The sequence below is a fragment of the Saimiri boliviensis genome, chromosome 2, assembly GCF_048565385.1.
Source record: "Saimiri boliviensis isolate mSaiBol1 chromosome 2, mSaiBol1.pri, whole genome shotgun sequence".
NCBI classification, from domain to species: Eukaryota; Metazoa; Chordata; class Mammalia; order Primates; family Cebidae; genus Saimiri; species Saimiri boliviensis.
In genome coordinates, this window is record NC_133450.1 from 178,032,986 (window position 1) to 178,105,074 (window position 72,089).

The following is a 72,089-nucleotide window of genomic DNA, read 5'->3' on the forward strand; positions in this document are numbered from 1 at the left end:
ATGAAGGCCAGAGTCAAACTGTTATCAACTGGCAAAAACTCAGGGAATGTTATTCCCAGGATTTCTTTCTAAATATTTTACTCAGAGCAAGCTTCAGGAAAGCAAGACAACTAGAGAGAGTCAGACATAAGAGATGGTGGTGAGCACTAATTGTTTCTACAGAATCAAAATTTAGTGAAAATTTAAAAGGAGAGAAAACATCATGTAATGGCTATCTGATCTGACAGATATTCCGCTGCTATTACCAAATGAGAAGATAATGAGGTTAGCATATGTCAATATTTTAAGCATGTTCAATAATAATCGGCGATAAACAGTATTAATATTAACCTATAACTTGTATGTAAAGAAGATACTGAAAATATGTCATTATCAGTTACGTTAATCCTATCATCACCTATTTTTATTCAAAACCAGAATTCTCAGTGTGGAATTAAGAAGATTCATTTGTAATATAGAAGAGATTAAGTAAAATCCTCGTGATGCTGCCACATATGGAATAGCAGCATGAAAACATGAGATTTTTACCATTAAAAATTTATACACACACATATACAGATACGTATTTCCTAGCTAGTATTATTCCTACTTCCATTCTTTAAAATGTCCAATGTCGATCACAGGGTGACGGATGCAGCAAGCCGCCATGGCACTTGTATGCCTATGTAGCAAATCTACACATTCTGCACATGTACCCCAGAACTTAAAGTATAATTTTAAAACTTAAAAAAAATTTTTTTAAATGTCCTAGAAACAATGACCAGTGCAGAAGCAGTTGGCTTCCATAACACCAGTAATGGACCTAATATGTCATTTCCTATTAGAAGAAGCCAGAGCTTCATGGGGCAATAATTGCTTTTCATCATGCGGCAGAAAATATACAATAATCCTGAGACATCTTGACATACAGTTATTTAAGAAAGATCTCCACAAATGTAAAAGGTCTCTGGACCTCTCCCCAATATAAAAGCATTACTGAATGAAAATAAGAAGTACAAAATAGTTTATTCTTGCAATAGGTTAAAACACATAGTACCTAAAGTAAGAATTTTAGTTCAGACAAAATATTGACAATAATTAGTATGTTCTTGGTAATTTTTTGTAATTTTACTTTAAATTATGGGATACATGTGCCGAACATGCAGGTTGGTTACAGAGGTATATATGTGCCATGGTGGTTTCCTGCACCTATAAACCCATCATCTAGGCTGTAAGCCCTGCATGCATTAGGTGTTTGTCCTAATGCTCTCCCTCTCCTTGCCCCCAAGGGTCCTGGCCCCCGACTGGCCCAGGTGTGTGATGTTCTCCGCCCTCTGCTCATGTGTTCCCATTGTTCAACTCCCACTTTTGAGTGAGAACATGCAGTATTTGGTTTTCTTTTCCTGTGTTCATTTGCTGAGAATGATGGCTTCCAGCTTCATCCATGTCCCTGCAAAGCACATGAACTTATTGTTTTTGATGGTTGCATAGTATTTCATGGTGTATATAAGCCACATTTTCAAGAATAAACTTCTGTGATGAAATGCAGGTAAATTCTTAAAATGTGAAAAAAAAAAAAAGTGCATTCTGTACCAGCTCCTAAAATGAATGTTTAAATATTTAGGAGTTGAAGTAATTGCTTGCACACAATGGACACAAATTGATTTTTAGATGAACTTCAAATTAGTTGGTTATCAAGCCATTTTGGTCAGTTTTTGTGTATTAGTTTTGAATTTGCATTAGGCATCAAAGCAGTTGTTTACCTGGTACAGGTCATAGGATTTTGATATATTGTAAGAGATTTTTAAAAATTCTCTAATGAGTCATGTCTAGAATAACAGAAAGTTGTTTGTGATTTATGGGATTAAGTTAAACAAATTCTCTTCCTAGTGATTACCTATCATATCCAATTGTTAATGAATAATTGATATAGATAACATGAGTTATCATAGAAAACACATTCATCTGTTATCTATTTATAATAAACTATTAGACATCGTAAACCTATTGTCATTATGACAAGTATTAAATGTATAGTTTTTAAATGGACATGTTGAATAAATCTCTACCCCTTCTAAGGTCCAACTACCTGCTCAATCCAATTGCAGGAAACATGGATATTTTTACAAGTCTAGGTTTGCAACTAGTCATAACATTTTAAAAAATAATTACGTGTTTACTTAGAACCAATCTAATTGGCCCTTGGGTTTAAAAAAAAATGACTATCTTGGTAACATTACTAGGTTGAGATAGTAATCAAAAAGAGTTCAGAAATTGTGAATACCTCCGTTGGTTAATATATATTATTTTCTAAATATTACAATTAGCCAGAAAGTAACAGAAGGCTAGATCATTATCGATCTCATAATCAATCCCTGCTTACTCTAGAAAAAAATCACTTTCCTATCTATTGGCAATTTCACTGTTCTGTGGATTTGATGTCTCCTTTAATATCCTTATTGATAGCTAGATCAGCACTTACTTATTTATATCTGTACCTGTATGGGTTTACTTTGTATAAAGAGAAGTCCCTTGAAACCTGAACATTTTATCATTCTCCTATTTTTACAATACTAAGGAGATAAATGTTGCTAGAGAAGAGCCGAAGAAATGACTATAGAAGTTAGCAATTAGAAAAATGGTCAACTTCTGGTATCTTCCAAGTAACAGCCCATTATTTATTTTAAAACATCTAAAAAGTACACTATTATTTATCTTGAAGCCTAGATATTTCTCATGTCTATTCAAATGTAAATACAAAGATTATTAAAACATTATCCCAAATCATTTCTATCTAAATCTAGCATCTCCTGAATGATACGCTTAAATTTGACAAACCAAATATCATTAACCTAATACAAATCCTCCTGAATTTTCTGCACTGATGTAAGAGAAATAAAAGGAAATTCCTTGTACCAGATGTTCTTTCAATCGTAGTAAGCTAAAATTATTCCCACTCATGTCCACCTGGGGAATGTAGACCAGACGTGGACTTAAGAAGCTGGAAAAAAGACAGATCTATAAAACTCGAGTTCCTAGTGCAATACACTGTCAGCAGCAATTTGAAAAAGACAAAAAAAAAAAAAAAGCATCCTACTAATGTGGTAAAAACACACTAGTACTTGTCTGTACATGGAACCAAAATGAGTGGTGTTTCTCCTGAAAAATTGTATTTTAAGTCTGAGCTTCCATGGCTATGTATATGAAATATGTAAGATCTGCAGTGTTAAAACCAACAAATAGAAAACTATAATAAAAATTAATCAAAGGCCTGTTTTACATAGACATCCAAAACCAAAATGGCTTACCTAAAGCAATTATGAAATACAAAGGTAAAGCTAACATTTAGTCTTTAATTAACTTTAACCTAGTTGCTATTCTCCCATAGAACAGATCATATACATCACCAGAAGATTTCAGTTTTTTGTTTACATCAGATGACAAATCAGGAGCTTGGTTTGTTTATTTGTTTTTCTTTATTTTTGTGTATTTATGTGTGTATGTGTTTCGGGTTATTTGCTTTAGTTAATTTTTTCATAATTAAAATTTTAATCAAGATTATAAAACATAATTCAATTAAAATGATTGACTGTCATAATAAAACTTTACAGTAAAAATTCAGCCAATTGGTTATTTTTAAGGCTTGCCCACTATTCAATCAATATGCTTCAATCAAAGCAAAGAAGAAAAAAAAAACCTTCACTCAGCAATCACAATTTTTTTATTTTTTTATTTTTTTTATTTTTTTTTATTTTTTTTTAGTGGAGGTAACTCCATGTGGTCAACAGGGATCACCCATTTGGGTTGAATAAACTTAGTTGCCTGAGAACTGTGCCACAAAGACTTCCTACACTCTATCCTATTTTTTTCAGCTTCAGTATTAAGCATCACTGCTACCGCAGAATGTTTCTGGTTTATCTGTATTTCATGACCAATCTCTATTAATTCTGTTTTAACAGCCTCATGGTCTTCTTAACTAGTAAAACAGCTGAGGCCATGTGTGGTGGCTCACACCTGTAATCCCAGCACTTTGGGAAGCTGAGGGGGTGGGGCGGGGGGGGCGGTGAATCACCTGAGGTCCGAAGTTTAAGACCAGCCTGACCAACCTGGTGAAACCCTATCTCTACTGAAAAATAAAAAACAAAAATTAGCTGGGAGTGGTGGCCTATGCCTATAATCCCAGCTACTCGAAAGGATGAGGCAGGAGAACTGCTGGAACCGGAAGGTGGAAGTTGCAGTGAGCTGAGATCACTCTACTGCACTCCAGCTTGGGTGACAAGAACAAAACTTGGTCTCAAAAAAAAAAAAGAGCTGAGTAAGGGTAAATAAAAATAAAAAACAACTTGGCATGTTTACCATATTCTGCAAAATTTTCAGCAACTGAGTCTACTTCCTTCTGATAACCAGGTCATCAAACCTACAGTTCTAATGACTAATACCATTTTCATTTGGTTATAAAAGGAATAATCCAATTGTTTTATCTGTTTGTCTTCCATGCAATAGTTTTTCTCATAAGTACCTCTGTGTGTATTTCCTTTCAACTTGTTTTAAAGTTACCTGATGTTAGTTTTTCTATATCTGTGAGGAAAGTCTCATTATTGTACAAGACAAAACATAGTAAGATTTTATAATGATGTGTTTTTAAGTGTAGCCCTTCATATAGGCCCTTTGGCTATGTATGGATTGTAAGAATTTGCCAATATATATCATGCTTGTGTTTAATTAATGACAGATCCAACATCAAAAGAAACATAGAAAGATGTAAAAAATTAATCAGGTTTTTATTAAATTATAGCCTACAAAGGTTGTATGACTTGTATAATAACACTTGTATGGAAAGATAAGGTATCTTGAGTTTGTACTGCCTTTCATAACTTCTCCTGAGTTACTATACAAGAAATATGAAAGGATATGAGTGCACTGATTTTAATATTTTTATCTCTAGAAGTTGAGATTCCCAATAGAAATGCAAAAAAAGGAGTCATGTCCAGATATAAGAAAAAGCTTAGTGGACCAATTATACCCCATTAAATACTAAAGCTAAGCTTCTAGCTTTACCCAAATATGACAAATTTAGGTACTACAGAAAATGGCACAAATCAAATAGGAAGAATTTCCAAGACTAAGAACCTTCCTTGATAGTCAAGTTCAGAAATACTGACTATGCTCTTCAGAAAAAGCCAAGCCCAAGTCTCCTTACTTTCTTGTGAATTTGCTAAAATTATTTTGTTGTGAGAATGAAATGTTCCTGAAGAGATATGTACATCTTTGTTTACATCCAGAAAGAACTGATAATTCAGATTATAAAAACTCTTAAATTTGAAAGTTATTTCTCTAATTGACTTATAAAAATTAAGTACTTATATTTTAAATATGAAATAATTCCCATAAAAAGAAGAAACTGAACTTCTAATGATTTAAATATCTTGGTCCTTTAAGAAAAAAAAGTCTCATTGAAAATACCAGTCAAGAAAAAGTTAACTATAGTATCTATGGCAGATGCATAAGTAACAAAAAAAACACAACTCAATATTAGGCTACCACCAACAAATAGTCTTATTTTTAAAACCACTTAATAGTAAATAAATACCAAGTAACATAAAAGTTAAATCTGATATGATATTTCCATTCAAGGTGAATTCTTGGACATGATCATCTGTTTGGGTTAACAAATTTGATCTTGAAACCATATTTTATTTTATTCAGAACATTCTCTTTCCCTGAAAGCTTCGATTCTTTTTTCCTATAATTTATTATGGTAATTTTAACATTTGCTTTTATTTTGGTTCTTAGGATTTCAAACGTTCATACTCCATACTATGTTTTAGGAATCAAAATACAACAAATTTCTTAGTGATAATAAATGTAAAATATACATATGCTTTAATAAATGTTTTGCATTGCTGTCTTCAAAATGTATTTATTCTTAGGAATTTCTGACATTGCTGCACATTATGTGGCTTAAGTAAATCTACATACACCAGCTATGTAAAATTTTAAAGTGCCATATTTCTGGCAATCTTTAATATAAATAGTTATAAATAATGTGTTTTCAGGCTATAATGATATAACAAGAACTTAATTACCTATTATGAACAATTGAAAAGTCAGACAAAACATGTAAAACAACTGTTTTCAGACATTAAACAAGCAAGACAAGACTACAATATCTGTGGAAAGGAAACAAAGTGAATATTTCAACTGCTAAGGCTTTCAGGCTATAGTCAGTTACTTCTGGGCAGTATACTCAGGGAGGAAACTCACACAGCAGAGCTGGCATGGTGAACTGAAATGTACATAGAGATGTGGGGAGGCTGAGATGCCTGTGAGTTTGGGGACAGAATAATTTCAGAGAGTAGGGAGATATATAGAAAAAGAGTTCCAAAAACCAGTGATTTAGAAAAACATTAAAATGTGTCAATGAATCATTTCAAAAGTTCATAAACAAAACTGAAATAGAATCTAAATGAAAATTAATATATGAAATGAAAGGTCATTCGATTTATGGCATTCTTAAGGTTATTGTATATTTTAAGAAAATAGAAATATTAACTTCATTGACTATCCATCTACTCAGACAACTTCTTAACACTATTTTGTCACCCAGTATTTTTTCATGATCTTCAGACTATTTGCCAAGACTCCAAAATTCTTTAGGATAGTATAACATTTTTCATAAAACCCATACACAATCCTTGATCAGCTGTGGAAAATTCTAGATAAAACATAGTAAATAGGTCTTGCCTTCCATCTCTATACCAACCTGCATTCGTAATGCTTTTAATAAAAAAAGACTGCATTTAAGATCTACATTTCCCAGAAGACACAAATATTCATTCACATAAGTCCTTTTTAACATTAATGAAACACTAAGGATCTAGGAATCAACCCAGTGTAAGATATGCTATTACTTGGCTGTTTTACATGCCATATCTGGTATGAATCATATCCTAATTTTTATTACCTATTCTCAAATTTATTCTTCCAAATATAATTTAGAATCCTTACAAATTTCATAATTAACATCCAAGGAGCTTTGCTTGAAATTGCATAAAATTTGTTAATATTTATGTGCCTAAGCAGACACATGGTGTTTCTCCTCCATTAATTATATTTTCTCTTCCTTTGTAGTATTTATTTCATTAAATAAGTTTTCAATATTAAATACCAGTCTAGCATATGTAATGTGTAATTTGACAAGTCAGATTGATAACTTTTTGTATAGATATTTTTTCATAGATATACAGACTATCTGTTGATCATTTTATATGCAGTTTTTACCCAGAACACTTACTGAATTCTATTACCATTTTTAGTATACATGTTTTGTGACAAATTACATGATGAATGAAGCATATAAATATGAATACAAAGATGAACAAGGCACAGCTTATTCATCAGCATAGTGGACCAAAATGGGTGAAAAGCTAAGTAAAAATTGTGTTTACTGAAGAATAAATTCTCTACATTTTGTTCTTTGTATAATATTAATTATCTACCAGAAATAGAGACTAAGGTTAGTGACAATTTACACAGCCTTGGTAGGTAAATTGGGAGGGAGTGGGGTGAAAATATAAGACATAAGACAAAAGATCAGTATGTGTCTAACAAAAAGCAAAAATGGATTCTACTGGGAAACTTGCTTCATCTTTAAACCAATTTCCTCATTAGTAAAATGATAATTGCATTTTCTAAGGTCGTCATAAATGTAAAATTAAGACTATACATATGAAAGCACTTTGAAAGAAAACAAAGCACTCTTAATACACATCATTTTAGAAATGTCTGAGGAAGAGAAACAATTTGTCTATGTTCTCCTAAATTGTCACATATTTTCTAAGGCAAATCATAATCAATTAATATAAGAATAACGGCAGATTTCAATTATTTTATTTTTCTAACTTGATATGTAATGCTTAATCTTTTCTGTGGAAATATTTTAACAAAAAACAGCTTTTGATGTTCTATGACTGACAGTGATTACCAGGCAATCAAATTTATTGAACTGTGGAGAAAAATGGGTATTCTTGAGCTCTCTATAAAAGGTACAGTAAATCTACTAGCTGTGTAATTAACTTATAATTATGTAAGCAATAAAAGCATAATTATAAGATTATAAGGAATTTTCTGGCATTTAATTAACATTTACTGAGGCACACTACAGCAAATTAAATATCAATTAATAAAATAGTGACATTTATTTAGATACTCTATTAGTTGTCACAATTATTAACTTGTTATCACTGGCTTTTAAAATTCTGATTAAGTGTGTAAAAATCTCTAAAATTTTTATGTGTTAAAATCTAATTATGTTAGTGTTGTGTAATTTTAAATTGATTACACAGAGTATCTCACAATAAATCTCATTATCCTATAAATTGATGCAAAATGGACATACACTAGTTTATAAAGCCAAATAAACATTTTTTCAAGAGGTAAGCAATCTTACAAACTTTCTCTCTTTTTAGTACGCAATGTTATAATCTTCAAATTAAAAAAAATTAAACCTATGAGACCATTTATGTCTACAGCAAAACAGGAAATATGGCTCTTCTATAGCTGTTCTATGTCTTTGACATGGAGCCATGATTTAGAATATGTGCTTTGAAATGTACAGCTGAGTAAGATATATGTGTGTATATTCTAGCTTATCTGTTTTAGTCTTAATCATCTGCTCCTAGAAAGTACACTGAAGGTGACAGATGTCATAACTAGTGTAAAATATGCATTCCATCCATATTCTAAACACTCACCATTCAGTTCTTTAATTCATAATTTCCCAGTTACCAACATGATATAAAATGTTTGAGAAGTATACTAACAAATAAGCCAAAACTTTTGTAAAAAATAAATGATTACATTAAAAAAAAAAAAAGCAAAGAAAGATCAAGAAAGCCACCAGGAGTGATAGGTAAAATACGCTTTAATTTATGACGTTGTCATACAAGAGAAATTATTGTTTTCACCTGAAGTTCAATTTTACCAATGCATAATGTGCACATCTTGACCCATAAGACCTTACTTGAAACGATGCTGCAGTTATATATATTTGAACATCTTTTTTTTTTTAAATGGATAGGTATGCATTCACTTATGGAAGAGTGAGAAAACTTGCAGCAAAGAAATCTATACAAGTTCATCAAACAGAATTTAAGCACAGGACTTTCAAATCATAACACACTTAAGTTATCAACAAACTAGAACACAGAAATGCTGTTAGAATTACTTAAAAACTAAAAACAAACAAACAAACAAACAAATGCAGTGTTCCTTGGACTATTTTAGAGAGTTTTAAGATATAAAATGTGTGAAAATTAGTAATAAAAATTTCAGTTTTTCTGATTAATTTATAAAACTAATGGTGAGTATGTTCCTTTTAGGTAAATCTGTGAAAACATAGGGGGTGAAACATCAAGTGTTATTAAAAAAAAATTAAAAAAAGAATGTGCTCATTGCTTATTTCTTGAACAGTAACATATCCTGGCCAAAACAATAAATAATAATGAAAATTTTAAAAGGAGCCTTCAGTATTTGGCTGTCAGAAGGTTCTCAGATATTATAAACATTTGAACAAGCTGATGTCAAATTAAAATACAAATTTCTTTTCAACAAAATAGTTTTTAATGTGAAGCTATATTTAAATACTATCCAGACAAATTGTCATGTAGCCAATGCATAGAAATACAGTTTTAATTCTAAGTCAATGACAAAATAATAAGCAAATGATAATAAAAGCGAGAGTACTATTCCTGTATCTGAGGTGTCCTCTTTTGAAAATCTGTACTTGCATTCAATTTTAATTACTATATAAATATCTTACTTAAACTGACATTTAGATTTTATGGCTCTTATAAACTAAACTGTTTCCTTGCTAATATCCTTTTAAATAATTTAACTTAGAAATAAAATTTTCTGAACTAAAGTTGACATAATTTACATATTATGACACAATGTGTTTTTCTCTCATCATCTATGAATCTTTGTATAAGAATGTCCATTTAATCTGAAACGTATCACATGTATGTTTTTAATTTTAAAAGTTTTATCAGGAAACATAATATAGACAGATAAAGTACTCAAAACGTATATACCATTCTACAAATTTTTTTGAAGGAATGCCTGACTAACACTGCTAGCATTGAGGGAGGTCCTGTACAAGCCTTTATCCATTTTTTTTAATTGGCTTTTCTGTCTTTGTATTTTGTGGGGATTCATTTTATGGGATTTGTCTACAAATCTTTGCTTGATACAAGCATTGCAGATGTCTTCTCATACTGTTTGGTTTGACTTTCACCTTTTTAATAGTAAATTTTAATTAAGATCAGGTCTAAACAGAGGTTAATTTATCAAACACCATTTCACGTTGTATTGTGTTGAAGAAAAGTTTACTGATCATGAATAAGTAAATTTTCATGTAAAGGCTTTATTGTTTTGCTGTTCTTTTTTTAAATCCATGATATATCTGTAATTGATTTTTGTGTATGATACTAATCAAAAGTCATTGTTTCCTTAAAAAATGAGGATATCCAATTTAACTAAAACCATTTATTGAAAAGGTAATTTTCCCCTTGTCTGGCTGAAGACATTAATATAAAGACTGGTAATATATCTTCCATTGGTTATTGTCTGCTCTTACAATAAATAACACAACTTCTAAATCTTGACATGTATAATGGAGTTTGTTATTTAATCTGAAATTTCTCCAGCTTTGTGTTTCTTCCACAAGTTTTCCTTGACCATTCTGGACGTCTGATTGGCATGGATACTTCAGACTGAGGCTGTGAATTTACACAAATGTACAAACTCTTATAGGATTTTAAATATAATTTCATTAAATGTATAGATCAGAGGCATAACAGAGTTTTCAAAGACTTGAACATTTTTCAATTTGAAAAGTCTTACTAAGATTTATAAAAAAACACAATTGTGTGTAATATTTGTAAGTATACGAGCCTTACACATATTCAGTTATAATTATTCACACATATGGTCTTTTATAATAATATAAAAATAACCATTTTAAAATTTTTATTTCATACTTTTATATAAAGGTCTGGAACAGAGAGAGTCCGCCATAACAGAGGCGGGGCCACCATTGCCGAGACAGTTCTAACTACGCCCATATAAAAAGGACTACAGGGAAGAGCTCAGGGCAGCTGGGCGGAGCCCACAGCAGCTCAGCAAAGCCCCTGCGGGCAGGCAGTGGCTAGGCGTGCTGCTAGCTGGGTGGGTCAGACCTGAAAGAAAAATCAAAAAAGGCAGTAGTGCAACGGAAACTCATAAAGCTCCAACTCCCTGGGACAGAGACAGACAACAGGTGCATAAACCCACAAAAATGGGAAGAAACCAGCGCAAAAAGGATGAAAACTCCTAAAACCAGAACACCTCTCCTCCTAAAAGGGATCACAACTCCTCACCAGCAAGGGAACCAGACCGGATGGAGAAGGAGGGTGATGAAATGACAGAATCAGACTTCAGAAGGTGGGTAGTAAGAAACTACAATGAGCTAAAAGAACATGTTCTAACCCATCGCAAAGAAAATAGGAACCTTGAAAAAAGATTGGACGGACTGCTGACCAGAATGGACAGCATAGAGAGGAGTATAAGTGAATTGATGGAGCTGAAACACGCAACACGAGAACTTCGTGAAGCGTGCACAAGCTTCAACAGCCGAACTGACCAAGCAGAAGAAAGGATATCAGAGGTCGAAGATCAACTCAATGAAATAAAAAGAGAAGGCAAGAACAGAGAAAAAAGCACAAAAAGGAATGAACAAAATCTTCAAGAAATGTGGGACTATGTGAAAAGACCTAATCTACGTCTGATAGGTGTACCTGAATGTGATGAAGAGAATGAATCCAAGCTGGAAAATACTCTTCAGGATATTATCCAGGAAAACTTCCCCAACCTAGCAAGGCAGACCAATATTCAAATCCAGGAAATACAGAGAACACCACAAAGATATTCCTCAAGAAGAGCAACCCCAAGGCACATAATCGTCAGATTCACCAGGGTTGAAATGAAAGAGAAAATGGTAAGGGCAGCCAGAGAGAAAGGTCGGGTTACCCACAAAGGGAAGCCCATTAGACTCACAGCAGATCTCTCAGCAGAAACCCTACAAGCCAGAAGAGATTGGGGGCCAATATTCAACATCCTTAAAGAAAAGAACTTTCAACCCAGAATCTCCTATCCAGCCAAACTAAGCTTCATAAGTGAAGGAAAAATAAAATCCTTTGTGAACAAGCAAGCACTCAGAGATTTCATCACCACCAAACCTGCCCTACAAGAACTCCTGAAAGAGGCTCTACACATATAAAGGAACAACCAGTACCAGCCACTCCAAAAACACACCAAATGGTAAAAGAGCATCAACACAATCAAGAATCTGCATCAACTAACCAACAAAACAGCCAGGTAGCATCAAAATGACAGTATCAAATTCATACATAACAATACTATCCCTAAATGTCAATGTACTAAATGCCCCAATCAAAAGACACAGACTGGCAAATTGGATAAAAAGCCAAAACCCATCAGTGTGCTGTATCCAGGAAACCCATCTTACATGCAAGGATACACAAAGGCTCAAAATAAAGGGATGGAGGAAGATCTACCAAGCAAATGGAGAGCAAAAAAGGCAGGAGTTGCAATTCTCATCTCTGATAAAATAGACTTTAAAGCAACAAAGATCAAAAGAGACAAAGAAGGACATTACATAATGGTAAAAGGATCACTGCAACAAGAAGAGCTAACGATCCTAAATATATATGCACCCAATACAGGAGCACCCAGATACATAAGGCAAGTTCTCAATGACTTACAAAGAGACTTAGACTCCCACACAATAATAGTGGGAGACTTTAACACCCCATTGTCAATATTAGACAGATCATCCAGACAGAAAATCAACAAGGATATCCAGGACCTGAACACAGACCTGGAACGAGCAAACCTAATAGACATTTACAGAACTCTCCACCCCAAATCCACAGAATATACATTCTTCTCAGCACCACATCACACCTACTCTAAAATTGACCACATAATTGGCAATAAATCACTCCTCAGCAAATGCAAAAGAACAGAAATCATAACAAACAGTCTCTCAGACCACAGTGCAATCGAGTTAGAACTCAAAATGCAGAAACTAAGTCAGAACCGCACAGCTTCATGGAAACTGAACAACTTGCTCTTGAATGTTGACTGGATAAACAATGAAATGAAGGCAGAAATAAAGATGTTCTTCAAAACAAATGAGAACGAAGACACAACATACCAGAATCTCTGGGACACATTTAAAGCAGTCTCTAGAGGAAAATATATAGCAATGAGTGCCCACATGAGAAGAAAGGAGAGATCTAAAATTGACACCCTATCATCAAAATTGAAAGAGCTAGAGGAGCAAGATCAAAAAAACTCAAAACCTAGCAGAAGACAGGAAATAACTAAGATCAGAGCAGAACTGAAGGAAATAGAGACACAAAAAACTCTTCAAAAAATCAATAAATCCAGGAGCTGGTTCTTTGAAAAGATCAACAAAATAGACCACTAGCCAGATTAATAAAAAAGAAAAGAGAGAATAACCAAATTGATGCAATAAAAAACGATAAAGGGGATATCACCACAGATTCCACAGAAATCCAAACCATCATCAGAGATTATTACAAACAACTCTATGCACATAAACTAGTAAACCTGGAAGAAATGGATAAATTCCTGGACACCTGCATCCTCCCAAGCCTAAACCTGGAAGAAGCCGAAACCCTGAATAGGCCAATAACATGGTCTGAAGTTGAGGCAGCAATAAAGAGCCTACCACCCAAAAAAAGCCCAGGTCCAGATGGGTTCACAGCTGAATCCTACCAGACATACAAGGAGGAGCTGATACCATTCCTTCTGAAACTATTCCAGACAATCCAAAAAGAGGGAATCCTTCCCAAATCATTTTACGAGACAAACATCATCCTGATACCAAAACCCGGCAGAGACTCAACAAGAAAAGAAAATTTCAGGCCAATATCCATGATGAACATAGATGCAAAAATCTTCAATAAAATACTGGCAAACCGATTGCAACAGCATATCAAAAAGCTCATCCACCATGATCAAGTAGGATTCATCCCGGGGATGCAAGGCTGGTTCAACATACGCAAGTCTATAAACGTAATTCACCACATAAACAGAACCAAAGACAAAAACCACATGATTATCTCGATTGATGCAGAGAAGGCTTTTGACAAAATTCAACAACCCTTTATGCTAAAAACTCTCAATAAACTAGGTATTGACGGAACGTATCTCAAAACAATAAAAGCTATTTACGACAAACCAACAGCCAATATCATACTGAATGGGCAAAAACTGGAAGCATTCCCTTTGAAATCTGGCACTAGACAAGGATGCCCTCTCTCACCACTCCTATTCAATATAGTACTGGAAGTTCTAGCCAGAGCAGTCAGGCAAGAAAAAGAAATAAAGGGTATCCAAATTGGAAAGGAGGAAATCAAATTGTCTCTATTTGCAGATGACATGATTGTATATCTGGAAGACCCCATCATCTCAGCCCAAAATCTCCTGAAACTGATAAACAGCTTCAGCAAAGTCTCAGGATACAAAATCAACGTGCAAAAATCACAAGCATTCCTATATACCAGTAATAGACTTCAAGAGAGCCAAAGCAAGAACGAACTGCCATTCACAATTGCTACAAAGAGAATAAAGTACCTAGGAATACAACTAACAAGGAACGTAAAGGACCTCTTCAAGGAGAACTACAAGCCATTGCTCAACGAAATAAGAGAGGATACAAACAGATGGAGAAACATTCCATGTTCATGGTTAGGAAGAATCAACATCGTGAAAATGGCCATACTGCCCAAAGTAATTTACAGATTCAACGCTATTCCCATCAAGCTATCAATGACCTTCACAGAACTGGAAAAAAACACCTTAAGCTTCATATGGAACCAAAAGAGAGCCCGCATAGCCAAGTCAATTCTAAGCAAAAAGAAGAAAGCAGGAGGCATTACACTACCGGACTTCAAACTATACTACAAGGCTACAGTAATCAAAACAGCATGGTACTGGTACCAAAACAGAGATATAGACCAATGGAACAGAACAGAGGTCTCAGAGGAAATACAACATACCCACAACCATCTGATCTTCGACAAACCTGACAAAAACAAGCAATGGGGAAAGGACTCCCTGTTTAATAAATGGTGTTGGGAAAACTGGCTAGCCGTGTGCAGAAAGCAGAAACAGGACCCCTTCCTGACACCTTACACCAAAATTAACTCCAGATGGATTAAAGACTTAAACATCAGACCTAATACCATAAAAACCTTAGAAGAAAATTTAGGCAAAATCATTCAGGACATAGGTGTAGGCAAGGACTTCATGACCAAAACGCCAAAAGCAATGGCAACAAAAGCCAAAATAGACAAATGGGACCTAATCAAACTCCACAGCTTCTGCACGGCAAAAGAAACAGTCAGTAGAGTGAATCGGCAACCAACAGAATGGGAAAAAATTTTTGCAGTCTACCCATCTGACAAGGGGCTGATACCCAGAATTTACAAAGAACTAAAGCAGATCTACAAGAAAAAAACAAACAAGCCCATTCAAAAATGGGCAAAGGATATGAACAGATACTTTACAAAAGAAGACATACAGGAGGCCAACAAACATATGAAAAAATGCTCATCATCACTGGTCATCAGAGAAATGCAAATCAAAACCACATTGAGATACCATCTCACACCAGTTAGAATGGCGATCATTAAAAAATCGGGAAACAACAGATGCTGGAGAGGATGCGGAGAAATAGGAACACTTTTACACTGTTGGTGGGAATGTAAATTAATTCAACCATTGTGGAAGACAGTGTGGCGATTCCTCAAGGACCTAAAAATAGAAATCCCATTTGACCCAGCAATCCCATTACTGGGTATATATCCAAAGGATTATAAATCATTCTACTACAAGGACACGTGCACACGAATGTTCATTGCAGCACTGTTTACAATAGCAAAGACCTGGAACCAACCCAAATGCCCAACGATGATAGACTGGATAGGGAAAATGTGGTACATATACACCATGGAATATTACGCAGCCATCAAAAATGATGAGTTCACGTCCTTTGTAGGGACATGGATGAACCTGGAAACCATCATTCTCAGCAAACCGACACAAGAGCAGAAAATCAAACACTGTATATTCTCACTCATAGGCGGGTGTTGAACAATGAGAATACATGGACACAGGGAGGGAAGCACTACACACTGGGGTCCATTGGGAGGAAATGGGGGAGGGGCGGGGGGGTAGGGAGGTGGGAAGAGATAGCATGGGGAGAAATGACAGGTACAGGTGAGGGGACGGAAGGCAGCAAACCACACTGCCATGTGTGTACCTATGCAACAATCTTGCATGTTCATCACATGTACCCCAAAACCTAAAATGCAATAAAAAAAAAGAACTTCAGCTATAATACTAACAACATAGGGACAATATATAAGAAAAACTAAAATATCTGATAAAATAAATTAAAAATACATAAACCGATCAAGAGATATTTCGTGTATATGAATTTGAAATCTCAATATTGTCAAGACAAAAATTCTTCTCAACTTGACCTACAGGATTAACATAGCCACAATAAAAATTTCTACAAGTTCTTATTTTGTACATATCAATAAATTTATTCTTAAGATTATAGAGAGAGGCAAAACAAAAACAAAAACAAAAAAAAACATAGCCAAGGCAACGTTTAGGAAGGAAAAACAAAGTCATACAACTAACATGACACTATCACAAGACTAATATAAAACTACAATAATGAAGACAGTGTTGTAATAATGGAAGATTAAATAGTTCAATGAACAAAATAAAGAGCCCAGAAGTAAATATAGTAATCATAACTCAACACCCTAGAGATACTAATACATAATATTAGTCTTCTCAACATACTGCATCATGATGTAAGACAAAAAAGACTAGAATTGTGGATTATGATATCTATCCTCCAAATTGTACACTGGAAAATAAGGTAACTGGCTTAAAAAGCTTTTGTGCTTTTTCTAATACTAGGTTACTTTAATAAATTATTATTGTCTTCTGTATAGTCTACGAAGATTAGAACAGATTGTTAAATTGGCAGCAATCATTTATTCCATATTTCCATTCTTGATTTTATAAGACAGTGTTTTATTGATATATTAACTCAAATTTTATCAGAGTGACTCTTGGATTACAGACATAATCTGCTTATTATGACCATGTAAGAAACAATGTTTCAGTATAACCCGTGTACAATCTGCTACTCTGCCTGGCTTTCAAATTCCTTCATAATTTTATGTCACACTACTTATTTGATGCACTTTCTCAATTCTTGTTAATATACATGTAGTATTCCAATTTCATAATATCTTCATAAATTACAAATCTACCATATTGAAAAAAATGAACCTTCCTGCTTATTCTGAGTATTCAAATTGTTCTCATTTTAAAAAAACAAGTCTTAAATTTCATCTTCTTTATGACACATGATCAGACAATTCTGGCTCTCAGTGATTTCCCTCAACATTAACGTCCTTCGGTAAATATTATTTAGTCTATTACCCCTTTGTTTACTTCTTTCTGTATTTTTGTTTACTTCTTTGTGTATTTTTCATTTTTTCCAGATTACATCAATAATTTCTTCCTATTAATGCCATAGCTTCTGGTCTGCTTTATATCTAATAGCTACAAGAATTATATTGTGCAAACAGTAAGTACTAAATAACATTTAATTATTGCTTTAATGCTGTACTAATGCAGTGGTTTTTGTTCTGTGATTTAGTGATCAAAGACAGATAATTGCCAAGAAACTTGATGAAATATATTCTTCTCACCTACCCCAGATCTGTAAATAATAAAATGAGCCTCAGAACTTTTTAAAAAGAACCTCCCTAATTTATTATTGTTATACTTTAAGTTCTTGGATACATGTGCAGAACATGCAAGTTTGTTACACAGTTATATACATGCCATGGTGGTTTGCTGCACCCATTAACCTGTCGCCTACATTAGGTATTTCTCCTAATGCTATTCCTCTCCAAGCCCCACACCCTGATAGGTCTGTTTGTGAAGTTTCTCTCCCTGTGTCCATGTGTTCTCATTGTTCAACTCCCACTAATGAGTGAGAACATGCGGTGTTTGGTTCTCTGTTCCTGTGTTAGTTTGCTGAGAATGACGGTTTCCACTTCATTCATGTCCTGACAAAGGACATGAACTCATCCTTCTTTATGACTGCATAGTATTCCATGGTGTATATGTGCCACATTTTCTTTATCCAGTCTATCATTGATGGACATTTGGGTTGGCTCCAAGTGTTTGCTACTGTGAATAGTGCTGCAATAAGCATACATTTGCACATGTCTTTATAGTAGAAAGATGTATCATCTTTTTTTTTTTTTTTTGAGATGGAGTTTCACTCTTGTTATCCAAGCTGTAGTGCAATGGCACGATCTCGGCTTGCCGCAACCTCTGCCTCCTGAGTTAAGGCAATTCTCCTGCCTCAGCCTCCTGAGTAGCTGGGATTACAGGCACACGCAACCATGCCCAGCTAATTTTTTGTATTTTTAGTAGAGATGAGGTTTCACTGTGTTGACCAGGATGGTCTCGATCTCTTGACCTCGTGATCCACCCGCCTCGGCCTCCCAAAGTGCTGGGATTACAGGCTCGAGCCACCGCACGCGGCCGAAAGATGTATCATCTTTTGGGTATATGCCCAGTAATGGGATTGCTGGGTCAAATGGTATTTTTGGTTCTAGATACTTGAGGAATCGCCACACTGTCTTCCACAATGGGTGAACTAATTTACACTCCCAGCAACAGTATAAATGCCTCCTGTTTCTCCACATAATCTCCAGCATCTGTGGTTTCCTGACTTTTTAATGATCGCCATGCTAACTGGCCTGATATGGTATCTCAATGTGATTTTGATTTGCATTTCTCTAATGACCAGTAATGAGTCTTTCATATGTTTGTTGGCTGCATAAATGTTTTCTTTTGAGAAGTGTCTGTTTACATCCTTTGCCCACTTTTTGACAGGATTGGTTTTTTTCCCCCTTATAAATTTGTTTAAGTTCCTTGTAGATTCTGAATATTAGAACTTTATCAGATGGACAGACATCAAAAATTTTCTCCCATTCTGTAGGATGCCTGTTCACTCAGATGACAGTTTCTTTTGCTGTGCAGTAGCTCTTTAGTTTAATAAAATCCCATTTGTCAATTTTGGCTTCTGTTGCCATTGCTTTTTGTGTTTTAGTCATGAAACCTTTGCCCATGCCTATGTCCTGAATGGTATTGGCTAATTTTTCTTCTATTCTAGAGTTTTTATAGTTTTAGGTCTTACATTTAAGTCTTTCATCCAACTTGAGTTAACTTTTGTGTAAAGTGTAAGGAAGGGGTCCAGTTTCAGTTTTCTGTATATGGCTAGCCAGTTTTCCCAACGTTATTTATTAAACAGGGGAAAGATCTAAAATCAACACCCTAATGTCACAATTAAAAGAACGAGAAGCAAGAGCAAGCAAATTCAAAAGCTAGCAGAAGACAAGAAATAACTAAGTTCAGAGCAGAAATGAAGGAGATAGAGACATGAAAAAACCTTCAAAAAATAAATTCAGGAGCAGTTTTTGGAAAAGATTAACAAAAAAGATAGAATGCTAGCCAGACAAAGAAGCAAAAGAGAAAAGAATCAGACAGATGCAATAAAAAATGATAAAGGGGAGATCGCCACTGATCCCACAGAAATGCAAACTACCATCAGAGAATACTATAAACATCTCTATGCAAATAAGCTAGAAAATCTGGAAGAAATGGATAAATTTCTGGACACATATACCCTCCAAAGTCCAAACCAGGAAGGAGTCGAATCCCTAAATAGACCAATAATAAGTTCTGAGATTGAGGCAGTAATAGCCTACCAATCAAAAAAAAAAAAAAAAAAAAAAAAAAAAAAAAAAAAAAAAAAGCCCAAGGCCAGACAAATTCTACCCGAAGTGCAAAGAAGAGCTAATGCCATAATGCCATTCCTTCCGAAATTATTCCAAACAATTAAAAAGGAGAACTCCTCCCTAACTCATTTTATGAGACCAGCATCATCCTGATACTATGAGACCAGCATCATCCTGATACTAAAACCTGGCAGATACTAAACAAAAAGTGAAAACTTCAGGCCAATATCCCTATTGAACATCAATATGAAAATCTTCAATAAAAATCTGGCAAACCAAATCCAGCAGCACATCACAAACCTCATCCACCACGATCGAGTCAGCTTCATCTTTGGGATGCAAAGCTGGTCCAACATACACATATAAATGAATGCAATCTATTACATAAACAGAACCAATTACAAAAACTACATGATTATCTCAATAGATGCAGAAGGAGTTTTTGCTAGGAGCCTCACTGATTTTTATGCATGCCATAGACGGGGCAACTGAGTTTCTAGATTGCTAACATGCAAACATTACTTCTTACCTTATTTTCATGTTGATGAACTTCAAAGAGAAAGGCATTCTGCAATATTTACTAAACATTTTTATAGTCTTTAGATTAAATGACAAGACAGTATTAACAAAAGTATATGTACTTCTATTTTCACATATGTCTCTTTTCAATTGATAAGATTTAAATATCACACACAAAATAAGAAACAGTAGTAACAGTCCTTCGGATTACTTCACAGTGTTGTGCTTTGAAGTTTAGTTTGTAGGGTGAAATACTTTAACTGTTGTAGAAAAAAATTAACTTTAAATCATTAAAAATAGACCTGCTTCAAAAAAAAACTCTTTTGAAAAAAATTATTTAATTTATTTATTATACTTTAAGCTCTGGGGTATATGTGCAGATCGTGCAGGTTTGTTACGTAAGTATACATGTGCCATGGTGGTGGTTTGCTGCATCCATCACCCCATCATCTACATTAGGTAAAAAGGATTCTTAAATAAATTCCATGTATATCATTTTGTTCTCCTAAGCATCAATTTTTATATTAAGAGAAGAAGAGATTTATATAAAATATAATTGAGGGAAAAGTTAAACAACAATATACTTTCCAGGCATGAGGATAATTTCTAATTTATACCTGTTCCATTCTGAAAGCCACTGGACAGCTTCATTCTGACACAAAGGCACTGTTCCTATGGGACTGGACATTTTTACACCACAAATGAACAGCTGCATAGTATACTGATTTCCAAGGCTCACATTAGTATCACGTTAATCCATGTATATTTGCAAATTGTTATGATCATTACTCAGAAATGGCATCAGTTGCAGCTGCAGCAATTTTGAAAATATTTCAGACTTGTGATGGCTGGAACAACACCACAGAAATTATAATCATCTGACATCTATCACTACCACTCCTTCACTTGATTATGCCAGTCAACAAATCCTGGTCAGGAAGACAGTGAAATAAGGAACACCACCAACCTCATATGCTAAAGACATTTTGGTGTTTTTTTTTTTCTTTGATTCTCCTCATCTTCTTTACCATCTTTCTCCTATTTTTGAACACTGTCCAGTATACAAACAGAATCATAAAAGTAAATGATTTTTTAAAGTGTCCACTAATATGCTACTTCTTAAGAACAAAATCAACAAGAATCTTCTTAAAAATCCTAGTCCCATATAACGTGATGTTGTTACTAAATATTGTTCTGAGTATGATTTTGAATAGAAACATACTTTCTGTTTTCCTCCTCCTCTTTGTTTTCTATTTCATTTTGACCAAGCTCTATTTTCCCCTTACTGGAACACTAAGTATTCTCAAAGTATAGGGTAGATTGGTAGGATTTCTTATTTAATGCTGCTGTTTCAGGACTTATTTCTTAATCTACATATGAAGGCTTATCAATTTTATAACTAGTGCTATTCTTATAATTAATTTTTAGATATTTGCAGTAGACAATTCTGCCTAAAACCCTTTATTATGTCACAGATTCAACTTCAGTGTTACTATTCTTTTTATCGTTTCAGACAAGCTAGGCAACCTTACGAAGTCCAAAACTAAGCAAGTGCTTTTAGCCAATATATTTGGGGAATGAACTAATAAATGACTATTTATGCCCAATTAACTATTATAAAATATGATTTTTTCAGTCAAGATTTAATTAGACAAAAAAAAAATCCCAGTGTGTAGTGTGCAATACAGAATCTTCTATAGGATGACTTCTTATCTATTTTCCTGACAACAAACTCCACATATTATATCTGAACATCCTTAGATTTTAGTATAATATTTCATGTCTTATTCATGGTGTTCTCTCTGCCAGAATTTTATCCCTTAATAACATATTGCAAATCGCATTTCCTCAAGGAACCCATTTAAAGTGTATAATTCAACTATTTTTTTTAGCAGATTTAAGGATCTGAGCAATTAACCATTACCAAAATCTAATCAAGAACATTTTTATCATCCTAGATTTCTTCCTGTACATTGGTGTTACCATTGGTTTCCACTATTTTATTCCCACCTGACTCCTTTAGGTTACCATTATATAATCTCTCTTCCTCTTCTCGCTCTCTGTCTCACTCACACATACACTACAAAATATATGTAGTTACATATATATTACTTTATTCAAATTTTTAAAATTATTTAGTAAAAGAAAGACAAAACATATAAATAAACTGTTATTTACAATTTTCCACATAATTCCCTTTGCAGCATTCTGCTTTTTTAAATGTGGCTTTAAATTAATGCCTGCTTTCAATTGCTTTGAAACTTGAAACTTATTTTTTTGTGTGTGTGTAACAGAACAGATAGCAACAAATTTTATTTCACCTTCATTTTTGAAATATTATTTGTTTTAAATTTTAGAACTTTGAATGTTGCCCACTGCTTTCTTCCTCCATTGCTTCTGTTGAGAAGTCAATTAATAGTATTAAATTTCTCTCATATGTGATGAGTTTTCTTGTTTTGTTTTACTGCCTTCATGATCTTCTGCTTGTCTTTGGCTTTCAATATGTGATGAAGACGTATCTGAGTGTGGATCTCTGTGTTTGTCCTGCTTGGAGTTTAATATATGTCTTGTAAAGATAGATTAATATTGTTCATCATCTTTGGAATGTGTTGGCTATTACATTTTCAAATATTTGTTCTGTTCCTTTTCTATATTCTTTCTTTTGGTACTCCTATTAAGCATATGTTGGGGTTCTTAATTATGCCTCACATTTTTCTAAGGCTTTGTTCACATTGTTTAATTTACTTTTGTCTTTTTTAGGTTGATAAATGCTAAAGTCTATCTTCAAAACTGTATTTTACAATAATATGTTTTTGTGAGATAATGGAGATGTTAATAAGCTTCATTGTGCTAATTATTTCATAATGTACATATATATAAAAGCATCAAGATGTACACCTTAAATACAAATTTTATTTTTCAATTATACTTCAATAAAGCTGAAACAAAGCAAAGATAAAAGAAAAGCTATTTCACCATTTAAAGGAAAAGATAATGACAAAACTATAAAGACTGAATACCATCAACCATCCACACATACACATATAGAGAATTAATGTTTTAGCTGTTTGATTGATCATTTGTTTTTTTAATGACTCAATTGAACTATTTCTGTGAAATTCATTTTCATTGTAGTTTGAAGTCTATAATGTCCCTGTTTAGATTTTTTTCTTGCTTTTATCTTTTAGCTTGATAACCAGTAATATAATCAAGTAGGGCTTAATATAAAGATACAAAAATGTATTTTTATTAGTATCTCAGTGAACATAATTTGTCACAGAAATAGAGCAAAAAAAGTATACGATTATCTTGGAACTATAACAACTCAGTAAGACACATCCTAAAAGTCTCATTAAAATACTACCTCAAAAATGATAAGAATAATTTACTTCATTATGTATTTATGTATTATTTCAACTGACAGAATAGTCTATTTCATGAGAAAACAGTAAAACTTGCTCTAATAAAGGCAAAAAACAAGATAAAGACCTCCTTTATCACCAAAAATATGTACAAGTCTTCTACAGCTATGCAAAATAAATTATAATAAAATTTAAATAGAGGAAGTAAAATTATCCTTATTGTACATGATTTTACTGTTTACCTTGAAAATCCAAGATAATTAAAATTATAAGTAATATGATAATTCAGTAAAGAGGTGGGCAACAACAACCAGTGAATAAATAAAATTAATGAAGTCGATTTATTTAAGCAAAAAAATTGAAAGGCTTAAGAATCAAGAGGACATATGCAAGATCTATAGGAAAAACAATTTTACATGCTACTACAGGTGACTAAGAAAGACTTGAACCAACATAAAGCATAAAGCCATGGTTGGTCTTGGCTAAAGTTTCAAGTAGAATTAGGTTCTAAGCAGTAGGTGATTAGTTAACTGTTTAGTCAATCTGTTTGGTGACCAGAAAGTCTTTTACAAAGAGTGAGCAGTTGCCTCAGAGCAATCTGCCACCAAACAGATATCTCATCACAATAATGAGTCATGAAAATATAGTTCTTTTATGGCAAACAATAAAAACCAAACATATTGTGTACTGTGAAAGAATATTTACATTTCAGATGAAGAAGCTTCCTCAGAAACTAAATGGTAGTTGTAGGGCTGGATATTTGTTTTAAACATCATGATTGAAATTCATAGAGACCTCCCCCTACCACAACCAATCCACACAGGAGAATAATAATTCATGTATCATAATCTCCAGAAGAAATAAAAGTACTCCAAGACACAGGACTGTACTCTAGGATAAGAAAGTATATTTTGCCTAATCTTAAAAATGCATTTAGTGCACTCTATTTACTGATGTTAAAAACAAAAAATATTGACTTTTCCTTGTAAGGTTAATTAACCATATCTTACAAACATGTTCATCTTTCTATATAAATAATGTCCGAATATAGTGCCTGCATGTTTGGGTAATGTTAATAAAGCATTTTCTTTTTCTGGAGTCCTGAATAGAAATGTTTCTGTGGTTCTGCTTTTACAGAGGAAATTTATTGTATTAGGCCACAGCTGTAAATTTTCTCCCTCCAATCCTATAAATTTCTTCTAAATGTTTAATGGTTTATAACTGTAATTATTCTTGTGTGCCAACATTAAACTTTAAAAAGTTTAATTTGGAGACTATTCGGAGAAACTCATCTTTTTTACAGCCTCATAAATAGTCCTTTGATGAAATGAGCAGAGGCTCTGTATCTACCCGAGGTGAATACAAATGACACCACACAGACTATACTTATGAGGAGGAAGTAAATGCATTGATGTCTAAAGTGATCAGCCAGTGTTCAATAGCAATAGCTAGTGATATGTTCAAAGATGAGAAATAGCACAATTCACGATTCATAAAGCCTCACATCTTTCTCTTCTCTTCCTTATTCTGTTTGACCTCATTTGCCTCCTCCTCCTTATTAAAGTTCTTATTATTCCCAACAAGTTCTAACAAATAGAGGATGGTATAGAGGCAGCAAATATTGGAAATACAAATTCCTAATCCAGAATATATAGTTCATGGCTTCTACTTATTTAATATGTTTAAGTGCCATTTTTGAATACTACATAATGGAAAGTGCATAGCTATATTATAGATTGCTAAAATATATGTTCTTTGCAAAACTGTACTGCTGTATCACACCATTTCAGGGACTAGAGTGAATGAGAACTTCTTTAGTTTCAAATCAGCTATAAACAATGAGCTAAGTATTAGAACTTTCAGGTGAACCATATTATATAGAATGCTTACACATGAATTTGTAGATAATATTTACTATATATTTAATTAAGATAAAAGAACTGGTATATATTTTTAACTTAATTTCTATGGAAACAAATTTAAACTTTCTTACCTACGGGTACCTAGAAAGACAAAAGATTATCCTAAGAAAAATCAAAATTTAGTTTCCATTTTTTAAATTAGTATAGTATTACATTTAAACCTATATGTCTCCACAAAACAATGCATTTTATTGTGAATAACTGTTTTAACAGAAAATATCTCTAATTTTGAAATATATTAATATCTTGATTTAAACCAAAGCAGATTTCATGTGACAATATCTACCTTAAATAATTATTTCTGTATATTAAATGTATATGCATATATTTATTTGTAGCATATAATTTTTTTACATTTTCAAACTTACAACTACATGAAAACAAATTTTAGTAAGTAGATGTAAGAGACTTAAGCATGACTAAAATCACCTATTTTCTTGTCCAGAGTTATCTATTTATTCTGTAATTCAATTGTGATGTAAATTGCTTAGGCCAGTGAGACCAGTGTCAGTCAGGTGACATACAAAAAACAAAGATAATAAATTTATATTGTTTTACGTCACTAATTTTGTGGCAATTTATTATAGGAACAAGGGAAAAATCAGAGTAAAAATTTAGCATGAGTGCTATAATATATGTTAAGGTAAAATGTATGACAACTATCACAAAGTTTGAAGGGCTAGAAATAAAGTCATAGTATTGCAAATTTCTTGTACTATACATGAAGCAGTATAAAATAACTTATTGCTAGATTATTATGAATTCAGTGATATATTATAAATACTGCAGAAACCACTAAAAGAACAAAATAAAGAATTATAGATAATAAGCCAACAAAGGAGATGAAGTAAAATCACACACACACACACACACACACACACACACACACAAACACACGTACTATGATAGATAAGTGCACAAGTTTCATTAGCAGGGTGGTAGAATAGAAGGTTCTATATTTCATTCCCTTAGAGAAACACAAATTTAAAAATCACGTATGGGCCAGAATACCTTTGCCAGGACCCCAGAATCTAGCAAAGAATTTGCAGCACCCCAGAAGAGCACAGGACTAATAATGGACTCATTGAATTGGGTAGGAAGAACAGTTTCACTGTTTTTTTTTTCACATCCCCCTGCCTCAAGTTGGCACACTTACAGAACCAAGAAAGAGATCCTCTTAGCCCATTCTTTCTACCACAAGGGGAAAAAAAAAGAGAGGGTTGTTCCCAATGTCCACTTTTAGAGCACTTTTTGAGATACCTGCTCCTGTCTCACCTCACCCAAAAAGCTGAAGGATCCAATATAGTTGGAACACTTAGAGGCAATGAAGAACAGAGAGGAGGAACAGATACCTCTCAGCAGTCAATGTAGCCCCCAGTAGCCATGGATTCGTAGCACACAGCTCAGACTGAAGCTGTCAGCAAAGATCACAGCTGCTAGTACAGATTGCTGTACTATTATCCAGCACATTATCCAGATCCCAGGTAGCACCATAGCTCTCAGTAGCTGATACAGACCTAGCCAGATCAGAGCTCAACACTGTGCAGATAGCTGCTACTCACACGGATCATGGAAGCTGGTGAGAATCTCAGCAGATGATGAGGATCACAAAAGATGGCACGATTTTCAGCAGACTACATTTCTCAGCAGTCATCCAGGATCTCAACAGTGGCTGTGACTCTCAGTAGCTGGGACTCTCAGTAGCTGGCTAGGCTCTGTAGAATTCAGAGAAGGCACACAATTCTGGCACTTCTTCCTCAGGAGAAAGGGAAGGAAAGAAGGAGAGCTTCACCTGATGTTCTGACATTGCAGTGCAAGATCCTAGGAGAAATGAGAGAGTGACTCTCAGTACCTGGTGCAGATCAACAGGATTGGGAAAAGATGCCCAATTCTGATTTTTATTTTTCAGGAAGAAGGGAAAAAAGTGAAGCTTGTGCCAGTCTCTCAGGATTTTAGTATACTATCTATGGAAAGGGAGTAGGCAGCTTTTAGCACCCAGCTCAGTTTTATAGAATTGGAAGAAGGCCCATGATTCTCAGATTTCTCCCGTAACAGGGGAGAGTACAGAAACATGCACATTTATAAAACATATTTGAAAGACTTCAAGAATATCTAGCTTGGTTGAATGAAGGGAAAAACTCAGCTAGAAATTCTTGAAATCTGAAATCTGTTTAATCGATGTGAATGACTGCTGAAGCCTGTCAAAAGTCTAGAAGATGTCATTGTTCCTGTAAGTGCACAGTTTCACAAAACAATGCAAAGCTAAAAGGAACATGAAGAATCAAGAAAATATGTCACTATAAAGGAACAAGATAAATTTTTAGTAACAGACCACAAATAACTGGAGACCAGTGAATTGTCTGCAAGAAATTCAAAATAATCATCTCAAAGAAGCTCAATGATAGATAAGAGGATAGCTGTATAAACAAAATGAGAAAAATGATACATAATCAAAATGAGAATATTAACCAAAATATAGCAACCAGAGAAAGGAAACAAACAGAATTCTGGAGATGAAGAATATAATAATTGAATAGAACAATGCAATAGAAAGCTTCAACAGCAGACTTGACCAAGTAGTAAAATTAATCAGTGAATTTGAAGACAGGTCACAGATACTATGCAGTCAGAGAAACAAAAGGAATAAAGGAATAATAAAGAATGAAGCAAAAATAAGAAACTTAAGTAATACCACAAAGTTAATCAACATAAACATTATGGGAGACTCTGAAAACAGAGAGAGAATGCATATTTTGAAAACATGTAAAAGCCATATGTTTCCTGTATCTGGAAAGGAAATCTGAACACCCATATTTTTGCTGCCCAGAAGTCTCCAAAAGGGAAAAACCCAAAGAAGTCTACACCAAGTCATATTATTATCAAATTGCCAAAATTCGGAGACAAAAAATTCTGAAAGCAGCAAAGAAAACTAAACCATCATGCACAATAAATTCCCTCTAAAACTAACAGCAGATTTCTTAGTAGAAATTTTTCACAGCATAAGGGAGAGGGATGAAAAAAACAGTGGCTAAGCAATGACTGTATAGCCAGCAAAACTGTCTATTTAAAAGGAAGGAGAAATAAAGTCATTTCTACACAAAAATTATAGGAACTTGTTACCAGCATACATGTCTTACAAAAATGAGAAGGAAGTTCTTTAAGTTTAAATGGAAGAAATTTAACACAGAAGCATATGAAAATATGACTCAATTTACAAAGATAACTATAAAGACAATGTAGTATATTGTTTTACTATAATGATAGTATGGAAGTCATTCACAATTTTAGTACAAAGTCAAAAATATTAAGAATATAAGTCTAAATATGTTATTGAATATGTAATATTATAAAATATAAATTGTTATCAATAACATAAAGTACAAGTTGGGGGTAGTAAAAGTATAGATGTGAATGAAGGGAATATACTTAAGGTTTGAGAATATATAGAGTGGAATTCCAGGGACGGAGAAAGATCTTTATTGAAAATTGCATAATAAAAAGAGCATGGGTAACTATGCTTAGACAAAATAGTTTTTCAGTTACAACCAATTCCCAGAGACAAAAAAAAAGGACACCATTTTAAGAAAAAAGCAATTTTGGGGAAGATATAACTAATACAGCAAATATTAACCTATAAATAGAGGGACAAAGGGACAGCAATACAATAATAGGAAATTTCAATGACAGATAGGACTTTCAACAACAGGTAGGACTTCCAAATGAACATTAATAAGGAAACAAGAGTTTTGAAAAACACTATAGATAAAATAAACCTAATAGAAATATCCACAAGATCCCATCTAATGGCTTCAGGATTAACATTCTTCTCAAGTGCACATGGAACATTTTCCATGATAGACCGTATTTTGGGCTTAAAATGAGTCCTAACAAAATTAAAAAGAATAAAATTGTATGAACTATCTTTCCTGGCTACAAATGAAAGAAACTAGAAATAACATAAGAAAAAATTAGAAACCAAAAAAATATGTAGATACTAAATAATACACTTCTGAACAACTAATGAGTTTAAAAAGAAATGAGAAAATATCTTATGAAAACTAAAAACTAAAGCACAACGAAGTGAAACTTAGGGAAGACACCAAAAGCAGTATGTAGATGTTTATAGTACTAAACACCTAAATTAAAAAAGAATAAAGATCTCAAATAACTTTAACTTTAGACCTCAAGAAACTCAAGAAAAAGTAAGTGAATGTTTCAAAATGATAATAAAGAGAAACTAAAAACGATAAAATAAGTCAATATAAAACTAAGAGTTGGCTTATTTAAAAGACAAAATAGACCAACCCTTAGCTAGAATAAGGAAGAAAAGAGAAGATAAAACTGTAAAAACTAAAAATGAAGGAGACATTACAACTGAATGCCTCAAAAATAAAAAGGACCAAAAGGTACTGATATAAATAATTATATGCCAACAAATCAGATAACTCACAAGAAATTGATAAAAGTACATGACCTATAACTCAATCATTAAAAGGTAAAAAGACTAAACAGATTAATAAGTAATAAGATTGTATCAATAATCAAGAAACTTCTGACAAAGAGAAGCTCAGACCTAGACAGCTTTACAAGTGAATTCTATCATTTAGCAATGGCAAAAACTAATACACCTCGAACTCTTATGACATTATTGAATGGGTGGGGGAGAACACTACAAAACTCATTTTATGAAGCCAGCTTTACCCTGAGACAAAAGAAAAAGATACCACGAGAAAAAAACAAAGACTACAGGCCAACATCCCTGATAAATACAGATGCAAAAACTCTCAACAAAATACTAACAAACTGAGTTCAATAGCACATTAAAAGGATCATATACCATGAGCAAGTAAGATTTATCTTGGAGACTCAACAGTAGTTCAACACATAAAAATCAGTGTATATGACTTACTATGTTAACATAATAAACAATAAAAATTGCATAATCATCTCAACAGAAGCAGAAAAACATGTAAAAAGTCCTCATCTCTAAAATCTATAGGAAACTTAAATCAACAAACCAAACACAAATAATTCCATGAAAAAGTGGATGAAGGACATAGATACTTCTCAAAAGGTGGCATACAAGCAGCCAACAAACATATCAAAAAAAGTTCAATATAATTATCAGACAAATGAAAGTCAAAACCATAATGAGATACAATTTCACACCAGTCAGAATGGCCTCTGCTAAAAATTCTGAAAACAACAGGTGCTGTGAGGTTATGGAGAAAGGGGGATGCTTATATATTATTGGTGGGAATATACATTGGTCCAGCAACTGTGGACAGTAGTTTGAAGATTTCTCAAAGAACTGAGTTGAAATACCACTTGATCCAGCAATTCCATTACTGGGTATATAGCCAAAGGAAAATGTGCTATCCTTTCAAAAAGACGCAAAAACCCGTATGCTCAACACAGCGCTAGTCACAATATTCACTAGTGCCCATCAACACTGGATTGAATAAAGAATGTGTGGAATACTACAGAGCCACAAAAAGAATTAAAGTCATTTGCAGTAACATGGATGCAGCTGGAGCACTCATCCAAAGTGAACAGACACTGAAACAGAAAACCAAATGATGCACATTCCTGGAAGGTTGATTCATTCACCCTTCAAACCTCAGCATCATGCAATATACCTTTGTAAAAATCTGAACATCTACCCCATAAACCTGTAGTAAGTTGAAAAAATCAAGTAAAATTTATTCAGTGTGCTTGTGTAAAAAAAGTGAATACAAAGCTTTAATGGCCCTATAACTATTAAATAACTCTTCCACAAGGAAAATAAAGAAATGCACTTAATAAACTTCAACACCCTTTTATGCCTTTCATAATGAAAAATTTGAACAAAATAAGAATAGAGAAAAATTACCGAATATAATAATAAAGGCCATATATGAAAGTCTATAGTTAGTATTATATTCAACAGTGAAAAACTGAAAGCTTTCCGGTGAGGTCAAAAACAAAGAAAGGATGTCTATCCTCAAAACTTCTATTCAAAATAGTATTGGAAGTCCTAGCCAGAGAAATCACACCAGAAAAAAATAAAAGTGTTCCAAATTTGAAAGAAGAAATTAAATTGTTTGCAGATGTCATGATTTTATATAAAGGAAACCATAATGATGCTACCAAACAAGCAACAAAAATACCTTGCTAGAATAAATTTTTCATATAATTAACAAAAATCAGTTTTCTACACAATAACCACATAAAAAAGAAATTAGAAAAATGATTCCATTTATAACAGCATAAAAAATTAAAATACTTAGATGTAAACTTAAGGAAGGGAAAATATTATACATTGAAAACTAAAAAAAAAAATGGTGAAAATAATTAAAGAAGATACAAACAGATGGAAAGACTTTCTATGATCTTGGATTAAAAGGCACTATTCTTGTCCTAGTGCAATGGCTCACACCTGTGATCTCAGTACTTGGAGAAGTGAAGGCCAAGTTGGGAAGATCACTTGAGCCTTGAGTTTGAGACTAGCCTGGTCATCATGGTGAAAACCCATCTCTACAAAAAATGCAAAAAATAGTTTGGTGTGGTCGCCTGTGCCTGTAGTACCAGCTGCTTGAGAGGCTGAGACCAGAAGATCACTTCTAGCTGAGAAGGGCAGGATGCAGTCAGCCAAGCCAAGATAGTGCACTGCACTCTTGCCTAAATGACAAATCAAGACTATGCCTCAAAAAAAAAAAAAAAAAAAAAAAAAGAAAAAAGTAAAGAAAAAAGAAAAGAAAGAAACAAAGACAATATTCTTAAAATGCCCACATTACCTGAAGTAAACTAGAGAGTCAATGCAATCCTTATTAAAATTCCAATAGCACTTTTTTTTACAGAAACAATCTCTAAAATTGATAAGAACAACAAAAGTTACCAAATAGCCAAAATAATCTTGAAAAAATGAGCAAAGTACTATAGCATCACACTTTTAGACCTTAATTATAAAATTATATTTGCTAAAGTAGTGTAATATACAGATTAAACAGAATATAAATCCCAGAAATAAATCTTTGCACATATTGTCATCTGATCTTTGACAAAGGTGCCAAGAATACACGATGGGGATTGGATAGTCTCTCCAATAAATGTATTGGGAAAACTGGCTAACCACAAGCAAAATAGTGAAATGAGGACCTATATTACAACACACATAAATCAACATAAAATGGATTAAATACTTAAATATAAGATATGAAATTATAAAACTTCTCAAATAAAGCCATGATTTCATAAATATGACACCAAGAACCAAGAAAAAAACAAGCATGACTACATCAAACCAAACAGCTTCTGCCCATCAAAGAAGACAAGTGAGAAGGTAATCTATAAAATGGTTCAATATTGTTAGTCTATGTACTGTTTGGATTTTTTTTGTGTTTATAATGTAAAGATTTGATAGATGAATGAATAATCAAAACATGTGTTGCTTCTATCAATGAATAAATGAACAAAATGTGGTATATACATAAAACAAGGTATTAATTGGCCTTACAAAGAAAGAAAATTTGGATTGATGCTACAATATGAATAAACTTGGCAGAAGTTATCCTAAATGAAGTAAGTCACAACAAAAGGACATTTACTGTAGCATTCAATTGATATGAGGTACCTTGTGTAATCAAACTCATAGAAACAGAAAGCAGAATGGTAGTTGCCAGGGGCTGGGAGGAGGGGAAGATGGAGAGTTGCCACTTAATAGGTAGAGTTTCAGTTTTGCAAGATGAAATGTTATTAAGATTGGTTGCACAACCATGTGAATATGCTTAACACTACTCAATTGTATATTCAGAAATAGTTAAGATGGTACATTTTATGAAACAGATTGAGGAAATAATGACACAAAAGCAACTATCTGTCACAATAAATAAGAATTTCTGAGGTATTTGTAGGCAAAATTATATCCAGCATTTGCATTAAGTTACCTGCAACAAGCGGGTGGGAGTGTAAATAAAACAAGCTGAATATTGATTATTGTTTAAACTAGATGATGAGCACATGGATTATAGACTTCATGTTTGAGAAGTGTAATACATTATTTAATTTCATAAAATCACATTCTATAAAAGGGATAATTGGTGTAATAATTTTGAAGATAAAGATGCCAATAATCACATTAAATCTAAGTACTCTAAATGCTTCATTTAAATGATGCAATACTTTTATTGACTAAAACACCAAGGTCTACTTATATGCTGTCTGTTAAAAAAATACACTTTAGTTATGAACACAGAAATTAAAATATGTTTGAAAAAAGATATGGCATGCCAATACCAATCATAAAAGGGCTTGTGTAACATACTAACATCAAACAAAGTAGATTACAAAGAAAATAATGTTACCAGAGATAAAGAGGTTATTTTGAAGAGGAAGAGCTCAATTACTTATCAAATTTCAACAGTCCTAAAGATTTATACAAATAGCCACAGAGCTTCAAAATATCCAAAGTAAAAACTGATTGAACTGAATGGAGAAAAAGCAAATCTACGATTAAAAGCAAAGATCTTAACACTCTTTGTTCAATAATAGAAAGACCAAGCAGGCAATTATTAGTAATATACAAGATCTGAGCAATTTTACAAACAAAATTTACCAATTTCATGTTTTTAGATTATACACTATCAACAGCAGAACATTATTCTTTTTAAGGAAATATGAGACAATATAGATCACATTCTGGAACATAAGACAAATCTCAGTTGTTTTAAAGGATTCAAGGCAAGCAAGATACATTCTCTGGACTTTTCAAATAATTAAACTAAAAGAGAAACCAAAAAAAAAAAAAAAAAAAAAAACCCTGGAAAATCCCAAGACATATGAAGGAATAAAAGTGAAAATTAGTTGTAATTCTGAACTGAAGGAAAATAAAATTGCAACATGTAAGAATTCTTGTGGAGCTGTTAAAGTAGCACATTCATAACATTTATAAAGGACATTTATAACAAAAAAGCGATACTAGAGGAAAAATCGATCTAAAGGCTATGGCCACAGTTTTCATCTTAACATACTGTAAACAAAAGTGTGCATTAAATGCAAGTAAGTTTAAAAAAGGTCTGAATGACAACATGAATCAGTGAAGTAGAAAATGGAAAAACAACTAATTTCCAAAATCATGAATAAAAGAGATTACATCACTGCATATTCTACCAAAAAGAAAAGTGTAATAAATATTATGACTTTATGCCAATATTTCTGAAAATGTAGATGAAATGTACAAGGTTTTGAAAGACAAACTCATACCACGATAAAAATAGGCAACTTGTATATATATTAAAGAAATTAAATTTATAAGTAAAACACTTTCAACAAAAACATCCAGACACAAATGACTTCACTGGTTAATTGTACTAAACATTTTTGTTAAAATGGCAATTTTACAAAATTCGACTAGAAACTTGACGAGAAGGAATATCTAATGTATTCTATGAAGGCAGTACTACCCTGATATTACAACCATAAAAAATACTATGAAGGAAAAGATAACTACAGACCAATATTTCTCACTAACATAGATAAAAAACTCTGAATAAAAATCTGGTTTAAAAAATCTTATTTTTAAATTGAATGTGAAATTTATCATGGGAAAAGTTTTACATGCAAGTATAAATCCATGTAATTCACCTTACATACAACTTTTTTTGTGTGGGGAGAGGATGGAATCTCATTCTGTTGCCCAGGCTGGAATGCAGTGGCTCAGTATCGGCTCACTGCAACCTCCACCTACCAGGTTCAAACATTTCTCCTGCCTCGGCCTCCTGAGTAGCTGGGACAACAGGCATGCGCCAACATGCCCAGCTAATTGTTTACATTTTTAGTAGAGATGAGGTTTCACCATGTTGGCCAGGCTGGTCTTGAACTCCTGACCACAGGTGATTTGCCAACCTGGGCCTCCCAAAGTGCTGGGATTACAGGGGTAAGTGACCATGCCTGGCCACAACTTTTTTTTTTTTTTTTTTTTAAGTAAAACTGTGATCATCTGAATAAGGCATAGAGGAAGCATGTGTTAAAACTCAACATTTATTCTGGTGAAAATCTTTCAAGAAAGAATAGCAAAGTCTTTAACTTGATACGCAACATACACAAAAAACTGCAGCTTGTGCCACACTTAATGGTAAAAGAATGAATGTTTTCCAAGTTTGGCATCAAAGTAAAAATATCTGCTTTCACTAGTCTACTCATCATTGTACTAGAAGTTTTAGCTAGGGCAATAAGGGGAGTAAAAGAAATTAAGTCAAACAGATTGGAAAGAAAAAAAACAATACTCCCTAAATTCAGATGACATGATTATGTAGCATATTATACAATCCCAGGAAATATACAAAAAAAAAAAAAAAAAAAAAAAAAAAAAAAAAAAAAAAAAAAAAAACAGAACTAGCGTGTTTATTAAGACCACAAAATACAAAGTAAATACACAAAAAAATGAATATGTCTGTGTACTAAGAATGAACAATTGGAAATAAGCAGTTTTTTTAAAAAAATATTCACATTAGCTCCCTTAATCAATGGAATTGTCACATTGTCTGAATTCTCTGTGCCATAATCTCTGTATTTTTCCATTAGCTAGTATTTTTCTGGAGTACCTGAGAGAAAGAGGGGTGTTATTTAATCTCTCTGATAGAAAAAAATAAATTATGTATTGGAATTGAGTATATATCTTTCCTGGTACTCTTTGCTGGGGTTTTACTATGTATATGTTTAAATCCGTCCAAATCCAATCAATGCATAAAAATCACACAGCAGGTTCAACAAAAAGTGACAAATGAAGATTATGCAATTCTGCTAAAGGAGTGACTATACATATAAGGAAACTCTGTACAGTGCCCAAGAAATAAGAGACAGTACTTAAGGAAGGACAAACTTGGCAAGAGTCCAGATTTTGTTGGAGATTTAGTTCAGCCCTCTGATAGGAGAGAAGTGTAGAGGTTTGCCTAGGTCAGAGCTGGTCTGCAGTCAGTGGGCAAACAAGCAGTGTCAGTGTGCACAGGGAGAGGCAGCTTGCTGAGAACTCTACAACTGCTGCACTGGGCCTGCAGAAGGAATTCAATGCAGATGAAGGTGGGAAGTCTTGTTAGACTTCCATGAACGGGGCTGCTGGAAGCTTATTGCCAGGCAACGTTGCCTTGTCTGAAACGTTGATGTTCAAGGTTCCACACCACTGGTAACCCACTGGGCAGTGGTAGGAAACAGCAAGAGAGCCTCTTACCCTCCCCAAAGGTCCCTCTAGCTCTCTACTGAAAAGTATCAAATGGGGCTCACCATAAAGGAAGATGCTTTAAGGGGATTCAGTCCATTATGGCAGAGCATTTATCGAAGAAAAAATTTTACTGGCATACTGTTTAAAGTCTTTCATCCTGCAGATTACACGAGTCAAATGAAGAATATTCAAATGTGTGTTATAATAGCTCTATTTTCACAAGCTATGATCAATAAAGAAATATAAACTACTACTGGATTTTCCAGACATAATTATGACTCCTTACAAGTTTTTTTTTTAAATACCCATTTCTTTTCACCAATACAAAAAGTCTACCATGATCATTACATTTCTTACCTATATCCTCACGTTCTTTCATTCCTTATCTTTTGTCTCTATACCCATAATTTATACAACTTTGTCTTTCTGTATGCAACTTCATACCAATTACCTTTCAAATTTTTTATGACCTCACATTTTCATCTCTTAATGTTTCAAACAGATTTATTAAAGTAAAACTGACAAGATAATCCATCCATATTTAAAATATACCATCAAGTATATTTTAACATACAAATAAAACTGAAAAATCATGACAAACAAGACGATAAACACAATCATCAACTCCAAAGTTTCATAGGCTTCACTGGACCCTCTTATTAAACTTCCCACTCAGTCCACTAATCTTCAGGTAACCACAAATCAGCATTTAGTTACCATAAGATTCCCTTATTCCCTCCTTAATATTTCTAGTTTGTATAATTATATCATCTCTTTTATTTCTGATTTTGGTAATTTATGAACTTTCTATTTCTCAATCAGTTTGACTACAGATTTATCAATATTATTGTTCTTCTAAAATAACTAGGTTTCAATTTCATCTGTTTTCTCTATTTTGTGTTTTCTATTTCATTGACTTCTGATTTGATTTTTATTATTCTAAGTTAAATTTAATTTCTATGTTGTAAGATGAAATATGACTTTCTTTAAAATATCTATTTTGAAAATGTTCCTCAAATATTAACAAAACTTTTACCACTTGAAATTGAAGCTACATAAATTATATGTTGCATTTGTATTTTCATTTAGTGTAATATACTCTTTCTTTTTGATTCCTTCTTGAGACACTCATTATTTAATAAGTGTGTAATTTAGTTTCTAAATATTGGACATATTTCAGAGATCTTTCTGGTATTGGTATTTTATATCTCAAATATTTATTCACACATTTATCAGTGTTGCTCTTTTATTTGTAGTATCATTTTCAAAACAGTTTATCCTGAAGATATGTCCTAACTTATATACAATGACATAGTGGAATAATTCAAACTCAGTATGAATTTCCTGTAAATTGTATATAATAGATGATATAAATGTAAGAAAAAAACACAAAAAATAGTTTGACCAAATTTACATATTAATTTTTAATAAAATTCATATAATTTTTAAGTTCCAATAACATTCATGATGGACAAGTAATCAATATGTTGATATTTCATTGCTACACAGCTCAGTCCCCCAGCATGTATTTTAGCAATGATCATTTAATGTTAGATCATGTCACTATAACTAGGTATTTATGAAATTTAATTATATTGATTAAATAGTATATTATTAACATAAGGTATTTTTGAGGATTTACAAGTATATCATGGATATATTTCTCTATACACTCATAAATGTCTTTTAAGAAATCATTAAAGTATCTATTTAACCTACATAATGATCTTATTAAACTTCAATTTAATGCCTAGTTAAGTATGCTTAGGGCAAATCATTTAGGCTATGACCATACAGATTAAGTGAATTAAAGAATCAAAATGTTATCTGAATAATTTTAGCCAAAGGTAAATTTTAAAGTCTAAATTAGCTAGGTGAGTTGTTTGTTTTGATTGATATATGTTGGATACAGCTATATAACTCTTATATTATTCTGTTTTCAATGAGTAAAATTTAAATTTTATTAAAACTATAATGGAAGATCCTCAAGGTAGAAAACTTTTGTTCATTTCTGTACTTCACAGTTAATCATGGACTAATTAACAGAATGTATAGAGGTTATGCATAGTAAATTCTTAATAAAAATGGCTAAACCTGAATTAGAAACACTAAATGTTTACATAAAATCAATTTTCATAGAGCATAAAATTTTTATCGTTTTTATCACAGGTTTTATAAAATACTATTATATAGTTGACCCTTGAAGAATACTGGTTTTAACTGCATAGGTCCCGTTAAACACAGATTTTTTTTCAACAGAAGTTACACTGCATAGGTAACTCCTGCTTCCCCTTCTATTAGTGTCTCCTTCAGCTCTTCTATCTCTGCCACACCTGAGACAGCAAGACCAGCCCTTCCTCATCCTCAGCCTACTAAATGTGAAAACAAGAAAAAGACCTTTGTGATGATCCATTTCCACTTGATGAATATATTCTGTTTATGATTTTTAATAACTTTTTAAGCTTATTTTGTTGAAATAATGCATTATATAATATATATACAAAATATATGTAAATTAACTTTATTAGTAAGGCTTCTTTTCAACAGTTGCTTTTGGTTCTTAAGTTTCGGGAGAGTTGAAAGTTTTACATGGATTTTTGACTGCACAGGTGTCACACACCTAACTTTCATGTTTTTGAAGAATAAAATACATAGTAATAATCATCTTACAAGAGTTTTTAATGTGAAACTAACCCAAAAGGCTCTCCTAGTATTGTCTGTGGTTATACAAGTTATGAAGACTTGAACACTAAATACCTCAGACAAAAATCATCTCAACTATCTAGCAAAGGGAGCAATTTTACTGATTCATTATCTCAATAAACATGTCATATTTATTTTTTTCATTCATTATGTAAATGCCATTCTTCTGGATGCTGAACCATATTTGGAGATTAAAGGTGCATAGAAACTTGTCAATCTAGAAGGATAAAATTTATGTAAATGAAATCATTAATGTTACAAATAGAGACTAACGAAAAAAATTGTGTAAGCGAAAATAGATGTTCATAGATCTAAGAAATTATGAAGGAAAAGTTTGTAATAGAACTAAAATTTTACCTTATTCCTGAAATAGTCACAATATTTAGAAAATATGGGGATTGTAAAATGAAGAACTAGACATATTCCATTAGAGTAAAGTTATGATGATGGAAATATCTATTGTCTGTCCAGGAAACAGTGAGCTATAAGTCTGCCTGAAGTTGACATTAGAAGAAAATTCATAAAGAACATGAATTCGCAAATTTCTGCACTGACTGGTGTGATGGATAAATTAAATGTCAAGATAACGAGTTCAGTATATTTTCTAAAGTAAATATTTTGATAACTTTTCAGAGGAAAAAATTATATTTATTAATTCAAATGTGTTCATCAACTTATATAACTTGTATATTATTTGTTTGAATAAGTTTGAGCATACATTGCCAGGGAAATAAATAAAACCTAAAATATTTCTTCAGAAAACTATATGTCCTCCTTATCCCTAACCCACCAAAAAAAAAAAAAATTCCCTAACTTTTCTTCCTATAGCAGCACAACAAATGATACAGCACTGTCATCTCAAGTCCCCACTATTTTAATGATGTGGCAGATCCTCCAGTTCTCATGAATGGCCATCTATAATCTCATTGAAGTTGCTAAGTTAGTGACTTTACATTAAAGTTACTACTTCAAAAAAGAGAGGGATGAGGTCAATAATTCTCCATAAGAATTAAATGTTAATGGCACACTTTTGGTATTAATAAAGTCGGTTGATATATCAGTTAGGACTTTGATCCTAACTGGAAAGTGGCATAAAATTCAGACCAAAAGTAGCTTCAAAAGGCAATTATTGGTTAATGTGACCGTAATATTAAGTGCAAAGTTAGTTTAAGAAGCAATTAAATGGAATGTTTGTAGTCACAGTATTTATTTTCATCACTCTATGGCTCAGCCGCACCTGTTTCCCCATTTTATTTTTCTACTATTTTCTTCTTTTCAAGACACTCACACCAGCCATAGATCTGACACACCTCAGTGGTATAATGCAGGTTTCTTTCCCAGAAGATCCACCAATAGTATTCTTTTATTGGTATTTGTTCAAATGGAAAATAGATTTTGATTAAACTTTTATGATGTAGAGATTGTCTGTGCTTTCAATAATAGTTTTAGTATAAGAAACTTATGTGGCAATATGAACTAATCCTAAGGCTTCTCTCTCAAGCAAAAAAAAAAAAAATTCTCATATTTTGTTCAATGTCAAACCTAAGACTTCAGGGAAGATTTTACCTGCCTTTCCACTTTTTAGGCCAGGAATTTATAACTTATTATAATATCCCCTTTTACTATACTCCTGCAACTGTTTACTCAGTCCAGTTGGCTTCTGGTGTACAATTTCTGGATCCAGGTACTTACCCTCATTCTTAATCTCTTAATCTTTACAGCCTACTTTATTCTGTATGTATTAAAAAATATTTTTCAAAGAATATGCATGAAAGTTTTGGTCAAGTAGGAGACTATAATGTTTATTTTGACTAGAAAGTAAAAAGTATCACTTCCAGTCAGTAATTGTTTGAAAAACCTTCTTTGTGGCTTTAAGTTTCTCTCTTTTTAAAAGGATGTATGAAGACAAGATGCTATTCTAACCATCTTCTTTGAGTAGTTTTGTGATAAAATTAGATTTCTGGAGAAAAGAAATCATCAATACAACTTACAGTCAGGAGTCCTATGGGTGGGAAAAAATAACACGGTAGAGATGTCAGAATGGTAATTTGGAAAAAAGTAGCACTCATGAAAGTTCAGTTGAGTTACCAAGTCACCTTAGAAAAAGTTTATCACTGGGTATGCTAAATAAGATAATGTGTCTATATTCCATAATTCACTTTAAGTAACTTAAAGTGACTTTGAATCTAAAGAATACTAATTCTTAGAAGCAAACCTAGGGCTTTGATCATCCTAATAGTTGTATTTGTTAATTCATAAAAAATTGAAGAGTATGACAAAATGAGGCTGTCAATTTCAGCTCAATTCAGTATTAAGGGAAAAAAACTAGTTAAATTTGCCATTTTGTTCTTCACTGGGGCTCTGTTTACCTCAACCCTCTAATTCTGGATATTTACCTCTTTCAAGTTCTCTTGACTACTGTTTGTTTCCAGATTTATTTCTAAATGTGTGTCTTATGCCTTTGCTCATGCCTTCCTCTAACACCTGAATTTCTCTACCTCAGACCTGTCACCTCTACCTGTGAAAATGTTACTTTTGTTCAGTGTTAATATCGAATTTCCTCTCTGTAATAAGAATTTCCTTACCTTACCCAATAAAACTGCTTTTCCTTTCCCTGATGTTGAGATTCACTTGGGATGGCTGGCAAAATATTAAAGAAATATTAGTGAAATTTTTTATGTTTTTCGTATACAAGCAACATCCCAAATTGTAATTCTCTGCTAAGATTTAAGTAAAACTTAAGGATTTGTAAGACCTTTTTCTGACATTAGCCACTATTGTTATTCCAATCCTACTCTTAACAAGGCTCTTTCAAAATCTAACTTAAGTGAAACAGTAACCTCTGAAGGGAGAAATATTACTGAGAGCCCATGAATTAGTAAGAAGCAATTAAAAGCCAGCCACACAGCTTTGCTGCTCAGTAGAAGATAATTTCCTAATTGACTAAATTGCAAAACCTGTTTTCTCTCTTAAAGGGCAACACTACTAGCACAATCTTATTTACCCTTAAAATTTATCATCTAAATTTACAAACTTTATCAGCTGTAAAAGAAGGCCTACGAATTAGTTGAAAAGCAATTAAAAGCTATGCATGTAAAACCACACATTGCCTTTTAAAGGAGAATTTTAAACCAAGTTAAATAATATTTGTTAAATTAAAAAGTAAAAATGTTGTGCCTACTTCTCAGAAAGTGAAAAAAAAACTTATGTAAATGTGGTGAAAACTTATGCATTAAAGAGTGATTGGAGATAGTCTTTGCTCAGTTAGTAAGTCACTGTTTTCAAAACAGTAAGCAGTTTAAAGTCCGTAAGCTTGGTCAGCGTGAAAACTCAACTGCAAGATTTAAGCTATTCTACCTATAGTTTTAAGCATATTGTTAAAGTATATTCTTTGAGTCTCTGCTTCCAGGGATATTTTCAGATTTCCTATTAAAACTTAATGTTACCAATTTCAGCTTGCCATTTTAATACGGTCAGTTACTAAGTTGCAATTCTAATATCATCAAAGTTCCTTTAAGGAAAGAGCAATTCAAAGCAGTATTACATTGCTCCATACCTAGTGCTTTATCACTGTTTACTGATGGATCCAGTAAACAAAGAAAAGCTACAGTCTAGTAGATACAACATAATTCAATCACCTGTTTGCTAGCAGTCAGAGAGCTAAGATTAGAGCTGTAATACTGGCATTAAGGACTGTTTTCTTCTCAGCCCATAGATACAATGGGTGACTTTCCTTGCTTAGATTTTCTACTGCACATTCTAGAAGCACTGTTGATTGGGTCTGGTCATGAGCCCACAGCTCCCTGCCCGGGCCATTGGCTTGTGGCAGTGAACAGGCAAACTTACAGGTGATGGCATCACTGCTTAACCAAGACAGACAAAAGTCAAAAGATTTAGAGAGACTAACAGAAAGAAATAATCAGAGAGAGAAAGAGGGAGAGGTAAGGAAGGTTGTAAAACTAAGTTAGAAGAGAGTTAAGGCATGTTAAAGTCATCAAAATTGTTACAGAAGGGAAATGTATAAATTTTGTCTTGAAGGTCTAAGCAAGTTTTAAAACATTGATTATAAAAGAAATTCTGTGTGTAAACTTATTAGTTAAAAGTTCATGAAGTATCATCCAGTTTTTCTGTGAACAAGACAATAAAATAAAGCACTACAGTTTTTTTTAAGTACTAACCTTCTCTTTTATAAAGATTATAGAAAGTCCCTTAGCAGAGAAACAACCACTAGAATTTCCAGTACACCACTAACAGCCAAGAGACTGCAACCTCATCAAAGAATGGCAAAGAATGGCAAAGAATCTCTAAATATTTAAATATTTATATTGCAGGTGTCTCTGAGAGTAGCTACTTGTTTGGATAGAATTAATGTTTAGCTTTTGCTTGCTGGAACAATCCAGTACTGAAAATAGTATCAGCCATAAATATAAGGTGCAAAAATTAATTTTTTAAAAAACTATTCACTTTTCCTGTAGGAGGAAACATATAGGAAAATAAATGAAATTAATATTCTCTTTTCCCAGCGTAGATCTTTAGGCACTCTGGATCAGTTTGCAAGAGTAACATGCTAGAATCTCACAAAAGAATTGTTCACAACTCCATGAGTGAATTTAAATATAATTCAGAAATATCAGGAAATAATTTAATTTCATAAAAATGAGCATGGACACTGAAAGGATTAGAATGCAAAGTACCACCACTTTTCAGTAAGTATTTGCTGGTATTGACTTTGCTGTATACAAATTGTCTATAATTCCATATGCACTGATTGTTTTTGTATCACTAGTAGTACTTGAATTTTTTCTACATACTGAGGGTTTTCAAGTCGCCTAATTTAAAAGGCAAGAGCCTGCTAGTAGGACTTCCCTCTCTGAATAGCTTTATCCCCAAATGGTTATATTTTCTGTGCTTTGAGATATATAATGTCACACCTACTTATGAAAAAGCAGAAACCCAGGCCAATGGAATCCAAAAGGAAACAAGTTTGGGGAACATTCAGATTATTCAGTTTAAGTTTTCTAAAATCATCAATAACCAAAATAAAGCTGTGAATTAATAACATTTATTAAGTGCTTACTATACCTTGGGCACCATTCTAAGCACTTGTTATGCATTATATCTCACTGAAGCTCAGACAGAGCCATGAGACATAAGCTACGTACTCTTGCATTTAATTCTTGAAAATAAGAAAAACATAGGACCTCTCACTTTGTCTCCAGTGATTCCGTAACCTCTATCCTTTACTACAACAAATAATTTCGTAATTGTAAAATTGAGGGCAAAACATTACCAGCATAAATTTCATGTTATGTTTTAATCAGTGTGCCTACCTGATAATATTCCATCATAAGGAATTGAGCTGATAATATTCCATCATAACGACCTAAACTGAAAATATTCCAACATAAGGACTTGAAAAGTAAGTACAATTATTATACAAAAGTGTTTTTGTTTTTTCTACTTTACTCAATATTGCCAAATCCATATTAGATAATTTTTAGTTATACTGTCCACAGGAATAACTAAATTAATAGCTCTTCACCTACTAAGATTTTTAAAAGTATTAAAAAAGGATAAGACAATTGAAAATGAATTCACAAAGGACATATTTGGTTGTGCAATGAAATGAGTGGAACTGTTCTTGTAGCTTTTGTACTGAGCTGTATAAATATTAGTATCTCTGAGCTTCAACTTCCCCATCTGTATAATAAAGGGCATTGGATTTCATTTCTCCTAATATCCATTTAATTTAAAGTATTCTGTGGTATGAAACAAGCAAAAGAAAAACTAATTTTTTAAAGTCTTAATCAAAATTGAACAAGTCAGTGTTAACGTCTCATGAATATTTTGAAGTAGAAAGGGAAATGCAATTTATTTTGGGGATTTTTTCCCCAGAATAACACTATATTTTATACTATAATCAAAGAGTTTAGTACACTTAGTCTTAAGAGTGCAATGAATACAAATTTAGATATACTGAAAAAACAAGTTTTTAAAGATACATAGACTTATAGTCATGCGTCACTTGATGAGAATATGTTCTAAGCAATCAATCCTTAGGTGATTTCATCATTGTGTAAACATCATGAAGTGTACTTACACAAATCTAGATGATACAAGCTACTACACATGTAGGCTCTGTGGTATAACCTATTGCTCCTAGGCTATAAAACTGTACAGCATGTTACTATACTGAATATTATAGGCAAGTGTAACACAAAGGTGTTTGTCTAAACATAGAAAAGGTAAAGTATATGGTATTTCAATCTTATGGAAACACAGTAATTATATTTTCAGTCTGCCATTGACTGAAATGTTATATAAATGTTATATATAAACGGCACATGACTGTGTGAATTCTCACCGCCTGTCATTCAAGTGTGTTACTTTCATACATGCACAAAAGGAAGTTGATTGGAGTTTTTTACAAGAGTGAGAAAGTTTGGCCTTTTGTATGAAACAAAGTCACGAAATCTGTCAATATTCGCATCTTGCAAATTACACAACAAACACCACGTTGAGTCACTGACTTCAATTATCAGTGTGACAACAGATTGGCAAAATAGTCTTCTTCTCTGTTCATGGTCTTAGTGGGAAAGCTGTACTTTCTACAGCTCATAAGCACATGCAGTTATGCACTAAAAAATGTTGGCAAAACAACCTTCATTTCACTTTCGTAAATTCTTCACTCTATGGAAATACAATGGTATTTTTAAAGACAAAAATTATAATATACAATCACTTTACTCACCTAGAACTCACACAACTATCATTTTCAGTTATTCAGACACAATGGAAAAATAGAACAAAAAGAACAGAAATAGGTACTCTATCCCTCTAGCCACATAAACCAATTTTGCAAAAGCTATACATTAATATCCAGTCTAACAGACAAAATATGGATTTCTGATTTATACAGTATAAAAAGTTATAGTATAGAAATGACTCCTGGAGGCAAATGATTTTATAACACCAATATATAAACACTTAGTGACTACTGCTTAGTATATATTGTCTGAAGTGTTTTACATGCAGTAACTTTTCACATCAGCAGCATGACGTAATTATTTATTTCCATTTTATAGCTTATAAACCTGAGGCACAGAAAGGTGTTATAATTTACCTCAAGTCACACAGCTGTAAGTGATATTGTCAGGATTTAATTTCAAGCTATCTTAGTATAAAACTAATACTTGAAACCATGACATTACACCGCTTTTCTGTCAATAAAAAAGAAATAATTTGTAGCCTAAAAATTGAGATGAAATAAAGGAATATTTAAACACCAATTATGAAAACAACAAACTGTTAACATATAAACAAAGATATATCTTTTAATATATTTTCATGTAGTTATCAATCCTTTCAGCAAATCACTTTTGCCTTGTACTTATATAATTTTTGAGTATTGCATGACAGGGATAAGCTGCTTAATTTGCTGACCATAAGGTTTCCCATATAACATAAAACAGGAATGTTTCTATTGCAAAAGATGCTGTGATTATGAAGTGTCTGTAAAGGGTAGCACAATGGCATATTTTTAACACTTAACACATGGAAATTACTACTATTAATTATTGGTTAATAGCAATGTCATCTTGAATGTGCTCAGATTCTAGTATTAAGATTTGAGTGGGTTTGATCACGTTTTTTGCCTAATATGACAATCAAAATAATTATATTTTGTGATTGTTTTATATATAAAGTATATCATTAATACAAAAAAATTAAAAGCAGTAATCTTTTAACAAGAATTTACAAAAGTTTATTCTCACTTCTAAAAATATTTAAGAGTAAAATCAAATCTTATAATTTATTTTCAGGACTAATATAAATAACTCTATGTATTCATCAGTAATAGGTGGTTGGTCATTTGATATTCTAAAATGCTAATGCTCACATTAAACATAAATTGCCCGTATCAGAGGCAAACCATTAATTTAGGAGATAACCCCAGAGTATTTAATATTGTACAATCCCATGGTAATATGTTACAAATATTGAATCCATTTAGAAAAAACAGCTTCCCATATCAATTCAATCTGAAAAAATGACCCTTCCTTAATGAATTTTAAAGTATAAGCCATATTGATAAATAGTTGCTAGATAGCTATTTTTATAACAAATAGTTACAGAATGGTATTCACAGCAGCTATAATTCCATTTTCATCCATTTGAGTGGACCACTTAAAATTCTGGATAAAAAATAGTAAAAACATTATTGTAATATGTGGCTGATATGCTGACTACTAAAGAAGTTTTAGGCGGCAAGAAAAAACATAAATCTTGTATTTTGTATTTGCCCTAAAGGTTTTGTGTGGCTTTAGCAGATTAGAACTTGGGTATAGTTAAAGCTGCTTCTAGGAAACAGGGACAAAACAGAACCTTTAACTATCATAATGATCTATGCAAAAACACTAGACTCATGCGGCCAGGACCGCGGACCCCCAAAAGACACCACTCTCAGAAAAAGAATACACACACAAACACACACACACACACACACACACACACACACACCCCTTATGAAATAAGCTGTTGTTGTTGTTGTTTTTAATTTAGCTCACCCACATATACCTTGATCTTGTGAAATCTATGAAGGGAGACTGTGTAGATAAACAGTCCTCTTAGTCAAGGCTTGTCATGAGAATTCTAATTAGAATATTAAACAAATGAGAGTAAAGGTCAGTAAAAAGCTGGTCTCAGATAGCCAGTATTTCCAGGAGTATGGCAAAGAAACCACAAACCCACTATGAAGGAGTTTTCCTTAAACTCAGTTCTCAAATGATCTCTACAGAGGTAGTTTCAAAAAACATTGCTCACATTCAAAACTCACTAAAATCAAAAGAAAAATGAGCCACCATGAATCAATAGGGTAATGCACCTTAAAAATTAGAACTTCCAAATTTTAAAATATTGGGCTATCAGGAACAGCACCAGTATATGAAAAGTTATTTTTAAGATATTTAAACAAATTAAAGACAGCATTTTAAAACATAACAAAGCATGAACAATTCACAAAAAATTAAAACGATTTAAAAATATAAAACAAAAATTCTGAAAAAAATATATATATTAAACTTTGAAACACAGCAATCATTAAATAACAAAGCACATGCATTTCAAGAGCAAACTAACATGGACGATACATCTGAAGAAATTGCATAGAATATGGTTTAGAGAGATAAAAAGTTTGAGATATTAAGACATCCAAAATCTTGAGGGTAAAATGAAGAAGCCTGGAATTCCAGAGGTGATGATCGGAAGAATAGAGATAAAGAAAATATTGAGAATATAATGGCTGAAAAATTATAATATTTATTAAGAAAAGCATTCCGCGAGGTCAGAAATCCAGTAAATATGTAGTAGAATATGTATCATAAGATTAAAAGTAGAAAAAGTTAAAAATTAAAAAACACATTAAAAGCAGCCAGCAAAGTGCCCATTATGTAAAAAGAAACATCAATTAAACTAAAAGCTTATTTGCAATAATAACAAGCCACAAGACAGTTAAATTGCATCTTGAAAGATCCAACAGAAAAGAATGGCCATACAGAATTCTATATTTAGCAACATCATAGTTAAGATTGAGACAAAACAAGAAACATTAAAGAAAGAATCTAATACCAAGACATCAATTGATAGGTGAACATTAGATTTACTTCATCGAGAAGAAAAATATTTACAGATTAATGATCAGAAATGAGATCATCAGAAATGCAAGAGTTTTGAAGAGACAAGAGATCATCTGAAAGATATTGGAAATAATGTCTAATTTATGGTGTAAACCAAATATATCTGAAATCACTGATAATAAGATCAAGAATCACAGAATGAATAACTGGAGCTAAAGCATTGCAAACATAGGAAAAAAATAATGATCAATTTTAGACTGTTGAGTTAAATGGGTATTTCCATATTTTACAGTCACAACAAGAGTAGAAAAAAATAAATTCCAAAGAAGAAAAGCATAAAAGAAATACTCAATTAGCACCACGTAAGACAGAAAAATAGAAACACTAAATATGAAAAGAAACGAATTAAAAAGGAATCAAAGAAAACATAGTAGGGAAAATAATTTTTCCACTCAGAGAAAAAAAATACAATGGATCTCTATAATCCACCATAAACAAAAATCATGGCCAGATGCATCAAGAACTTAAATACAGGAATGTTGTTTTTACAACTTATAGGAAACATTGGAGGACAGATTGAGGATCTCAAGGAAGATGTTTTGAAGCAAGGCAGAAAAAACACAAAACAGTAACGGGGCTAACATGGCCCCCTACAAGCAGCAGCAATCAGACGTTCCCATCCAAAAGAACCGTAAGAGTGTAAGAACCTTTCACTGCAACCAAAGTCTCCAGGTTCTGTCATCAGAACTGACTAGATGGCTGGTGTGACCCATAGAGAGTAAGAAAATGCAATATGGTGTGATGGTCCACCTAAGAGTCACAGAAGGAAGGGTAGCCCCAGCCAGCAGCCAAGGAAGGCAGTGAGTGAGCGTGCTACCCAGCCTGGGAAAACATGCTTTCTCAGCTGTCTAAGCCCTTTGAGCTCCGTTGGGGAGAAGCAACAGCCAATGCTGGGACTAATGGACACCTAACACACTAAGCTCTAAGGGAAGGGGAAAGCCAGCAGCCATCTTTGTGGGTTCAGGCCGTACTCTTCCCTTGCTGGAGCTAGGGAGGTGGGACAGCTTGGTCCCAAGAGGTATCTCCCAGCAGCCCAACACCCTAACTGTGGCAGATGGTTAACAGAGTGCCTCTTAATGCCCGACTTTAACCCATCCCTCCTCATCGGTCAGGGTCTCCCTGTAGGAACTCCAACAACTCCAGCCAAGAGATTGGGGACAGAACTCCTATCTTCCTGGGCCTGGGAGTTCTGAGGGGGTTGAGTGACCACATACTTTGTGGACCAGCAGACTTACACTTTCCACCTATTTCTGAGGAATCCAGGAAGCTCAGATGAATGAGTTTCCCCTCAGCACATCAAACCCCCTCCACCAAAGGACAAAGCACTTCGTTAAAGGGGTCCCACTCCCCATGCCACCCAACTAGGTGAGACCCCCCCACCAACAGGGGTTGCAGATACCCTGCATAGGAGTGTTCCTACCACCATCAGGTCAGTGCCCCTCAAGGTCAGAGATCCCAGAGTAAGGGGCAGGTATCCATCTTTGCTGTTCTCCAGCCTCCTGGAGTGACATCTACAGGTGCTAGAGCCAACCAGATGAACAGGGCCTGAAGTGAAGCCCCAGCAAACCACAGCAGCCATACAAAAGAGGGACCTGACCATTGAAATAAAAACAAACAGAAATCAACAGCATCAAAAAACAAAAACATTGTTACAAAAAGCCCACCTAAGAGTCAGCAGTTTTAAAGATCAATACTAGTCAAACTCATGAGGATGAGGAAAAAAAAAAAAAAAATCAGTGAGGAAACACTGAGAATCCAAAAGGCCAGAGTGCATCTTTTCCTCCAAATGATTGCAATGCCTCTCCAGGAAAGTGCAGAACTGGACAGAGGATGAGAAGGATGAACTAACAGAAGTAGGCTTAAGACGGTGGGTATTAAGAAACCACTGAGCTAAAGGAGCATGTTCCAATGCAATGCAAAGAAGCTGAGAACCTTGCCAAAATGTTACAGGAGCTGTTAATTAGAATAACCAGTATAAAAAGAAATCTAAATAACCTAATGGAGCTGAAAAATACAGCACAAAAACTTCATGAAGCATATGCAAGTATCAATAGCCAAATCGACCAAGCAAAGGAAAGGATATCTATAAGGGGATCAATTCAGTAAGAGCTAACTATCCTAAATATATATGCACCCAATAAGGGAGCACTCAGATTCATAAAACAAGTTCTTAGAGACCTACAAATAGACTTAGACTCCCACACAGTAATAGTGGGAGACCTTAACACCCAACTGTCAATGTTAGACAGATTAACAAGACAGAAAATTAATAAGGGTTTTCAAGGCTTGAAGTCAGCTCTGGATCTAGTGGACCTAATAGACATCTACAGAACTCTCTACCTTAAATTAAGAGGATATACATTCTTCTCAGTGCCACTTGGCACTTATTCTAAAATCAACCACATAGTTGGAAGTAAAACACTTTTCAGCAATGCAAAAGACCTGAAGTAGTAACAGTCTGTCAGAACATAGTACAATCAAATTGTATCTCAGGATTAAGAACCTCTCTCAAAACCACACAACTATATGGAAATTTAACAACCTACTCCTGAATGACTCCTGGGTAAGTAATGAAATTAAGGCAGAAATCAAGTTCTTTGAAACGGATGAGAACAAAGAGAATTTCTGGAGTCTCTGAAATACAGCTAAAGCAGGGTTAAGAGGGAAATTGTAGCACTAAATGCCTGTATCAGAAAGCTGGAAAGATCTCATATTAACACCTAAACATCAAAATTTAAACAAGCTAGAGAAGCAAGAGTAAACAAATCAAAAAGCTAGAAGACAAGAAATAACTAAGATCAGAGTAGAACTGAAGGAGATAGAGGCACAAAAAACTCTTAAAAAAATAAATGAATCCAGGATCTGATTTTTGAAAAAATTAACAAAATACATAGAAAGCAATCTAGACTAATAAAGAAAAGAGAATGAAATCAAACAGACATAATAAAAAATAATAAAGGGGTTATCACCACTGACCCCAAAGAAATACAGACTGTGATCAGAGAATACTATAAACACTTCTAAGCAAATAAACTAGAAAATGTAGAAGAAATGGATAAATTTCTGGACACATACACCCTCCCAAGACTAAACCAGGAAGAAGCTGAATCTCTGAATACATGAATAATATGCTCTGTAATTAAGACAGTAATAGCCTACTAAAAGAAAAAAAAAAAGCCCAGGAACAGAGAGATTAATAGCCAAATTCTACCAGAGATACAAAGGAGCTGGTACCATTCCTTCTGAAATTAGTCCAAACAATAGAAATGGAAGGACTCTTCTCTAACTCATTTTAGGAGGTAGCATCATCCCGATACCAAAAACTGGCAGACACACAATGAAAAAAGTAAACTTCAGGCCAATGTCCCTGATGAACACCAATGCAAAAATCCTCAATAAAATACTGGCAAACTGTAACCAGCAGCACATAAAAAAGCTTATCCAGCACAATCAAGTCAGTTTCATCCCTGGGATTCGAGGCTGGTTTAACATACACAAATCAATAAATGCAATCTATCACATAAACAGAACCAAGGACAAAACCCCATGATTATCACAATAGATGCAGAAGAGGCTTTCAATAAAATTCAACATCTTTTTATACTAAAAAACTCAATAAACTAGGTACTGACAAAGCATACCTCAAAATAATAAGAACTCTTTATGACAAGCCCACAGTCAATATACTTCATGAGCAAAAGCTGGAAGACTTGCCTTTGAAAACTAGTACAGGACAAGGATGCCCTCTTTCACCACTTTTATTCAAAACAGTATTGAAAGTTCCAGCCAGGGCAATTGGGCAAGAGAAAGAAATAAAGCATGTTTGAATAATAATAGACAAAGTCAAACTATCTCTGCAAATGACATGACACTGTATTTAGAATACCCCATCGTCTTGGCCCCAAAACTTAAGCTATTAAGCAACTTAAGCAAAGTTTCTAGATACAAAATCAATGTGCAAAATCACAAGCATTTCTGTACACCAACAATAGAGAAGCAGACAGCGAAATCATCAATGAACTATCATTCACCCTTGCTACAAAGAAAATTAAGTACCTAGGAATACAGCTAACAAGGGATGTGAAGGACCTCTTCAAGAACTACAAACCACTGCTCAAGGAAGTAAGAGAGAGCACAAATGGAAAAATATACCATCTGCATGCACATGAAGAATCAATATTGTAGGGTATGCACGACAACATATTCAAGCTTATGTACATGGTATTTGAGGTTGGGACATGGAAAACTACTGAGGCACTGTGTATATTATTTGTGCATGAGAATGAAACTCCTTGACCCTGAAAACAGGACAGGGAGTGGAGTGTGTGGTGTAATATGGAACACTGAAACAGCCTCCTGAGAATACAGTTTGAGTGTGTACAAGGTCACAGGTGCCTCAGCAACCCACCTCAAATGACCATCTAGTGGATGTTTGCAGTTAATACAAGCCCTGTCAATAAATACTTGGTGGATGGATGCTGGGACAGACTTTAAAGGAAGCTAACTCCTAGCCCCACTCAAATGAAATGGTCCAAGTACTTCATTCTTGGGTTTCACCGCTAGCTATAAGCTCTGCAATTGGTGCCCCCCAAGTGATTGCCTTGAATTTGCACATGAAGGAGAAGAGCTTATCAATTTTGGGGGAATCCCAGTAAGGGACAGTCCTGATCCCCATCAGGAGGACAGAACGCAGGCATAAAATATCAGGTGCTAGATTATCATGGGTCAAAAAATGACCAAAAAGCAGAAAATATTTTTTAAAACAGTGCAACAGCCACTTAAGACTATCCCATGCACTGTAAAGCCTGGAGCTCTTCACAAGCTTATGCTCTTAATTCAGCAGGAATGTCTTTGGTTTGTTGATCAAGGAACCTTAGAGTTACAGGAGCAGGTCTGAAAAGAGGATATGAGCACTGTCTGAAAAGAGGGTATGAGTATGGTCATTTTACTAACGTTACTATTTTGGCCACCTGGGCACTAGTACGTTCTGCATTGTATCCTCTGCTTCAGGCGTCCCCAAACTACGGTCCGCGGGTCGCATGAGGCCCCCTGAGGCCATTTATCCAGCCCCCTCTCCACACTTCAGGGACACCTCTTTCATTGGTGTTCAGTGAGAGGAGCACAGTATGTGGCGGCCCTCCAATGGTCTGAGGGACAGTGAACTGGCCCCCTGTGTAAAAATTTTGGGGAAGCCTGATTGTGGTTTGTCAAACTGCCCATCTTCTCCACCTGAAAGGAATTCAGGAGATGTAAAGGAGACGAAAAAAAAAAAAAAAAAAAAAAAAAAACAGAACAGGGAGAGATTTCTCTTACCACTTCATTCCCTTCTATAGGGAGTAGGAAGAAATTTTTTCTAGTGAGGATAAAGACAGACCAAAGCCTTTTCCTCTCCCTATGGAAAAGCCATTGTCCTCCTTTTCTTCATCCTTAAAGCGGACTTGCATTCCTTGGTCCCATTCAGACAACAGCACTTCCCATCCCCCTGAAGGAGATTGGAGGTCGCCAAAGAACGGTTATTGAATAAGAGCCCCGGTCAGAGAACATCTCTGTGATTTGGTGGCCACGTCTCCTCGACAAACTTCCCTGCTGGAGGGGTGCCTCCAAGTGGGAAGGAAAGTGACTGATTATGATTGTCTTCCTAATATGCAAGTTCTCACTTCCTACTTCCATCATCAGCCTTTCTGGCCTTATCTTTTTTCTGTTTCCCTGGAGTATAAGGGAAAGTTGCATGCTGCCTGCTGAGTTTTGTCCCAGAAAGCTCTAGCTTTCTAGCTGCCCACAGAAGCTTGGGGTAGGAGAGTTCCTAAGATGCTATGGAGTGTCCATTTGGTCACTGGCAGTCTGGGAAAGTTGCCCTTTCTGGGTTTGTGGTGATGAAGGGGCAGCCAAGAGGCACAGGCTGAATCCTCAGATGGCTGCAGGCAGCTCCAGCCTGATCCTAACAATCTCCTCACCATAGTCACATACCTTAGTAACTGTGCCCAGAAAGTGGCCTGCTAGTTGTGCTGCTGCTTTTCTTACTTCTGCCCTTCCCTGCCACCCCTTGCAAGTTTCAGCTGATAAGCAATTCCTTGTTTCCCTGAGCCCTAGGGAAAGGGCTAAGAAACAGTCCATGTGCACCCCAACCTTGCTAGCCTAAGGTGGACAAGGAGTGTGGACCAGCCTAGAGTACAGAGCTCTGGGGGAGAAGCCTGCTAATGAGGGGCGCTTTCCAGTAGCCGTATGTTAAATGCTAACTAGGCCGAGGTAGACGACCTCTGCCAGCTGCGGTCAGCTTCAGAAAATACAGCAGTAAGAAATGTTTATTTTGCTTTTTTACAAAATGTTTAAAAACACTGGCTAGGAAACTTCAAAGCAGACCCTGTGCTACATGTTTGCTCCTCCCCTGAGCCTCTCTGCTTGGGGGTGGTAAAATAATAAAAAGCCCAGTATATTTTCAGTAGCTTACCTTACAGGGTTGGCTCAAAGCAAAGGCAGTCTGGAAGATGAGGGGAGTGGTTTTCTTCCAGCCTTTTACCTTCTTGCCTCCTACCTCCGTGCTCAGACACGCACTTTACCACCTGTTCATTCTCTGGCTTCTTACTGCCACTTGTAGTTTTCTTTCCTTCCTATCAGGGTAAGGGCAGCAACAGGTGGCAGGCTATTAAAAAGAAAGGCTGCCTAAGGAGCCCGAGGCAGTTGGGATGAAACTGGCCACAGCCTTGCTTTCCCAAGCTCAAACATTCCAGCTAAAGGCTAATGCAGGAGAATGGTCAACACCAAAGAACATTTTTTAAGGGTTTGGGTTTTTTTTTTTCTTTTTTTCTTTTCTTTTTTTTTTTTTTTTTTTTTACACACTTAAGCTAACTCAATGCAGGTTTATTATCCTGGTGGCTTGCAGTCACAGTCTAATGACTTTCAAGGGCCAAAATATGGTAAAAATTACTTTAAATATCCCTTCCATGCCTTAGTTTAAGAGGTAGGCTTTCTTTTTTGCCATTTCTATATTTTATATGTTATATATCTGTCTCATAATCCCTCTAAACACATACAAAAGACCACATATTTAATAGCTTCTCTTCTCATAAAGGGGCACCAACGTTGTGTTCAATTATTAAGATATAACCCTGCTACTCTTTTCCTACAGTTAAGAAAGGAACAAGTTAATACTCTTAGCTTGTGATCTTGATTGGCAAGTAGCAATGGCTGACTTTATTAATAATATCAGCTTTCATTTACCAGCCTCTTAGCTCTTGAACTTTTTACAAACTGTGCCTGTTAAATTTGTATCTATTATCTATTGTTGTCTCTGACACCACTACTGTCTTTACAGATGATTCAGGAAAAACAAGACAGCTATAGTGTGGCAGGATACCATGCGAAACTGGCAGCACAAAATCCAGGAACATTTTAAAACTATGCAACAGACAGAGTTAGGTGCCTTAATATTGGCTTTACAAACTTTCCTCACCAAGACATAAATATAGTTAGTGATTCTGCTGATATGGTATATAGTATTGCTTATTTAGATCTTGTGCATGTGAAGGGCATTACTAATGAATCTTTACTAGCTTTGTTTCTTTCAGTTCAAAAGCTCCTCTGTGCCTGTCACCATCTTTTTTTTTTTTTTTTAAACAGAGTCTTGCTCTGTCACCAGGTGCCAGGCTGGAGTGCAGTGGCACAATCTCGGCTCACCTCCACCTCCTGGGTTCAAGCAATTCTCCTGCCTCAGCCTCCCAAGTAGCTGGGACTACAGGTGCACACCACCATGCCCAGCTATTTTTTTTTTATTTTTTATTTTTTAGTAGAGATGGGGTTTTCACCATGTTGGCCAGGATGGTCTCAATCTCTTGACCTTGTGATCCGCCCGCCTCGGCCTCCAAAAGTGCTGGGATTACAGGCTTGAGCCACCATGCCCGGCTGTCACCATCTTTATATCACATATATTCACTCTCATTCTAGGTTACCTGGTCCTTTATCAGAAGGGAATACTCATGCTAAAAACAGTAGGTGAATAGTTGCTAGGGTTGCGATGATAAAAGGTAAAATAAAGTGGAGGGTAAAAAATCGTGTAAGAGTAGCCTTATCTACTGAGAAGCCGCCTCAGACTCATTGTACGAGGTTGGATCCGATGTATGGAATGGCTGACAGGAGGTTTGTAATTACTGTGGCCCCCCAAAATGATATTTGGCCTCATGGGAGAACATAGCCACATAATGCTCTAGTACAGCCACAAATGTGGTTTGCAGACTTTCCTGAAATTTTTTCAAGCTCAAGTTGATCACGCTTTTTTACATGAGAATGCTCACAGTCTTAAACAGCAGTTTCATTTAACACTTGCTCAGGCTCACATGATTTTTAAAACTTGTCCTGATTGCCAACGGCATTCTCTCTCTCTCCCTTTTCCTTAGGAGATGCCAGCCCACTAGGTTTGGCGCCTAATGCTATCTGGCAAACTGTTGTTACTCAGTATTCACCCTTTGGATGTTTTAAATTTCTCCATATTACTGTGGACACCTATACAAGTTTAATACATGCTACCCACCAGACTGGAGAAAAAACTAAAAATGCTATTGCTCATTTGTTTAAATCTATTACAACTTTAGGCCTTCCACAACTGTAAAAACTGATAATGGACCTTGCTACCTTGGCATTCAATTTGCACATGCATTGCGACTTTAACATATACAACATAAGACTGGCATCCCCTATAATTCAACCATTTAGCCCATTAAACAAACTAATCAAACTATTAAAGTTTATCTTAAAAAACAATATAGAGGGGGCCGGGCGCGGTGTCTCAAGCCTGTAATCCCAGCAGTTTGGGAGGCTGAGGCGGGTGGATCACGAGGTTGACAGATCAAGACCATGCTGGTCAACATGGTGAAACCCCATCTCTACTAAAAATACAAAAAATTAGCTGGGCATGGTGGCACATGCCTGTAATCTCAGCTACTCAGGAGGCTGAGGCAGGAGAATTGTTTGAACCCAGGAGGTGGAGATTGCGGTGAGCTGAGATCGCGCCATTGCACTCCAGCCTGGGTAACAAGGGTGAAACTCTGTCTCAAAAAAAAAAAAAAAAAAAAAAAAAAAAAAAAAAAACAAACAAACAAACAACAACAACAACAACAACAACAACAACAACAACAACAAAAACAATATAGAGGGAACGAGGCTCTCTTCTTGAGAACAGGACCTGTCATTGGAGAATCTACCAGCAATGATGGTAATGACAGAGAAGGTGCCTGACATTACTTGAGAACAGCTAAAGAAATTGGATCAACAAGCAACTATCAGGCTTATGCTGCTGTAGAAGCTTCTGCAACTGCAGAAAATCAGTTTCTTATGTATCTGGTGGTAATTGGGGAAACTTCTAAGAAAGTAAGATAAACATGGATGTCAGGGTGGCTGGTAATACTGGTCCTTTGACAAGATGGATCAGCTCAAGAATATGTTTATTGGAGTCACATTCTAAATCCCCATTTTTAATGTTATTACATGATGGGATGCTGACCTGCCTTTGTCATCTAATAATACTTCTTGGACAGGAGGTTGATGCATGCCCCTGTCTTATGCTTTTATTGATAACATTAGGAGAAATACCTAGTGTGGATGTGGAGGCCGGGGGATGGTGCAGCAAACCACCAAGGCAGATATCTATGTATCAATCCTGCACAATCTGCACATGTATCCCAGAACTTAAAGTATAATAAAATAAAATTTAAGATGAATTAAACATAATGACTCCTTGACTTTATTGTCCAGTAATCCTTCTCTTTGTTTTTCCACAACAGCACATGATAAGTGTGTTACTCTCATTACTCAGGAGTATCTTTACTATTAGCCCAAAAGGGATGCTAAGCTTGGACGTTTGACCTTTACTTCTGCTGTTACTGCTAATCTTACTGAGGTCTCTAAACAGAGCTAAACAAATGCCTGATCTTCCCATATGTCATCCAAGTAGGGACTGGCAACATAAGCTTGAGGCTACTCAGTGGCTTCCATGCAGACAACCTGCACTGCGCCAAGGGCCTCTGTTTAACTATGACACCTTACCTAATTAGGGTCCCTATGGTTGTCTTATGTCTGCAAATCAGACTATTGGATTTGGGAGTCCCAAATAGTTTTATCACCTGGTCAGAGTATGGGCTTTCAGGACCAATATTACGACTAAAAGGGAAAGAGGCTCTAAGCCCTGCTAATATACAAATTTGAAAATTAAGACTTTCCTTTCTTGAAAAGGGTTTTTTCACATGGTGAGTACATTACTAGTGATGGCAACTATACCTTTTCTTTGCACAATAATGTTACTTATGCAGTTCTGATTTGTACTACACACCTTTATATACTTCTGTTTGGGCAAGGTGTTTCTAACATAGAGCAGAATCAATTCTTTTATAGTGCTAAAGTCTCTTTCAGTAGCTGGTAGGCCAGCTGACTGTCTCATCAAAATGTTATACAGCTAAATATAACCAAAGTCATTAATACAGTGAGCAGAATTGTGGCTCCCTGTAAATTTAACCTGGGAAGGAGATTCCACTTTGCAGTTATTTAGAAAAGCACACCTGCAAGTAGCTTATCACAACAATTGGCCTTCTTAAATTTCCACTCTTGAGTGTGAATTAAAGAAACAACTTGAAGAATGGTCACACAATTTTTAACAAGTACCCTTCAGCAATTACAAGCAACTTTTAATGGTTAAACCCAAACACTTGGTTGTCTGGGTTAAACATACACATTTGGGTAATGACCGGTATACTTATTCTTTTTTCTATTTGTTTGCTAGGCATTTGCAGATGGCTCTATGCTGCCACCCGACACATCTAAGACCAGAGAAGAACAATAGAAGCTTACCTTGCAATGGATGACCAGCATGCTCTAAGAATTAAAGAAGAGGAAGATGTAAGGGCACAGCAGCATATTCAATTTTATGTTCATGGCATTTGAGGAAGGGGCATGGAACATTACTGAGGCACTGTGTATATTATTTGTGCATGGAAACGAAGCTCCTTGACCCTGAAAACAGGACAGGGAGTGGAGTGTGTGCTGTGATAAGGAACGCTGAAAACAGCCTCCTGAGAAAGCAGTTTGAGTGTTTACAAGGTCACAGGTGCCTCAGAAACCCACCTCAAATGACCATCTAGTGGATGTTTGTAGTTAATAAAAGCCCTTTTAATAAATAGTTGGTGGACGAATGTTCGGGTGGACTCTCCTGGAACAGCTACCCTCAGCTCCACGCAGCTAGAACTGTCAGTAGTTCCTTCTTGGCATTCTCTGCAAGCTATAAACTCTGCAAATATCATGAAAATGGCCATATTGTCCAAATTAATTTGTAGATTCAGTGTTAATCCCATCAAACTACCATTGACATTCTCCTAAAAATTAGAAAAAAAAAACTGCTTTAAATTTCATATGGAACTGAAGAAGAGCCTGTATTACCAAAGCAATCCTAAGCAAAAAGAACAATGCAGGACACAACATACTACATGACATCAAACTATACTATGAAGATACAATAACCAAAAAAGCATGGTACTGATATCAAAACAGACATAGAGACAGAACAGAGATCTCAGAAATAACACCACACACCTACAATCATCTAATCTTCAACAAACTGGACAAAGCCAAGCAATGAGGAAAGGATTCCCTTTTTAATAAATGGTGCTGGGAAAAGTGGCTAGTAATATGCAGAAAACTGAAACTGGATCCCTACCTTACACCTTATACAAAAAATTAAGATGGATTAAAGACTTAAATGTAAAATTCTAAACCATAAAAACACTAGAGAAAATCCTAGGCAATATCATTCAGGTCATAGGCATGAGCAAAGACTTCATGATGAAAATACCAAAAGCAATGGCAACAAATGCCAAAATTGACAATTAAGATCCAACCAACAAACATATGAAAAAAGCTCAACATCACTAATCATTTGAGACATGCAAATGAAAACTACAATGAGATACCATCCCATGCCAGTCAGAATGGCAATTATTAAAAAGTTAAGAAACAATAGATGTTGGTGAGGCTGTGGAGAAATAGGAATGTTTTTGCACTATTGATGGAAATGTAAATTAGTGTAACCATTGTGGAAGACAGTGTAACAATTCCTCAAGGATCTAGAACAAGAAATACCATTCAACCCAGCCATCCTATTACATGTTACATACCCAAAAGAATATAAGTCATTCTACTATAAAGGCACATACACATGTATATTTATTTCAGCACTATTTACAATAGCAAAGACATGGAGCCTGCCCAAATGACCATCAGTGATAGACTGGATAAACAAAATGTAATACATATACACTATGGAATACAATGCTACTATGCATCCATAAAAAAGAATGAGATTATGTCCTTTGGAGGGACATGGATGAAGCTGGAAGCCAAAATCTTCAGCAAATTAATACAGAAACAGAAAATCAAACATGGCATGTTCTCACTGATAAGTGGGTGTTGAACAATGAGAACACACGATGGTTATAACCAAGACTACCTGACATCTTTTATTACCCCATATTCTAATTTCTTTAAATTCATATTCCTCTCATTGTAAGGGATAGAAAGAAATCTGACAAAGCAGTCTCTATAAATGTGCAACAATTGACTAGTGCAATGACATTTTGAGTAAGACTCCAAAGATTTATATTTTAAGCTGGAGATTCTGTTCTATCATGCTTTAAAGAAAACACATTGGGAATAGAAGCTGGGACTGGTCCCAGAACCCTTCAGTTTATACTACAAAAATTAGTGTCTACAGTGGATTTTTTTAAACTGTAAAATATTTGTGTTAGCCACATCTGACACCATGTGAAATAGGTTTCAGTCTAAAGAGGAGCTCATGAAACTAAAAGCAGGTTTTGCCTTGCTGTTTGCTAGTATTACCTGAAGCAGAAGGAAAGGATTAGTGAGATGTTTCTTCATTCTCAGTTACCAAACCACTTGTAGTTTTGCCAAAATACCATATTACCCCATACCTTTGAGCCTTCCACCTGGAATATCCTTTCACATCTTCTTCAAATAACATCTCACACTGTCATGGGATTTTTGGAGTTTCGCTTCAACAGCTGGAAACCTCTGTGCTGATGGCACCTTCTGCTTGAGTATTGGTCATGCCCAATGGGATTGTTCCACCCACTCGGCATGGCAGGCTGTGTTTGGATCCCACACCTGTAAAGGGTGAGTCAGGCATGGAGCAGTAAGGGATGTGTGAGTGAGTGTAGGTTCCGGCCACTGTGCAGAGTCAGGCTTTCTGGCTGTTGTGGTAGGGTGGGAAGCTCCAGGCACTGGCACAAGTTGCAGCTCCATGTGAGGCTTTGGCAAGACCAGATATACTGCACATGACTTTCACTGTGGTCACCTGCATCTGGGCAAGGGGAACGTTGCGGGACCTGGAAACTTGAGATGCCAGCAACCACAGAGCCATAAAGAGGGTGTTACAGTCCTGGTTCATGGAACCCCTAGATCTGAGCTCCAAAAAGAGCCACAGCTCTTCTCTCCTCATCACTCACAACTTGGCAAGCAGTGCAGCATGTTTCACTACTGCTTGTGTTACAGCTTCCCACCATTCATGGGTCCCGAGTTCTTGTCTCATGTCTAGAAAGAATGAGATTCATGGAAAACTAGAGGGTGTTGAGTGACAAACAGCTCTTAACATACCCAAAGTGGGTAGCTCTTTTCTGCAGGCCGGTCATCCTGATGAGTGTCCAGCTCTCAACAGAGAGGGTACTTGTAGTGAGTAGCTCCTTTCCGTAGGCAGGTAGTCTAGCTCTCAGCAGAGAGGAGACCCACAATGGATTGTTCCTCTCTGCAGGTGGCAGTCCCAACATCTGTGCGAGTCTGACTGTGTCCAGGATTTGTATAAGCTCAGAGGGGAGGAAGTGCATGTGGATTGGTCTATAGGTGGCCATAAGTGGAACTGGAAAAAGCACCATAGGTTCTCATTCCAGGCCACAGACTCCACCCAGAACTGGGAGCTGAAGCACCCAGGATGCCAGGAACAACGTCTCAAGGCTGCACAACAATAGTGGGGCCTTGGGTCCAGCTCATGGAACCATTCTTCCCTTACAGACCTTGAGGCCTATGTTGGGAGAGGCTGCTGCGAATGTCTCTGATATTTTTAAAGTCATTGCCAATGCCATTATCGAAGAATCTTCTTCATTTCTGAGCAGTACTCTCAAGCTGGATTGACTATGTTTCTTCTGGTTAACACGTATATAGATGCCACATAATATAATGTTTCATATTGAATTTGCATTGTGATTATTTGTTGGCAAATTAATTATTAGTTATACCTTCTAAGGAAAGTACAAGAAATGTGTTTAAATTCTTAAAGTATTTGAGTATTATTCTTTCTCCAGTGAATGTTTACGTGTATGTCTTTGGAAAGACACTGGATAAATCATTACTACATATACTTGCCAATGGGTAACAGCATTCTTTCTTCCAGAACTCAGACTCTTATTTGAGTAGTGGGTTCAGGTGTTAGCAACTGGTCTAGTTTTTATTTTTGGCAATTTACCTTAGTTTCTTGGTTAATTAACCCTTCTTAAGTAGTATAGTCATAAAGGTACAGTTTTCACCATTTCTGTGAGTAAGTCTTCATTGACTACCACTGCAACCTATTAGTTAAAAATACCTGTGCCCCTTGTTTTTTGATAGTTAAATGCTATCCTGGCCTCAAATACTTTGAAATCCTATCATTGTATTTCTATGAATGAACACAATTCTATGACTGTATCTTCTACGTTCAATGTTGGCCTGGAGAGAACCACCACGTGTTCTCTGGTGCTCTTCCCAAACTCAGATTCTTCAGGAAACAGCCTCTGATATGAAAGCATAGAAAGCATTTGGGGAATATTCTTGAAATCATCGCTGGTGAGGTTAAGCAGACAACTGGGCAGTAAGAAATATTGTACTCTGCTACGCTCATAATGAAGACCTCAGTAAATCCCACAGTGAGCTCCAAAGCTGGGGCAGCCCTCCAAAGTGGTCCTAAAATAAGTTCATAAGCTTGGATTTTTATACCTCTGCATCAACCAGTCGTTAAATGACAGCTTTCTTCAATCAATAACAGCCTTAGGTAGGCATCTCTCTTCAGCTACGAATAATTTTCAAAGCAGGAATGAAGCTGTCAACCACTATCTTTTTGAAATGGATAAACAAGTGCTTCAATTTTAAGGGCAGTCTCAGTGATATACTATAGCATTTACTATTCGGAGCAACTTATTTATATAAAGTTGACAGGAAATCCCTATTTTGAAGAGGGATTAGTTAAGTCAAAACTTTAATTATGAGAAGAATCTAATATGGTGAAGATGAAATGAAGAGTGTCCAGCTCTCAGAGGAACTGACAAGTGTCTAGGTCACAGAGGAGAGGAGACCCACGTGAGCTGTTCCTTTCTGCAGGTGGTAGTCCCAACATCTGTGTGAGTCTCACTGAGTCCAGGATTTGTATAAGCTCAGAAGGGAGGAAGTGCATGCTGATTGGTCTATGGGTGGCCATAGGTAGAGCTGGAAAAAGCAAAGGTACAATTTATGAAACAGTCCAAAGGAGGAAAAGAACCTGTCATTTTTGAGAAACTGAGAAAACTCCAATGTATCTGAAGTTATTGATCAAAGGGAAGAGAGTAAGGAAACATTGGCAGTGGCTAAATATTGCTGGATTTTACAGTTCAAAGTAAAAGATTTAGGATTTACTTAAAACACAACAGAAATTGAAATACGTAAAGTAAAGAAGTGGCATGATTTTAGTTTTGCTACTAGGTTTCAATAAATGTAGGATGAATAAACAAGTCAGTCATATTAAAGTATTGGGTTTTTTCTGCTTAATTATCTGATTATATGTTAGCAGGAGAAAATATAGACATAAAATGGCTATATATGGAATGATTTTCTTTATGTGTTTTACATTAATGACACCTTTAGGTGAATAATAAGTAATTGATTCTACCAAATATTAAATTTCACACTTTTTGATATTTTCTATTTTATTGTATGTGACTCTATTGATAATTTTACAATGTTGACTGTTTATAATTTTATTATTTATTTATTTATTTGTATTTTGTGTTTGTGTGTGTGTGTGTGTGTGTGGTTTTAATCCCAGTGCTCCTAGGGTGGTCATTTTTTTTTTAATTTTAAAATTTTTTTATATCACATTTTAGGTTTTGGGGTACATGTGAAGAACATGCAAGATTGTTGCACAGGTACACACATGGCAGTGTGATTTGCTGCCTTCTTCTCCATAACCTATATCTGGCATTTCTCCCCATGCTCTCTCTCCCCAACTCCTCACCCCTCACTGCCCCACCCCTACTTCCCCCCAACAGACCCCAGTGTGTGATGGTCCCCTCCATGTGTCCATGTGTTCTAATTGTTCAACATCCACCGATGAGTGAGAACATGCGGTGTTTGATTTTCTGTTCTTGCTTCAGTTTGTTGAGAATGATGATTTCCAGGTTCATCCATGTCCCTACAAAGGACACGAACTCATTTTTTATGGCGGCATAGTATTCCATGGTGTATATGTGACACATTTTCCCTGTCCAGTCTATCATCGATGGGCATTTGGGTTGGTTAGAGGTCTTTGTTACTGTAAACAGTGCTGCAATGAACATTCGTGTGCATATGTCCTTATAGTAGAATGATTTATAATCCTTTGGATATATACCCAGTAATGGGATTGCTGGGTCAAATGGAATTTCTATTTCTAGGTGCTTGAGGAATCGCCACACTATCTTCCACAATGGTTGAACTAATTTACACTCCCACCAACAGTGTAAAAGTGTTCCTGTTTCTCCACATCCTCTCCAGCATCTGTTGTCTCCAGATTTTTTAATGATCACCATTCTAACTGGTATGAGACGGTATCTCAATGTAGTTTTGATTTGCATTTCTCTAATGACCAGTGATGATGAGCATTTTTTCATATGTTTGTTGGCCTCATGTATATCTTCTTTTGTAAAGTGTCTGTTCATATCCTTCACCTACTTTTGAATGGGCTTATATGTTTTTTTCTTTTAAATCTGTTTTAGTTCTTTGTAGATTCTTGATAATAGCCCTTTGTCAGATGGGTGGATTGCAAAAATTTTTTCCCATTCCGTTGGTTGCCGATTCACTCTAATTACTGTTTCTTTTGCTGTGCAGAAGCTTTGGAGTTTGATTAGGTTCCATTTTTCTATTTTGGCTTTTGTTGCCAATGCTTTTGGTGTTTTGGTCATGAAGTCCTTGCCAACACCTTTGTCCCGAATGGTTTTGCCTAGATTTTCTTCTAGGGTTTTTATGGTGTTAGTTCTTTAATCCATCTGGAGTTAATTTTAGTGTACGGTGTCAGGAAGGGGTCCAGTTTCTGCTTTCTGCACATGGCTAGCCAGTTTTCCTAATACCATTGATTAAACAGGGACTCCTTTCCTCATTGCTTGTTTTTGTCAGGTTTGTCAAAGATCAGATGGTTGTAGATGTGTGGTGTTGCCTCTGAGGCCTCTGTTCTGTTTTATTGGTCTATATCTCTGTTTTGGTACCAGTACCACGCTGTTTTGATTACTGTAGCCTTTAGTATAGTTTGAAGTCTGGTAGTGTGATGCCTCCTGCTTTGTTCTTTTTGCTTAGAATTGACTTGGCTATGCAGGCTCTCTTTTGTTTCCATACGACGTTTAAGGTGGTTTTTTCCAGTTCTGTGAAGAAAGTCACTGGTAGCATCATGTGGATAGTGTTGAATCTGTAAATTACTTTGGGCTGTATGGCCATTTTCATGATATTAATTCTTCCTAACCATGAATATGGAAAGTTTCTCTATCTATTTGTGTCCTTTCTTATTTCTCTGAGCAGTGGTTTGTAGTTCTCCTTGAAGAGGTCCTTTACATTCCTTGTTAGTTGTATTCCTAGGTATTTTATTCTCTTGGTAGCAATTGTGAAGGGCAGTTCATTCTTGATTTGGCTCTCTTTCAGTCTGTTATTGGTGTATAGGAATGCTTGTGATTTTTGCACATTGATTTTGTATCCCGAGACTTTGCTGAAGTCGCTTATCAGTTTCAGAAGACTTTGGGTTGAGACGATGGGGTCTTGTAAATATACAATCATGTCATCTGCAAATAGAGACAATCTGACTTCTTCCTTTCCTATTTGAATACCCTGTATTTCTTTTTCTTGCCTCATTGCTCTGGCTAGAACTTCCAATACTATATTGAATAGGAGTGGTGAGAGAGAGCATCCTTGTCTAGTGCCAGATTTCAGAGGGAATGCTTCATTTTTCCCCATTCAGTATGATATTAGCTATTGGTTTGTCAGAAATAGCTTTTATTATTTTGAGATACGTTTCATCAATACCTAGTTTATTGAGGGTTTTTAGCATAAAGGGTTGTTGAATTTTTTCAAAGGCCTTCTCTGCATCAATTGAGATAATCATGTGGTTTTTGTTTTTGGTTCTCTTTATGTGGTGAATGAATTACGTTTATAGACTTGCATATGTTGAACCAGCCTTGCATCCCTGGGATGAAGCCTACTTGATCATGGTGGATAAGCTTTTTGATGTGCCGTTCCAATCAGTTTGCCAGTGTTTTACTGAAGATTTTTGCATCTATGGTCATCATGGATATTGGCCTGAAGTTTTCTTTTCTTGCTGAGTCTGTGCCAGGTTTTGGTATCAGGATGATTTTAGTCTCATAAAATGATTTGGGAAGGATTCCCTCTTTTTGTATTGTTTGGAATAGCTTCCGAAGGAATGGTACCAGCTCCTCTTTGTATGTCTGGTAGAATTCAGCTGTGAACCTATCTAGGCCTGGGTTTTTTTTGGGTGGTAGGCTTTTAATTGCTTCCTCGGCTTCAGCCCTTGCTATTGGTCTATTCAGGGTTTTGACTTCTTCCTGGTTTAATCTTGGAAGGATACTAGTGTCCAGGAATTTATCAATTTCTTCCAGGTTTACTAGTTTACGTGCATAGAGTTGTTGTAATAATCTCTGATGATGGTTTGTATTTCTGTGGAATCTGTGGTGATATCCCCTTTATAATTTTTTATTGCATCTATTTGATTATTTCCTCTTTTCTTTTTTATTAATCTAGCTAGTGGTCTGTCTATTATGTTGATCTTTTCGAAAAATCAGCTCCTGGATTTATTGATTTTTGAAGGGTTTTTTGTGTCTCTGTCTCCTTCAGTTCTGCTCTGATTGTAGTTATTTCTTGTCTTCTGCTAGCTTTTGAGTTTTTTTTTTTTTATCTTGCTCCTCTAGCTCTTTCAATTTTGATGATAGGGTGTTGATTTTAGCTCTTTCCTTGCTTCTCATGTGGGCATTTATTGCTATATATAATTTTATAGTATGAAGTTACTTTTTAATTCTTTATGGTGATACAAAATATTCTTTAATAATCATACTTAATCAAAGGGTAAAAATATTAGCTTATTCTTGAAATTCACAAATTAATCAAACCAGTTTAGTAATCCAGTACTTTACTCCCATAAACATATATTCAAATATTTAGACACACACATAAAAACATACATGCACATCTGCAGAAAGACAGAAACTCATACAAATAAGAAGGCATAAAAGTCATCTCAAAGAGCAGAGAAAAATGTACATTAACTATTCACCATTTTTGAAATGCTTAAAATTGACCTTTCAAATTATTCTATATTTGATAAAATTAAATATATTATTGAACTACGGTTTTCTTTATGTTATGGTATCTATGTGTATGGAACTTATTATAATAATGCTGAATCATGAAGTTGCAAAATTGTATTGTTGAATATCAGAAAGAGGAATGTTTTAAGCTTTCATACTAGATTTAAATAATTTATGCTATATTTCAACATTGGAAACTATATTCCCTTTAAGTATTTATATATATTTATATTATTTATATTTATGTATGCATGCACATATATGTGTAAGATACACATGTATCACATATAATTTTACATAAAGTGGTTTTTGGAGTAATAATTTAATAGCATATACAATATGCCATAAATTGAATTAGCAATCTTTCATTACATAATTCATGAAGCTATATCATTTTTATCACACAATTACCTCTTTGATCTACTTAAGTCTAATTTCTTTACACATATATAGCTAAAATTTTACTCTTGTTTTTTTAAAACATAAAATTAGCATTCTACAGGGCCCACTTCTTTTCTGATCTGACAACTGTAGTCGCCAAAATTTTGGATGCTCATTTGCAGAGTATTTAATTAATTCAAAATCATGAGTTATAAGAATTTCTAAATTTAGAAACAAATTATTCTTTAATACAGGACTTTCAGTGAAACTTCTTAAAATAGTTGGGAATTAGTAAGCTCATGCTATCAAATGGAAATTGTGTACTTTATTGGTCTTTTATGCTGGAAATCTTTATAGAAAATAAATATAGCTTTGTGGTATCATTCTAAACTTTTTCCCTGCTCTCTCCCCACCAAAGTCACAAAAATGTTTAACCAATTTTGCCTAGGAAGCAATATTTATTCTGATATGGATTTCATTTTTGTTTTTGTCTGTGTACTGCTTAATGTTCCAACTAAAAAAACACTGTTAGTTTTTCTTCTCATTGCTAATTTCCACATGCTCTCTACATCTACTTTGCCCAAGCTGAATTTAGGTACATGAACTTAATTAAGACATTCATAAATATATTTATTTCAACATATGTTGAGAATAAATAACTGTTTGGATGAGGTCTTAATTTGTTTATAGCTAACCTAAAAATATGTTAAATTACCTTTCATAAGATAACCGGAAACCATTACACTCAACAGACAGTTTTGATTGCCATGGGAGTTTTGATTTTAATCATGTTTTATTTATTATTAGTTGAACCCCACATCTTCCTGGAAATATTTAGCATCATAAACATTTCTACTCTTTGTTGGCACTAAATAAGCTATAGAAATGCACACGTGTGGTCTGCTTAACCAGATGTTTTAATTAGTAACTTCTTTAGTGCTGTTATTAATGTATATTTAAAGAGTCTGAGTATAGTTCCTTTTGATGATTACTTTGTAATATAATGAAAGTAAAAATTTTGTGATTGTCTACTCAATTTAATAACCCAAACTGGCTGTATGAGATAATTCATGTTTATAAATCATGTTCAAATTTGAAAGATGTGACTATTAATCAAATTAATCAAAGAAAGAATTAGCAAATCTATTCTTTACTTGGTTCTCAATGGAAGTGACATCTAAATTTATAAATCTACTATGAACTCTCTTTCACACTATAGCATTAAAACTGAGTGATTTTTTCTTTTAATATGTCTTATTTATAACAGAAAGCCATACATTTAGAAAGTAACATTTCTAACAAATAATACTACTATATTTTCTAATTATGTAAACTGTGTTCATTTCTAGCCTTTTACAAAAGCACATTCAATCTTCAGACTCCTCAGATATCAGCTGAAAAGTATGGCATTATTTATTTCTTTAGAAAATATGAACTTATAGTGAGGAAAGTTGAATTAGTCAAGGCTTACTTTCATATATTAAATCAAGTTTAGTCTAAGGCTCCCTCCTTACATATTTAAGTTCGGCCTAAATATTTTTTCTGTACATTTTGAACTCTAGCAAGCGGAGATGTAAACCAATGGTAGCCCACACCTGTGCCAATCACTGAGTTTCGGCCAATCAAATGTAGCCAACTGTTCAAACCATGTTCAAATAAGGAAAATGTGGAGCTGTAAGCAATCCAGTTGTTTCTCTACCTTTCTTCCATTTTATGTACCTCACTTTCTTTCTGATGTCCACAAATTTTCTTCCACCACGTGACTATGCTGGAGTCTCTCAGTCTTCTGTGATTTGGGCGCTGCCCAATCTGCAAATTGTTCATTTCTCAACTAAACTCCATAACATTCATTTATTTGCTTTTTTGAGACAGTGTCTCACTCTGTCACCCAGGCTGGAGTGGATGGCAAGATATCCACTCACTGCAATCTCTACCTCCCAGTAAACTCCATTACATTTAATTCAACCGAAGTTGGTTTTTTAACAAATGGTGGAAGCAGTGCAATCCAAAGTAGAGCTTTTAACAACCCCCAGGAATACTGAATGAAACAGCAAGGTACTTACAAAGACCCATTTGTGTCCATTGATCTCTCAGATTGGCTGGGGATTGTGGGTAAGTTCTCTCAGATTTTATGGCTCCGGAGATTGTTGTTTTAAGCTCTTTGAGTTTCAGTGAGCAAATTTCTGATCCAAATTGGGTTTGGAAGTCGTGATAGAATTGGACTGGTTTCATGATGGTATTTGATATGGTAATTAACTGGCTTGGATCAAGTTAGAGGCCTCTTACATCTACTAAGAAAAAATCTGGTAGTAAACAGTAATAATATTGTAGGGTTTATAAAATTTGGCTTTTGAAAATTCACAGGGATTTTTGTGTTCTACCTCTCTGTTTCATTTTTCCTGTGTGGTTAGGTAGGAAAAAAAAAATCACTAAGTTAATCAAGGAAATCTAAGAGTGAACCCAATATTTTAGGATAAAATAGGATCCTTAATTTCTGAAAAACTGAGTTCCTTCCAGCTTCTACATTAGGCATAGAAAACGGCAAAGTCATAAAAATGGCAAAATCTCACTAAAGAGAACTTACTGTGGAACTTTCTGAAGAAACAACACATTGAAGTGCATTTAAAAATGGAAGCTCTCAAATATTAAATCTGCTGACCATTTAAATTTAGTTATTGTCCCAATTCAAAGGAAATAGACTGCAGCACCAATTGCCTGACTTTG